General features: G+C 44.7%; 1 protein-coding gene across 2 annotated transcripts; it reads left to right on the plus strand.

The window, feature by feature from the left end:
- The first annotated feature begins 19,487 nt into the window (after positions 1-19,487).
- Positions 19,488-28,065, plus strand: LOC118792731 (bcl-2-modifying factor-like). 2 transcript variants are annotated; one of them, XM_036550639.1, is made up of 4 exons: positions 19,488-19,582; positions 22,523-22,717; positions 23,751-23,932; positions 27,911-28,065. In XM_036550639.1, the coding sequence occupies exons 2-4, from the start codon at positions 22,546-22,548 to the stop codon at positions 28,025-28,027; spliced, it is 471 nt and encodes a 156-aa protein (XP_036406532.1). In that variant the 5' UTR covers positions 19,488-19,582; positions 22,523-22,545; the 3' UTR covers positions 28,028-28,065. The 2 variants fall into 2 exon arrangements, with proteins under 2 accessions (XP_036406532.1, XP_036406533.1); XM_036550640.1 differs by having other exon boundaries at positions 19,569-19,582; positions 22,527-22,717.
- The last annotated feature ends 44,024 nt before the right edge of the window (positions 28,066-72,089 follow it).

Consider the following 72,089-nt stretch of genomic DNA (forward strand, 5'->3'; position numbering starts at 1 on the left):
ACCATGGGAAGTATAATGGATTCAAGTGCTTTTAAATTTTTTCTAAAACACAGTCTGCTTTTTAAGTGCTCTTTACTGAAAACAATATTTGCAATATTCTGCCTCAAGAGTTAGACTAGCTGTCGGCAGCACTTGAGCAAGATATGCTTTTCTTCCACCGAACAATACAGTCTACCAGTTCATCGTTCTTAACTAAAATCCCTTTTTGCTGGATTTCAGTCGCAATCCCACCATCTGGTCTCTGTGTTCTGCGACTAAAGAGACCACTCAAACTCAAACAGAACTGCATTAGTGAAGACACTCTTGAAATTATAATAAAAAATTGCAATTTCTGCTTGTGCACGTTCAAACATTGTGGTTAGTCACTTTAAGTTTTCAATTTAGGTTTTGGACTGAATTTAAAGGCCCCAGACAGGACTGAGAGGAAAAGAGGAAAGGGAACATATCTGGGTTAATTGAGTATGCACTGGATACGAATCCCAGCTACAGCTGCATCCTCTTTGCACGCCGTTGCTTGCTGCTTCTATTCTCTCTCACTGCTTAGCGCTCAGTGTTCAGAGATGGATTATGGGTAATGACCTCCACAGACTGTAGCCCTGGGCGTATGCTTGTACATCAACTGTTTCAGAGAGCAGAGATTATCAGATATTAGAAATAATTAATAGAGCCTATAAGTCTTCTGCTCCTAACAGACCTACACTACTAAAAGAAAATGCCTTCAAAACCTCAAACCAGTGGCAACTGAACTGCTTCTCTGATTGGAACTCAGCATGAAGAGATGGATTATGGGTAATGGCCCTGTCTGAATGTCTTAAGCAAATTAATGACTGTAACTGTGGTTTTCACCACAGTTGACACTGTGATTTACACTGTGAGTCATCGGGATCAATTGAGAAATTGAGTTCTGTCAGATCAACTGAAGGGTGACATCATTGAACCGGCGCCCTCTACTGGATATGAGAAATACTTTTCCCACAGGCTGGATTCATTCTTTTAAACAAAACATCTTCATTCATCCAGAAAAGTCTGACTTAAAGGAAAAAAAAATTTAGATTGTTTGCCATTGTCATTGATTTGCTCAAAACTATTTGGATGTATCCTGGGGAAAAGGAGTTGTATCCTGGGGAAAAAGGAATTGTATCCTGGGAAAAAAAGGATGTACCCTGGGAAAATAAATACCGGGTAAAAAGTTTAGGTAAACATACTTATGGGCTTATCACCTCGGTGGCCCAAACAGACGGACTTCTGAATATTTAGCATGTCCAAACAAATGCTTCCCCTTCTTTTTCTTCTTTACAGACCCACTCTCTGTGTATTCCAGCAAGAGAGAGTAGGCTCCGTTAAATCCACTGCAAGCTGTCAGCACATATCACATGCCCTTCGCACCTTCACACATGTTGCTATCCTGTAGGTCAGAGCTACCAGACCCTCTATGATGACAGCCTGAGTGGATGTATCCTTCCCCTATTTGTCAGGCTGCTGCTTTAATGGAGGCTAACATGCCACCCACAACAGCTGCCACAGAGATTTACCCTGCCCTCGTGGCACCTGTGAATGTGAAGTTCTTGTTAGGAGGGGTTTGAGTGCACCTCAGGAGCAATGACAGAGGGGTAGCGTCAATATGTTACAAACTATATTCCATATACACCTGGCTTAGATGGTGAGGGATGGGGTTAGCTCTGAGGGCAGGGGGGGGAGTCAGCTGTGTGTTCATACTATATCGGGTTGACCTTGGATCCTTTGTGTATCATGCTATCAAACAAAAAGCACTATACATGGCTTAGTGCAGCCCAGTGTAGTCTAGCGCAGCTTGTGGGATCTCACTAGCATGCTTTTGCGGCATTTCAACAAGGTGGGCGGTGTGATGGAGGCCCTGATTCATTTGAAACCCACAAACCTTCAGGTCCCGTACCCTTTACCCTCACTGCCCTGCCACACTGCTGTGATTCTCCCACGACACAGAACAGCATCAGACTCAATGAAAAAAGCTCTTCAATCCTTTATGAAAACACGTTTAATATCTCTAAATATTTTCTACATTTTCTACATATTATAATATTATAATAACATTTATTAGGCGGGATGCATATGTTATTAGCCAGGTAAAACCAGGGTTTACAGTATATTTCATTTAGCAGTGTGGGCTTGTGATGTTGGGGTGAGCTCTTGCCAAGCGGAAGTGACTGAGTACATGAACAGCAACATGCTGTACCTTTGGAGACCGCAGCCCGGGTGACTTAGCTTCTGCGACTGCTGGAGCAGAGTGCCTTCGGTGATGTCACTCGACCGCCCACAACAGCAACAGAGCAGACAATATGACTCGCTGCGACGATGGGGACTTTTCGGAGAAAGTTATGTCAGCCCAAGCCCCCCCCAAGTTAATCTCAGTGCAGCTGCAGGTGGTTTTGGCTCCACGAATCAGAAAGCGACGCGTTGCTCTCTGTGAATGGGCTGGAGGTTTGGGGGGGGGGTGTTGTTGGAGGAGGTGTGAATGTCTGCACAACCCAGCCACCCCCGCAGGCACTAGCGGAATGACTCAGAGACGGGCCCTCGGCCCCGGGCCCTGCGTACTGTGGCCCTTACGACAGAAAAGACTTCGGGCATCTGTGGTTACCTTCTCAGCTCTAAACAGCTGCCAAACTGAAATGTCGCAGTTCCCAGTAAGTCTGGCGGCAGGCGATGCAGAGAATAAAGAACTGGGTTTGCCACCTGATGGATCCAAAGTCCCAAGTGGGCCTGTTGCATTTTAGAGCAAGGCACTTTGAACAGACTTGCTTTGAAGACTAGCCAGGTGCAGATGGATGCCATGTTAAGAGTGGATGATGAGGGTAGATGAGGGCACCTGCCAACCTAATGAACACTGATGAAGAATGTGTTTCCATTCTGGGGTTTGCTGTAAGCATTTGTTTTTTTTTTAAACGCCTTACTTTCCATTTGAACTGTGGTCAGTGGTTCCACTCAACTACTCCCCAATATCCCTTGAGGCAGCGGTCAGTGGAGACTATTTGCTTAAGGTGTAAACGCACTGAGATGCAACTTGGCCTAAAAAGGCCTGTGACGGTCGAACGCTTATTAGCAGGCGCGGTACGTCCCTGCTCTCTTGAATGTGAGACGTGACAGAGGCAGCTTTGTCTGCCCCGAGCTCGCGCCGCTGTGTCTAGGCTTCCTTTTTCGCAGTTGAGAAGCTGTGGTGATAAGCGTGGTGCAGTAATATGCCTCCTGCACGGCTGCAGGCCGAGGGTATTTTTAGATGTCGCTCGTACTTTCACTCTCCTCTTCTCTCTTGTTCTCTCTTTCCTTCCTGTTGAGCAGGGCCCTCTGTATAGTGGGTGAGTGGCCAGCCCCCCCCCCCCCCCCCCCCTTATCTTCCTCCCCCTCCTCTCTCTTTGCCACTGTTCTCTTTTTCTCTGCTCTCAAACCAAAGTTTGCTCTAGACAGTGCATGTGTGATAGCTGTTCATGTGTTTGTGTCAGTAGCAGAAGGGGCGTGCCCCAGATAACTGTGGAAACTGGCACACCAAGGCAAATCAGACTCGGGGTTTGTGATCGCGTCCTGGGGAAAACGTTGCTTGGAAAGAGTGGGGGCGTTGGGGAAGATGCACGCACACACACACACACACACACACACACATACACGCACGCACGCACACACACACATGCACACACGCACACACAGAGACACAGATAAACTGACATTCAAAGAAACACTGACGTTCATGTTCACTGACATTCAAACTGACATCTGAAAAAAAGCTATGAAGACGCCCCCCAGATCCCACACACACTCCTTCCGCTGTCTGTGCGCTCTCCAGTGCTAACTAAACCATATTTTGGCCATCTGAAAAGAGCCATCTGGATAACCCTGATGCTTATGCTTATGTATGGCATGTATAGAAAGACAGGAAGATTGCTGGTTCAAGTACCATTTGGGACACGGCCATTGAACCATTGAGCATGGCTTGTCATTGAACCTGCCTCTGTAAATTCCCCACTGTGTGAGTGGACACTGTGAAAAATGCCAGTGTGCTGTGCGAGGATTGTCTGGTGGCCTTGAGTCACAACCCCGCTCACTCTACTGACACTAACTGTCTTCGCAGTACCTTTGTGTGTCATCACCAGACGTGCGGAGGCTTCACTAAATCGTCGGCCTGCTGCTGAGGCACATAGCCTTGTCCAAGTGTCTGAGCGAACCTGGGGAAAGGACTTCTATTGCGAAGGGCATTCACCTTAAAAAACCCCTTGGGCTGCTGTCTGGCAGCTCATATCATTAAACATTTATCATGGCCTGGGCGACCCAGAGGTTTGGGCATGAATGTTTAACACAGCAAGAGCTGATGGTGCACGCAGAGCTGCAAGCCCTCTGAGAACAAACGCTCAGATGAAGGTTTGAAAGCTGCCGGCAGTGACGGCTTTGCTCTTAACAACCATGTCAAAGAGGCGAGCTTCCCCTCTGGGAATTACAGCCTGACAGGCCATGGTTTTTGAATTGTGTAAATGCAGGTGTTTGTACTTTGTTCATGCGGTATGTGGTATTACGTGTACACACACACACACACACAAATTCACTGCTAATATATATAGTCAATATAAAAAGCAACACAAAAAAACTACAAGTAACCCCAGATCTGAAAGTCAGCAAGAACACAATCAAACAAAAGAGAAACCAGAGGCTTTCGCTCTTGAATTCGGGTGGGGGGTCTTTGGTCTTTGGACTGTCATGACTGATAACTACAGATCATTTAAATTAGGGTCACCGATCTGAAGTGGATTCCACTGTGTCCACTTCTACAACCTTGCATTTCAGGCAAAGTTTTGGAACTAAAAGGTTTAAAGCTGCATTAACTTATTGAAAGTCTATGAGCCTAATAAAAATATAACTCGAATATAACCCGATCTCTTTATTGTAATTAAAATGACTGATTGTGAAGCATACAAAAGTAAGGCCATTATATGTGATCCGTTCAGAAAAGGGAATTAGCTGCAGATGGGCGATCCTTATTTAACATGACACGCTTGTTAATCACACAAAAACAAACAAAAACAGGCTCTGGACAGTTGACAGTTAAACGGTACAGCCCTGGCCCCCTCTACTTCAAGCTCATATGCCTCAAACTCGCCGAAGAGCCCCAGGGGGCTCTTTTACCATGCTAAAGTCACATGACTCATTCTGTAAGCACCCTCATCTACAATGAACGAAACTGATCATATAGATCATGCATTGGTGTGGCTGGAAATTTAGCATAGAGGTTCAGGTTACAAACCTTGCCGAAGTACAGGACCAGAATGTTGACCTGGGCTTTAACCCCATGACCCTCTGGTTACAAATCCCACTTCTAGCCACCACTCAATACTGTCACCAGCACATGTAGTGGAACCCAGCAAGGGTGAGGCTCGACTCTGAACAGTGGTGGACCTGGTTCTACCACAGTCAAGGGCCTGTAAGACAAGGCCTTGGTCAAAAGCGACACTTTGAGTCCAGAGGGAATGCCAGGGTAAGGTCTGTAGCTGGCTGCGGGTTCGAACCTCTTGCTGCCAGGTGCGCCCATGGTGGTGGCGGTGGCGGCTAATAAAAACCTCACCGCTGTTTACACTGTCGCGTAATCGTGCTTTGCTGAGCATGTCCCTTACACTTCCTGCTGTTTACATAAAACTGTCTGCGACCTGGAGAACAAGAGCCCTGACTCCTCACGTGCCTCTAGATGAGGGCCAGAGAAAAAAAACTACATGCGGGATGGTGACATCACCCCGCCAAAATAAGAGGCCCCTGCATGAGGGACACAGGACTGTTGTGTAATTACCTAATACTCTCTGGTGAAAAAATTTACATACCTTGTGGTTGCTTGCTCTGTCTCTGCTAGGGGCAATCAGCTTATTTCCATAACATTACACCTCTTGCTGAATGCATGACAGCAAGATAATTCGATGAAGGTCTGAGAAGGCAAGATTAGTTTCAAACTGTTTTAGGGTCATGACAGTATCCTTCGCTTGTTATGTCAGTAATTATCTTGTGGAGAGGAAGTACAGAGGTGGGCCTTGATCTGAAAGAAAGTGCAGTTTTGGAGTTAGAGATTTTGTTGGTCGCACTGTGTCCAGCACAACCTCAAAAGCCAATGCAGTCAGGGCCTGACCCCTTCATTCTCTGTGGAGCTCTTATTCTGGGTGCTGCTGTGTCTGGTGCTTTCTGCATTGTCTGCTGTGTTTTTACTTGCTGCTGTTAGCTCCTTGGGGGGGGGTCAAAGGTCACTATGGACCACTGGGGTGCATCAGTGATGACATCATCCACACAGATGTGTAGGGGGCAGGGGCCATGAGTGGTGATTTCTTTCTATTTTTGGCCGATGCTCTTTTCTGTAAAGATGGAATAATATACATGGCACTTGTACATGGATAGCAGCAACACTGAACAAGCTGAAAAAGCTAAGATTTAAGCATGAAACAGCAACTGCTTTTAGTTTAAACACATATCCGTAATTCATCCACAAAAAATCATTACCCTAAATCAAGTCAGGCTGAAGTACACTCAGTGTCTAACAATGATTTATGAGGTTAACATTACTTGAAGTCATACCTAATACACATTAAAACTAACAATGATCAGTGAGACAAATATTTGCATATGTCATGCAACATGACACCTAAAATGATCAGCAAGAAGCAAATATTGCCTTACCTCACTCTAATGTACACAGAGAAACCAACGTTGGTTTATAAGACCAACATTAACTTACAAATCTGTAATGTGCACATAGCATCTAACAACGATCTATAGGAGCAACAGAAACTTAAATCTTACTAACATACACATGCTGCCTCATCATGATCATTAAAAGCAGCATTATCCTAAAAGACCCCAGCGCAGACATAGTGCCCAGTGATGATCCATAAAAACAACATTGATGCAAATGTTAAATGATGCAAACGTATACTAAGTGCCTAACAGTGATCTACAGGGGCATTATCATGCATTGGGCTTCTCTGAGGGTTTGAGGTAAGGGTGCTAAATGTGGAACACCTTTGGGTTTATAGGTGTTCATTGACATAGCAACATTCCAGAAATACCTGCCGGGTGACCTCAAGCCGCTGGAAAGGTGTGAAGGCCCTGACCCCACTCATGTGGTTAGAGGTCCTCTCCCTGTCACAAATTCTGGGCCTGCCTCCCAAAAAAACCTGCTTCTGCTGGTGACTTTTTTCAGAAAAGGTCTCGAGGAAACACTGGCCACCACTGTTGTGGACTTCTGGTGGGATGGGGCTGCCGAGGTAACTGGAATCTCCGTATTCTGCAGTAAGGAGCTCTAGGTGCTCTGCCTGGGGAATGGCTACGCCTGCCGCCCCCAACCCTCTGTGTGCTGCGCTTCATTCACCTGTGCCACTTTTCTGTGCTGGAGTGGCACAGCTCGGGTGAATTCCATGGTGGGGGGGTCCTATAAGGCTGTTCTTGGGTTTCTGGGTACAAATGGCAGTGGGCCATGGTCAGGGAATCAAACTCTGCTGGACAGGGAGAAAAGTACTGTGGGGATAGTGTAGGGCCCTGTGGAAAAACACCATAGACTTTCAGAGTTTTTTTTAAATCCAGTGATATGTACACATTCCCACCCTGAGGCAACCAGCGCTATAGGAATGAAATGTGGAGGTGCAATATGGAAATCACAGCCACTGTGAACAAATTGCTACGCTAAGCTAAAGTTTGGTTTGGCAGCTGTGTGAGTGGCAGTGAGGTGTGACCACGGTGGCTCTTAAATGCCTCCGGTGACTCATATAGCGCCTTGCCATCGGCTGACGTCAGTGTGGTGTGTAATCACAGTGATATTGTGTGCACTTGTGGCTGCACAGTTGCATTTCTCAGAATACTTTCATGCTGTCCTCAGAGCAGTGCTGTCTGAGGCAGCAGTGTAAATAGCCTGGGGGAAAGTGAGATTTTACTGATCCAGGCTCATTGCTCACCACCTCATAATGTCCTTTTATAATGAGTAATAACCCCTTTCCTCAAAATGTAAGAACACCATACTTCCAATTTACAGGCAGGGATTTAAAAAATAGTAATAGCTTCCTGTCTCAAAGTACCGCAAAGTAGCTGTGATAAGAGCTGATGACGTGATAACTTGCAATTCTGTTACTTTCCAATGTTCCAGGTTAGACACGGATGAGACAAAACGGAAGAAAAACTCTGAGATGAGAGCATTCTTACAAAGAAATCCTAGAGAGTGATGAAATGCTGACCAAGCCAGCCACATGTAAGGAGGCCCCATTTAAACATGTCCTCATCTTCATCATGACATCATCAACTGGAGATGTTGGGAGGCCATTGAAGACACATGTGCTGGAATTCCCTGGATTTTTTTTCCAGCCTGATAATTGATGGGAGCCTTTTTGTCTTCTGTGTATTAGCGAATCTGACCTCACCCTATTCCCAGAGGGGAGAGGTCACATGACCCAGGGCATTCTTCAGCATATGTGGCCCCTCCTTCTGCACGCCACTAAGGCTCCAATCCTCTGTGTCCGGATTGGCCAGCTGGCTCCAAGACATGAGATCAGCTTAATAACCCAGCTGTTAACCTGCAGTAAGGGGATATAGGCTGACATCTGGACTGAATATTTAATATTTAATGGGATATGCATTACAAAGCCGCATTGCACTGCAGTGCAGTTCCAGAATGTATTGCACTATGCTTTCTTACAGCAGTGTTAAATGGCGCTGGATCAAATAAGTATTGGTCAATTGATTTTCTAATAGTGTCCTCTACCTTGAAGTAATGTGCATCTTATGGCAGTGTGGACATTCCGCTTTTGTTGTGAAGTGGGAGGGCATGCTTTATTTAAGTAAAATACACCTGAATTTCTGACGAGTGTGACATTTGTAATGACACAGGACAAACTTTAGAGGTGGTTGAAGTCATGGCTGTCCTTTCGTGACAACAGCATGATGGCTCGGACTCGGATGATCCTCTCTGTCACAACGATGCTTCTGTGACTGTGAGGCACTGTGAAACGGGAGACAAGCCTGTCTGGAGTTAATGCCTGAGGCCACGTCCCTGTGTCGGGTCAGGTGACCTCGAAACAGCTTGCGTTTACCTGCGACTTTTATCTAACGCCAGTATCCGTAAGGCAGCGTTCAGGGCATGACAGTCCAGTCATAGTCACTAATGACCTGCGTGATACCTACAGCCTTGATTCATTTAATGACTGCCCTTAACTTTGCTTTGTAAACATGCAAGCTTTTCTGTTATTTAGATTTTAAATTATTATTCATACTGGTAGGCACTAAACTTGTCAAACTCTGTTTATGAACCCAAAAAAGTGACTCTTGCATTTAATTGTGATTAAAAGTTAAACACATATTGATTGATTAAATGATTGATTACCATGTGTGCACAGGGGATGATGAATTAATGAGTTATGATTAAGATTTTTTTATGTATGAAGCATACCATACAAACATGAAAACATTGAAAATCACAATTAACAAAATGACACATACAAAGGACCAAGCTAAACACATTCAAACAAAACCATGGCACTTAAATTAAACTTACTTGAAAAGTTTCAAACTTTTGGGCAATGTTTTAGGAAAAAATTAAGTATTTCTCACTCTTAAAAATAAAAGTCCCCTAATTCTTTTCGTCGCCACACAGGAAATGTGCTCATTGTTTTAGCTGACTCAATCTGAGACTGTTAAAAGGATGACATCATCTTTGCCATGTGACATAACCTGTGGGTTCTGAAACATGTTTTGCTTTGGTCTGGTAACTTGATCCCATTGAAGTGAGTGTATTGAATGATAATACAATATCAATATGACTGTGATCTTTAAACAAGGACACAGCTCTTTGCGGACTTGAAATTTGATAGAAACCGTATCCATGTTTTAAGCAGACATGGCAGAATAATTTCTGATACTGTTTTTGATGTTTCAACCTTGGCAGTGATACACACTTTTGTAAGCCAGTGTTGAAATATGTAGGCTGGTTGTCTCTCTCTCGCCCCCCCCCCCTCCCCAACCCCCCACCCCACAAAATGCTTTTGACATCAGAGCAAGGTTTCACCATGATAATTTGGCCCTCATAGATAAAGAAGCAGTGGCCTCATTTGCATGGTTGTCTTAGATTGCTCTGCGAACTCCATTTTCCCCTCATATTAACTGTTTGAGTCTAATATGAAACATGACTCAGTTTCATTTTGAGTTGGAACACAGTCAACAAAAGGAAGCTCTCCAGCATTAGCTACACTGAACATGAAAAATGCATTATAGATGTGGTTTGAAGATACATATCAAAAATAAGCACCCTGTCAGTAAAGCAGAGCTCACATTTGTCAGCTGATAGATGTATAAAGAACAAATCTGTCTGCCTCATTCTGACTCATATTGTTACCAGGATTGTCACTATTTTTAGTAACAGATTGAACACTTTTGTTATCATATAGTCACACAAAAAATAAAATGTCCAACACAGATTGTGTAAAAATATTAAATATGTGATTTAGCTCCTTCTCACTTGTGATCTGAAGCCCTCTTCTGTTTTTATAGTTTAGGTGTAGCAGCTCTGTTTCTTTCAGGCAGGGGTTAAGTGGATTGCTACTGGCCACTGTCACAGAAGGATGAGTCTGGAAGGGGTATGGTCCATAGCATGGAAGGGGCAAGGTCAATACTGTGGAAGGAGCATGGTCATTAGTTCAGACGAAGTGTAGCCAATGGTTTGGAATGTGTGGGGTCAACAGTGTGGATAGGTCACAGTAAATAGGGTGGAAGAGGTGTGGTCCTCAATGTGGATGTGTCTAAGTAAATAGGTTAGAAGAGGTGTGGTCAAAAGAGTGAATGGGCCATGGTAAATAGTGTGGAAGAGGTGTGGTCAATAATGTGGAAGGAGGGTGGTCAACAGTCTGGAAGTGGTGTGGTCAACAGTGTAGATGGGACATTGTAAATAATGTTGAGGGAGTGTGGTCAACAGTGCAGAATGGAATGTGTGGAATTAGTACGGTCAGTAATTTGTAGCTACGCAGAGACACTGTGTGAACATTCCCATTCAAGACATCCCACCCCATCCCAACACAAATTAGTCTGCTGTGGCCCTGAAGCTGGACAAACTTGAGAATATGGGCAGGAGCTGCAGACAGTCCTTACCTGACACTTCCCCCCAAGGAAGCACCTGCGAGCTGCGCGGATACATCCTCCAGGTCTATAGATGCTGCGCTTTCATTCACTCCTCTGAAGCAGTCCAGGTACTTGTGCCACACAAGCCCAGATCCTTACAGAGGATGGCTTAAATTACAGGTCTTTTATTTCAAAATGTGTGGACAGCTTATTAATGCCTGCAGCTTTTAATGGGCAGCTCTTTTAGTGTCTGGTGTGATGTCTGAAACCATGCTCTTCTTTCAGGCCCTCCAATTCATTTCTTTTTTTGCTCAAGGCTGTTTGCATCCACTCTATGTCCAACAAGCATCACAGACAATGGTGAAAATCCTCTATGGTGTTGTACGGGTAAAAGGGATGAATCTAAACGAAATAAAAAAGTAACCCCCCAACATCTCACTCGCTGCTGAGCCGCCTGATTGTATGACAATACCTCTTTCTGGGTATGATGTAGTGCGACTTCACCACAGCGAGACACACGGCCTCGGACAGAATAGATGGAAGGCCTAAACTGAATGCGGCTCTCTCATTCACTGCACTTACACGGTGAATAACATCAGAGGAATGCACTTGAATTCAAGCCATTTTCTGTGCCATAAACAAATACAAGGGAGGGGGGAATGGAATACTAACATAGGGTAACATTTTACCACTAGCGGAAGTCACACCAGCAACTTATCAAGACTTGTTGACCTAAAACCTCCTGGATGATGCATTGAGGGGTAAACACTGGTGGCACCGGGCTGTCTTGGGATCAGCTCCCAGGTGGGATGTTGCTATGGTACCCATTATAAAAAAAAAAAAAGATTTTACCTGGATAGATTAGTTGGATCCCAGCACACACACAATATTTTCACAGTGCCTCTATAATGGTACACTAATATCATTAAGGCAAATGCTACTCAAAAAAATCCCCAGTTAGCTAGAACAGTTTTTCTAAGCTATCATTTGTATCACTAAGCAAAGAGCAAAAAAAACACACAATGTGCCAATTTTACCCCAAAATATACAGTAAATGTGTGATGTCTTGGAAAGAGCCCCTGTCACTTTCAGCATGAAAGACCTTGTCATTATGTAGCATACTTCTGTCCATGAATACAAGCCTGCACACTTTCAAATTGCACAGGAAAGGTGACACACAAAGAGCGCGCTCAGGACCACATGTGAAAATCTCACAGCGTTTTACCTCACTGCGTTCCATTCCAGACTGTGCCGCCACAACCGATGTAACAGCGAGTGCCCGGCAGCATCCCGCCTCTCGCTGCCGGAGCCAATCCCCTCACTGCCTGGCGGACAGCAGGGGGGAGGGGTGGCGCGGGGCGCTGTGCTGACAGCTCTTTCCTCGCGTGTCGTTCGCGCCCACTCTTCACCTGAGACGACCCGCGAGGGACGGACGACGGCCCTTCGCTCCGTCATTGTTCTCGTAACGCCGGTCTTCCTGTTCTGTGTTTTCTTCTTTCCTCATGAGAACGAGAACGCTGCACCCCCCCCTTTCCCCGCCCCCCCACACACGCTCACCTTATTTGCCCTTGTTTTTCTAATGCTCCATTTTTTTTTTTTTTTTTTTTTACATTGAATCCTTTTGCAGTTGAATGCCATCTCCCTCTCGGGAACCAGTCTACCAGTGTTCTCTGCATCAAACACTATTCCCTCTCTCCAATATGCCTTTTCATATTATTCAGGACCTATTGCATGCTTGTATGTTTTATAAGAAATTGAAGAAGTAAATACTGATGTGTCACAATGGTCTTCAACTTGAGGCACATGATTGTTTTTTTTCTTGGAAACCAGCCAATCAAGGTTACCTAAGCTGCCCGACTAGAGTAAACACTGACTGTAAATCAGTTCAAAAGGTTCGGCTGAACAAACCTGTAAGTTGACAACTGTGAGGTTTTTTCTGTTGTCATTACATTCCCGTAATCATTAGTGATGCATTCTTTTCATGAGGAACCGACCATTGAAAATATGCACTCTATGTCCATTTAGAAAGGGTAGAAAGCATGCATAAAAGTAATAAGCATTCAGATATTCAGAACTGAAGGAATACATTTCTGACACAACAGAAAATACTTTTTTAACAAATGATATACACATATACACACACAAACACATATTGCAAACCATAACTTACAGAGAATGCATGTAATTGAATGAATGATCAATATATTCTGCAATTTATATTACATATATTACAAATATATTCCCAAATATTTTGGGAGATTTTGACTACTCAGCTGAGCCAGGGAGATGATCAGAGCATTAAGCTGGAGCAGTCTGTGATGACAACTGTAATTATGGGATGTCAGAAGAGGGACCAGACCACTAGTGCCTAAGAGGATTAGTGACTGAGGTTTAGGTGAATTTGAAGGCATGTGTGTCTCAGGCAGTCAGATCTCTTTCCTCTTTAGTGAGCACTTTGTTAACGGCTTTATCCTGGAGTCTGCTGGGACTAACTGAGCCGATACGAGCAGCTTTTTTTCTGATTCACAGGCACGCCTCTACACTTTGCAATCCCAAACGCTTTGCCTGCACCCACAGATGCCGGGGTGCCCAGGATGCCCTTGCGTGAGATTGCAGTCTTTTAACTCTCCTCCCCTAAGGCCACGTCCACAGAAACACAGGCAACGTGTCCCTTTAAGTCCCATCTGCTAATACTGTGGGGAGCGTCTTGTTTCTAGGCTACGACTGGCACGCCCTGTGGACTAGTCTAGATTTGTTGACATCTTCTTTCTTTGACCTGAAGTGACTGTGTTCTGTTTTGGAGAGAGAACTGGGCGGGGGGGGGGGGGGGGGGGGGGAGCGCAAGTACAATGAATGAAGTGATAGGCACTGAACCTTGACCTGGCCAACCAGCCTCTAGTGAACAGTGGGATGGCAAGACGAGTTGAGCCAATGGGAGGAGGGTGGGGCAGACCTGGGGCCGAGGCCCTGCCCTCTGGCTCCCTCGCCTGCCTGTTACCAGGCCGCTGCCTCTGCCGGAGCCTGGCTGCGATCCCTGCCGTTGGATTGGCGAGTCTCCGGTGCTGCGCCTGACTGGCTGGCTGCACACACGCGGTTGCTATGGACCTCGGCCAATCACAGTGGGAGGGATGCCCTCCCTCGGTTTCCAGGCAGGATACACGTGCTGAGGATATTTTGGCGGGAAAACAAGCGAAACCGAGAGAGAGAGAGAGAGAGAGAGAGAGAGAGAGAGAGAGAGAGAGAGAGAGACGCAGAAGAACAGCAACAGCAGAAGGGGGTTGGGAGGTCTTCTTGGGGTAAGTGGAGCATATGATTATGTGGCTGTGTGTGTATGCGTGTGTGCGTGTGCGCACAAGCGCCGCTCTCTGCTTCCTGGTGTCTCTTTCTGATGCAACAGCAAACAGTGGAGACAGCTCTCCGGCTCCCAGCAACCTTACAGCTCCTCTGTCTCCCCCTCTCGCAGCGTATGCCAGCCAATGGCGGCGCTGTTGCCATCCTGGCTGGGAGGACTCTTTTGTCTCCTCCGGCATCCCTGGTACCTCCCAGTCCAGAGTCACCATAGAAACAGGGCAACTCAGTTGCTGTTTCAAACTGATTCTGTCCATCAAACGTTACGCCACGTATATTGTGCAACCCGCACTCAATGTCTAAAATGTCAAATATACAGAATGCAGTTTATCGTCCCAGAAGCAGGCAAAAGAGGCCATACTGCAGCCACAAATTTCCCATAGATATGTATTCTCACCAATTAACTTCCTGCAGGCAAACTGAAATGATGTTCCCAATGTCTGTATGCAAATTGCACAGAGAAAGGGCATCCGCCCACGTGAAATACTGCTGATCCTGCTATGGCTACTAATGCTACCATTACCACTAATGATTGTTTGTCTGTACCAGCCTGTTGTCAAGGTGTTTGGATAGACTCCAGTAAACCAGGTAATGGCACCTGTGAGTTATCTAATGAAAACATTCTTCCATGCCAGCCTCTGCAAGAAACAACCGTATAAGATAATCCTGCGAGTGGATGTGCTCATTGCGCTCCCACAACGCGGTGGCATTCATTTGTTAATGCGCTCTGCATGTCCGGATGAGCTCTCCGCAGGAGCTGGCTGCAGGACTGGATTAAGATAAGAGAGGCTTTTCACCAGTTTCTCACAAACCATTAAATCTGCCGGTCTTCTCCCCTCCTCCTCCCACCCCCACCCCCCCAGCTCAGCTCCCATTTACCAGTTTGGCAAAGGAGGGGTTTTAATACGTGTGAAAAAAATCAAGGCTTTTGACACAGTCCTGTCTGCGCCACTGCTGTTTTTTGTGCGTCTCCTACGACTTCAGCGGGAGGTGTTACCTTTGGGTGAACTTGTTGGGAAACGATCTGATTGGCTGGGCTCTGGCCCACCTGTGGTGAACAGTGGATTCGTCTCCGTCTTTAAGGATCAGTAGATGAGACAGAAGAGAAGTGATGTCATTCACAGACAGGCTTTTTTTTCCACCAGGAATATACTGGTTTATTTGCATCTTGGTAACAATGAAAAGTCTCTCACTGTCTGTGCCTGTGAGTTGAACTTCTATAAGCCTGGATGTACAACCTACTATTAACCTACATTTCATAAGCTTGTTGATAATACTTCAATGAATAAAGTATGATTTCCTTTTTTTTTTTTAATGTCCCTACAAAGAAAAATGCAGTTCAATAATACATTTGTTTCATAGTCAAGATGGTCAATGTATAGCACTTTCAGCTAATGCAGAGATGCTTGGAAAGAAACCAGTATAACAGTACATGAGAGTAATCATAAAAAAACATGTTCTGTAATAATCATTATGAGCTGAGAAGCCAATGAGTACAGCATTATTTTAGTTATAATTAACCCATAGAAATGCAAAAGGAAAGTAACCTTGTGTGACCTATGATGTCATAGTGATATCATAATGGCAACTGGGGTTCTTGGAAAAGACAAGACCATTGACAGCTGGAACAACTTGGTGAGATGGCCTCATTATTTCAAAGGAAATTAGCGTTTGGTTTTAATGCAAAATAAAATAGGAAAACAAAAAGACTGAAGGCTCTATTCAGTTTTACTATAACACCCTGTGGCCCTAAACTCAAATACCAAAATCATGCAATATTAACAAATTTCTCACAGTTGTTTTTCTTTAAATATCAACAACCACTGCTGTACTGCGTATGGTTAAGAACAAAGGACATTGTGGTTGTAGTGAAAATCTCTCCCTAAGTGTGGAATTGGACTGCTCACTCTTCTCATGTTATTAAGTGGTTTTTAAGTGGTTTTTAAGCGGTTTTAGCGGTTTTTAAGTAATCAGGTATTCCCCTGGTCGCCTCTGTCCAAAACATCTTTGAATTTTTACAGACTGTAATTACATCATTCCCTTCCTTTTGGCTTTTTCTTTCTGTATGTAAGTTACTTTCTGTATGAGTTACACTAATTACACTAAGTTGTAGCTTTGGGTGGGGGGGGGGGGTGTATAAATAAGCATCTAACTTTTCATGGGAATTCTAATTAGGGGTATTGATGGAATACTAGAAGCAGGAGAGATGGCTAAATTCTAAAGAGATTCTCGCCTGTTATAGAATTTGTTGCTGTGTTTGTTTTTCAAAATGGCACTCGGACTTATTACTGTTGCTAAGCTGTCACTGCCCCCCACACGACTTATAACGATTTTACATTCAGTTTCTCAAGAGATTATTTCCTCCTCTTTGACACCAGTATGGAATTTCAAAAGGATACTGCATGTGAAAATGCTGTTTCATAGTATAAATAAAGTACAGTGTGTACTTCTGTTGACAACAATGCGTCGTACCAAAAAATCTGATTAGTTTATGTCAATTATGGCCAAAATAACAAATGGTTTCAACATGCGTGGGTGAATTGGTTTTCCTGCAGCCAGACCCGGCCCCTGGCATAGGTGGTATAGGCGAATGCTAGGGCCGCCATCCATCCATAGGGGCGGCCCAAATGAAGAAGAAAAAAAAAATCAAAAATTTTAACTTTTACTGTTTTTTATTAATACTATTTTAATATTATTGTTTCGAAATATTACAAAAGAGCCCACAACATAACTACATAGCCTATTAAATAGGCCCTATTTTCTGGGTTGCCCACAACATCATCATCACCCCCCCCCCCCCAGGTGTTTAGGGAATAACCTACAACATAATTTTGAAAAATACTTTTTTGCTGCACGAACCATCCACTGTCTGCCTCAAGAATCCAGACATACATTTTTATTGACATCTTAGTCTAGTTAGCCAACATTAGCCCTCCTTAAAATATTTTTCCTTTTCTATCCCTTTTTGTAATTATTAGTTGTAAGCCTTTGCATTTTCATTATTGATTAGTCTTACAGCAAACAACATGCATCATGTGAGAGAAGTGCTCATTGAATACATGTTTTGTGCATGAATGTTAGGTGTAATTACTCTTGCTGTTTGTGTTTATAGAATGTTATAGGCTATAATGTGGCCTGAGGTGCTATTATTGGCTGGGTTTCACCATCGGCAGCTTTTTTTTAATTAATATAATGTAACAGCCAATGGTCACATATACTCCTCTTCTCTCTTCAGATGCACTTTTGAAATATTTTAATCCCACTCCTGCAAATTCTGGGCCACCTGCAGACACCTTCTCCACCTTAATAGCACCTTCCAGTGATGCAGCGTAAAGTTTTCCTGTCCCCTCCACCTCAGCACCTTGCAAATATTGCACTGAAGTTTCTGTAATATAGCTTTTGTGCAGTACTACAGAAAATCTCAAAGACATAAAGCTATGCAGTTTTTGTGTGAGTATATGAACACAATGATTGGTGGTGGAATTGGCTGCGATGCAAAGGGCACAAGCTAAAATCTTGCCTAGGGTACCAGATTGGTCAGGGCCGGCTCTGCCTGTAGCTAAAATTTTTCACCTGTTCCCTCTCCGAATGGATGGGAATCTCCTTCAGGGCATGACTCGTATTCTTCTCGGCGGTTCTCTCAATGACTCAAGGGTGCTCACACCTATAATCATCCGGTCAATCAAAAGAGCCATTCATCACACATGGAGTAAAAACACCCATTTAGCTAAAAACCACAGGACCGTTTTCTCTTTCTCCATCAAAGAAAACTTCCCCCAACGCTAGCAGTGCGGCCGAAGCTAATTAACGTATTTTCATCATGTGAGCTGCGGTAATGTCTATATTTGCACAGCTTTGTAAGCTTTAAAACCCGAGCTGAAAGATTTTGTGTTTTTGCATGGAGGGGGGAGGAAGCTGCTGTCAAGGTCTCTGCCCCTCCTGGGTGCTTCTTAGCTTTGCTGATGTGGATGCAGAATTACTAAGATTGGACATAACGTTCTGTCTGTGCACCTCACACAGCGGCATTGCCGTTAGCCTTGGGAAAGAATGCAGCAAGCAAGAAAACTTACCCTCTGGTAATTACTCCAAACAACTAACAAAATAACTAGCGATATATGGGGAAACGTCAACAAAGTTTAAGCTACAGAAAAGCAGATAAGTAATACCGCGCTATCTGAAAGGAGGGTGCCTGGGGATCAAGAATGCCTTATTCACTTAAATCGTACATTTAAACTGTAGATTCGTTGAGCGCAATGGCCAGCTCGCACACATAGTGCGGGTGTTGCCAGAAAGGTTACTCATTGCTCTGTGCTCGCACTGACATCGGCAGCTCTGCTTGCTGTAAAGTCGACAACGCGCCGCGGCTGGTGGTTTTTCAGACTGGTCTAAATCAAAGATTGGAAGGGTGGGGGAAGGGAAGAGGAGGAGGAGGAGGAGGAGGAGGAGGAGGAGGAGGAGGAGGAGGAGGAGGAGGAGGAGAGGGGGGGGGGGGGGGGGGGGGGGAGGGGGGTCGCTTCTTGTAAGGTAGCACTTGTGTCCCGATGTTTACTGAATGCCCTCTTGGACCAGCTGCTCTTTCCTCTAGTCTAAAGTGGTTGAGAGTGATTACGGGGGACCCACATTTCAGTTCTAATACGTGAAACTGGACATATAAAAAATCTGAAGGTATACTGTAATTTAAACTGAATTTACAAGTGGGAACGCGGACTCAGGAAAATGAACTGGCAATAAGGACAGGAACGGCTGGCGACCCATGGTCATTAACTACACAAAACGCAGCTGTGGAATCTTGCCCATCAGTACCCATTCCTATATTGGGTTGGTATTATCTGTGACATCTAAAGTGGCTTTTTGTCAGTACAGTGGATAACAAACTCAATTTATGACTGACGAGCCGACGTTTGTTTGGGATTGTTTAAGGCAGATAGAATGATTGCGTTGCGCCTTTAAGAGGTATCGTATTTATGTCCACGGCGTGACGTTCTCTTTCTGGGCGGAACGAGAGAATGAAATCAGCTTGTTTCAAACTGGCACTCAGTGTGAAAGTTGTTTTGGGAAGATAAGACATACTTCCATCTAAGCAGAAAGCTGGCGGAGAACCTCGAGGCAAGAAACCACCAGTTAGCAACAACGGAGATCTTAGCTGGCGGTAGGTAGATCATCAATCTAGTTTGCTTGCTAGCCAACTAGTTACCAACTGTACTGATTAGTGTCAGTTAAATACAAGACAACAACTTACTTGCTAGTTTAAGAGCCTAGTTAACTTGCCAGTGAACTCGAAGCATATTTCTTGAAACAATCTTTGTGTGTGCCGGTATGACGCTAATAGGATAATAACAGTTTTCTTACAGTCTGGCTGGCTTTAGCGATCGGACTTTAGCTGGTCAGCTATTTAAATTCATGCTTAACATGCAAGTTAACTAGACTACGTTAATGATCGCTGGAAAGTACAGCAAGTTAGCTCTTGCTGAACATCGTGGTTAGCCATGCACCAGCAAACGTGAGTATATGCAGCACTAAACGGCGACACAACTGTGTTAGCATTCCGCACATTTAGTTTGCATTTTATCGTATTTAGCGAGTTAGCGGTTGTCCTGTCTTGTGGGCACGACTCATTGCCTTTAATTTGGCCAGAAGTGGGTGTTTATTGTGCGCTTTACTGACTAACACTTCAACCAAACATCACGCTGTTCATAGCCGTGGGCTGTATTTCTAATGCATTGGAAGGAAGCTGCAGGGTAATAACTTTCCTAGATACAACATGTAGTGTCATAGAATCGCTTTTCTGGATGAGTTAACGTTAGCTGTTTGTAAGTTTTCTCTTTATCGTTGAATCGGCGCAAACATCAGTGAAACCTGGCCACAAATGTCTCATTCCAACACGTTTCTGACAACCATCAACTAGCTTTGTACTTTCCGAAAGAAACCCTGTACTGCATTTTGTGCAGTTAATTTAGTTGCCGTTCATTTTTAGAATATGTTCTGTGGCAAAGCTGTACTTTGTAAGTAATATAGTAACGGGGATAACGCCAAACTCACATCGATTTGCTCTAGCGGTCTATCGCCTAGTTGAACACAACGCGAGCCATTCATAAAACGAGCCTTCTGCGTGGGAGAGCAAAAATGTTTTTCAGACCGTGTCAAGAACTGATTCATACCGTGAAATATGGATAGGTTGGAACTCATGCATTTTACGAATGTTATATAGTGATTGAAAAAGTACGTTGAAGGTTTAAATGTGGAAAATTTTCTGTGGGTATCTCTGAAATTTGCAGGGTTTTGATCGTGGATTTACAACAATATTTCTGTGGGCAAGCAACAAAGAGAAGCGTCAAAGATGCAGTTAACGGCGCGTTCATCAAACAAGTCGTAAAATCTTGCTGCCGGCAATGTGGCGTAGAGATAAGGGAATTTGGCTTGTAACCAGAGGGATGCAGGTTTGATTCCCCTCAGCAATGTAGCTGAATTGCTTCAATAAGTAAGTAAGTAAATAAATAAATATGCAGATGTAGCCTTTAAATGGACAGTGTGCAAATGAAAACTAAAGAAGTCGCCCAGGACCAAGCAAACCATCTTGAGTGTAACACTTGTATATTCAATGTTGCCAGCATTTGTAGAGCTTGGCACTGATGATTATTGAGATAAATGGTTTATGTATTGAGGGAGTGAGGGAGCTGATCCATAGCATTCTTCACAGCGCTGTCTTGAGAGGACGTCGAGTTGTCATGCATTTACCCATGCACACACGTGCACACGCACACATACGCAGCCTGCAGCCTTGAGATGACTGGGAGCTTGGACACAGCCCTGTGCTGAATGGGAGACGAGGCACCTAGATGTGCATCTGCTTGGCCATGAATGAGTCAGAGAGGCACGGCTTGCGTGCTGAGGGTGGAGAAATGCGTTCGCTGAGATTGGAGGCACGAGCCAGCCTGCCGAGTCACCACTGGAAACCCCCTGCTGCTTCGTTTCTGTGAGAAAGAACAACACAGGGAAAGTGTTTTGTTAGACACTCCAGGCATGTGTGCTTGGTGCACCCAACGTTTCCTTGTGTTAAACACTTAAATACCTACCAACTTTTACAAGACATATAATGGAATTACCATGACCCTGAAGCAAATAAAAATTGTAAAGGTAAACTACTTGCCATTTTGAAGTGCAGAAGTACGTAATGACTTCTGTTGTGTTTTGGCACAGTAAAGTTCTGTTTTTTTTTTTTTGCACCAGACAGTGGTTCTGTTGATTGCTACTGCATCAGCCTCTGTAGACAGGGGCGTGTGTAAAGGCGCGTCTGATGCCTCTCAGTTTCCGCTCATCTGACCAGGCGGGTGTATCGAAGGGCGCCAGAGCGAGACGTCCTGCGTGACGGCTTTCGGAGGAAAGAGCTTCGCGCGCGGCGGTGGTGGAAGCGCCCGTGGGCAGAGCAGGAAGCGCCTGATGCCCTCCTGTCAGCAGCATGACCTCATCTTTTTTTTTCCGTTGGCAGCTGCGTGGGTGGGTTTGCCACCAGGGGGCAGCACTGCTGACGTGGCCGTGGCGTTTGTCTTTGCAGGTTGTGGTGCTGCTTATCCGCTAGCATCATGCAAATGTTTTGATACGGTGCGCCGGGAAGAGGAGAGTTTTCCAAGAGGCTGATACTACAATACTGAGGACGACAACAGCATGACGTTGACTCCCCCCGTGCGCTCTCTGCTCTTGCGATTTGCATGCCAAACTGCGTACTCTTGGTGGCCTGACCTTTTGAAGCTTCTTGTTTGTGTTTCGTCTGTCTGTGGCTGTTAGCCAGGTGGGACACGATGGCACCTGGTTCTCCCTCCGGGCCTTGTGAGCCCAGACAGACAGCGGTCCGTTTAGAGACTGTTTTCACATAGGGGTCTCTGCACGGTTGAAGGAAAAGCCTTTTGAGGCCGATGCTCTGAGATGTCCTAATGATAATTACAATAGCTCACACACCTAAGATGGAGTGGTTTCTAGACATGCAAATTCCTGGATGGCCAGTGTTAGAATGTACATGTACACTTCCATTTACAGGACAGACATACAGACACACACTCAGATTCACGTTGACTCCTCCCGTCTCTTGCTCCAGGCAGACTATCGCTGAGGCCTTCGATGGATGATGAGGAGGACGAGGTGTTCCGGCCAATCTCACGTTGTTGGGGGGCCCCCTTCGGTGAGATCAAGTACGAGGACAGGGGCACGCAGACTCCGAGTCCTGCCCTGAGAGCCGGGGGAGGCATGCTGCCCTACGGCGTGGCCAGGGAGCCGCGGAGACTGTTCTATGGTAAGGAGTGAGGAGCTGTCGACACTGGGACTGTCCGCAGTGAGAGGCCATCTCCTGCTGGTTGCTTCTGACTCGCTTTAGTACTGCTCATAATCCCTCACTGTGTGGTCGGAACACCCTTGTTTGAAGAGAGTCAGCCTGCGGGTGGGTCAGGACAGGACAGGCACACAGTAAGCAGTCTGCAGATAGCATTAGCGCTGTCACTGCATCGTGCTGCAGGCTGAGGTCGCACACACACACGCACACACAGCCTCACGCTCACTATACGTGCACGAACACACACAAAACCTCACTCTCACTGCACTCCCTCTTTCAGGCACACAGCCTCACTCTCACTGCACTCTCTCAAACACATGCACACACATAGCCTCACTTTTACTGCACTCTCAACCACACACACACGGCTGCACTCACTATACACTCTCTCTCTCATACACACATGCACACGCACACAAAATCTCACTCTCGCTGTACTCACGCACACACACAGTCTCCTGTTCTTGGTTTCCTGAATGGGCTTGCTGAATATTGCATTAAGACTGATGGAGTGGCTGCAGCACAGAAGTGGCCAAAGGTTGCATGTCCGTTCAGGCTGTCTTCTCTTTGGTCACTTTGCTTAGGAAAATCAAGTCAGGCAGAACTGCTTGCGAGAGCGGACAGAGCCCCTTGTCTTGTGTCAAAAACACAACCCTTGCAGTAAACATGTTGTGTGCCTGTCTCATCCAGAGACGGAGACCTCTACATCTACATTGAGCGCATAGCAAGAGACCGAAGAAAATTTGCACCTCAGTTCAGTTATCAGAAGGGAGGGCATAGCTACCAAAGTTACTAGTGACAGTAAAAATTATGCAGTGCTGGGTTTATTATTACAGATTTTCCGTCTGAGGTTAATGGTGTTTCCAGTCTGATTTCTGCCATGACTCTGATGCCATAGGCAGATACCACTATGATCCCCAAGGCAGGAGGGCAGGAGAGTTAATTTTACAGGGGTCAGAGATCGGATTTTACTGAGTGAATGTAATCCCTGGTGCAGGTAACGCGGGATTCAGACTCCATTTCCCGGCACTGTTTGAGGCCCGGGCTTGGAACCGGGAACACGACCGGGGCGTGGAGGAGGAGCAGCAGGAGGGGCAGCCGGAACAGAGCTCCGAGGTTCGGATCGGCCGGAATCTCCAGCTGATCGGAGACCAGTTCCATCAGGAGCGCGTCCAGCTGGTAAGGGCCGCCAAACGGAGAAACGCGGTCAGACTGAGTCCAGAGCATCTATGGGCTGGCTGTGGGCAGGGCCTATGTGCATGATGTCTTAAAATGGGCAGGGTGTAGGAGGCAAAGAAAGGGGCACCTGCAAGAGCTGTCTGTGTGAGTGTATGTGCGGCTTATGTCCAGAGATTAACCATGTTTGATGCTGTATGTATGGGTATTATGGATCTGCCTGAGAGGGGCGGGGCTACATGGCCAAGCAGGCTGAAAAGGGTGGGATTATGTGAGTATGCAAATGAGGGGTGCTCTGGGGGAATAATTATCATAGGTGCCACATTCCATGTTCTGCTGCTGGATGTGGATGTGTATGTGTGTGTGTGTGTAGGGTGGGGTGACAGCTGGGTGGTGCAGGAAAGCCAATGTTCAGGTCAGTAGAGGGCCCCCCACTGCCAACCTGTACATCCCACCCATCTGTGGTTCCCTGTGAAAACAAACCAAGAGTACTGCCCTACCAGACAGCCAGAAATAGCCTTCCTGAAATACCCCTGTGAATCATTAAGCCAAATACCTGGCATTTTTTTTTATTTTTTGGAACCTTTGACAACACAGATGGCTGATAGGTTTTGCTGAGAGGACGTAGTTTTCTCCCAGAGTTCTTTCATTTACAGACAGGGTGGAATAAGGTTGGTATAGAGCACGGGCCATAGGGTGGAGTCACAGGACCTCACATTCCTGGACATGGAGGTGGAGGGATGGGATTCTGGAATGTATGTGTTGGACAGGTGACATCACAGAGCCTCCACACTAATGGGTGATTTTCATGTTTTTTAAACGGAAAAAAAACTTGTGAGCATAATCGGTAATGCTCTCCAAATCGTCTCCTGCTGGTTTCCACACGACTTTCTCCGTGTGACGCGTTCTCTCAGCTGGGACTTTTCTGTCACGTCGCTGCTCTCTGCCCGGATTTACCAGTGTGTCACCTTTTTTATGCGCTTAGTTCCTGGAAGATAAGCTAATCGGCCCTCTGAGGACAAGCGGCCTGCCTGGAAGGCTGAAGGGCTGTTGGCCGAGTGCCATGGCCAGGTCCCGTACCCTCCAGAGGAGAGGGGGTTGGAAGGGGGGGCGGAGCGGGGCTTCCAGCCCTCGCAGCTGATAAGACAGTGTCCACACTGGGAAAGCGGGAGGTTGACTGTTTTCTCCTGGCTGATCATCCCTAGTGCAGCTGCAGGGCTGTATCCACAGCAAGGGAAGAAGGAGTGCAGAAACGTGCTGGCTTTCTAAGAACGCTTTCACACTGAGCGTAAAAAGTGGTCTCAACCAGCCCGGTAACAAACCGGATCTGGACTCACCTGGACCTGGTTTTCTGGATTGCTCTCTCAGGATTCTGATTTGTTGAAGTCGATTAGGTAATGATCGCAAGCTGATTGCCACATCGGTCCATCCATTCAACCCAAGCCTGGGATTGATCGTCCAAGCTCACTTATCAATATCTTACACAGTTTGAGTGGTCTTGTCCTACTAAACTGATGACAGCCCTTTCATCCAACATGTCGGTCAACATGCGCAGTCAAGAGAGGAAAAAGAACATTTCCGTCCTCATGCTCTGCTGTGATATAGGCTGCCACTGATGCCACCGCACCATTCGTACTGTTTGTCAGCTGTTTCTACCGTTGTGAGGGAGATTTTACTGCCTTTTTATGAGTTGTGTTGTGATTGTCCTCATGACTGCAAAAATCTCCAGCTGAGTGTGCCAGATGAATGCACACAGCTTTTTTTTTTTTTTTTTTTTTTTTAAGAGGACTTAAACAAATCTGAAAGCTTGGCAACTCGGCCCCAACCCCACAAAAAGGCGGCTGTTGCAGGCGAATTTTGGTCCACTAGCCCTTTAGCTGGCTGTGAGCCTGCTCCCCGCACCAGCCAATCACGCGGCTCTGTCCGTCTCTTGCCATCCCGCTGGAAGGATGATGGCGATATTAACAGCACGGGCTCCTCTGTGGAGCAGGTGTCGCACCAGGCGTGGTCCCGAGAAAGCGCCGTTGGCGCACGTGACCATGGAGAGGAACAGAACAGGCACCCTGTGAAACCATCGCAGTTTGCCTGTCAGACAGCCTGATCTTCCTTCTATTAAAACACTTTCTCGCTTTTTTTTTTTTTACCCCTCCATCTCGTCTGCTCTCAGAGCTGTGAGTGTGATCTGTCTATTCAAATGCGGGGGCCTTGGGGGATGTTGGTTGAACGAGGTGCGATTAGCCAGTAAGCATGGGTTTTCTGTTGTGGAAGTCTGCACAGAGCTGTCGCGTGACACAGATAAGAGGCAGGCGAGAGTGACCACTCGCTGTGTCTGGGTAAACTCCACTCTGGGTGTAGAGCTGCAGCTAATTTTAACCCAGTGACTCGCTTTTGGCAGCCAGTAATGTGACTGCTACCCACGATGCCCTGCTGACCTGCCTGTCACTCAGCTCGGAGGCTCCCGTTCAAGACGTTCTTCCTCTTTTTCTCATGGTCACGAGAGGCGTCTTTGGCAGAGGCATGTGCTTGCTTTGGTTGAAGTGCGCAGGTGCAAAGGTCCCATCCCTGGCCACAGTAACGCCAATGCATGTTTGTCTAGTTGTGGAGGACACTGAAATTCAGTTTTAAGCCTGGATGGGAATGTTATTTCAGTCTAACTGTCATTTTAGTAGTACATTATCTTAAATGTAATGCATCACCATGAATTAAGCAGTCTTTTTCCTTAACAAAAAAATTGTTTGCTGCATACATGCCCTTACCCACAGCATTATGCATAGCTTTCATTGTACATGTTACACAACTGGATACTTACCAGAGCAATTTGGGGCAAATAGCTTGCTAAGGGTTACAAGAGCAGTGCCTCACCTGGGATTCAGACCTCTCCAACCTCCAGGTCATAAAATCTGTTCCTTGACTGCCAGGTCTTGCTCTTACTGGGAGTGTGCTATAGCCAAACGCCCCCCCCACCCCCAAATCATTTCCTCGACAGACACCATCATATCCACTCCATCTTTGTTTGAGGTCGTCTTGAGGGAAAAGAGGAGAGTAACACGTAATGGGGAGCTTACGTAAATAGCCAAGGGTGCGGATTAAAAAAATAAATGCCTTTAATAATAATAATAAACTGCATTACGGGCTATTACAGGAGGACTGTGTGCTGCATTGAACAGCTAGTGTCTGAGATAACAAAGGAAGCGGAGGAGAGGTGATGTGGCGCAGCTATTGGGGAATTAGGCTTAACCTGGAGGTTGCGAGTTCAATACCTAGCAGGGCTGCCTGTACCCTGGAGCTCTGTACTTTTACCTGTGCTTTCAAAGTAAGGCATTCAGCTGTGTACTTAGAAGCCGTGTAAAGGTATCATTCAAGGACATCTCATAAGCAAATAAACGATAATAACAAGAGACTCGTCTGCGGAGTGTGTGTCTGCGGCTCGAAGCCGGTAGGGTCTTACGCAATCCAGTGCAATTCCCGTCCCGCTCAGATGAAAGCCAGCAGGAATGAGGGGCTTAATAGAAATGAATTTAATGATGCAAACCGCTCGACGTCTGGGGTCTACGAGTGGGGAAAGAGCTCTGAAACCTCTTGAGGTCCTCTAATGACGAGCTGACCCACCCGCTGCTGTGCTCCGTCGCCATGGCGATCACACTGAGAACCTGTCCTCCGAAGGACGTCTTTTTTTCTTTGGTTTCCGACGAGCCAGAAGGGTTTACCGTTCCTCATATGGCAACGGATTCACGATCGGAAAAGCAACGGCACTTGCATCACGTTTAGTATTAAGGTACTTGGGAAATGTCCTCATGCACGACAACCTGCAAAAAGCAAATAGTAATTACAAGTAAAACTATATATAGCAATTCAAAGCACAAGACAAATGAGCAGAATGACGAGGTTTTGTGTTAAAGGTCCTTAATATTGTAAAGTGAGGCAGATAAAAAGTGGATGAAATTATGACTCCTCTTCCTCTGTCTGTTTTGTCTGTTTCAGTACCACAGAACCTACAGGAACCAGCACCCTGTGTGGTGGCGCATGGCAATGGCTTTTTACTCCTTCCTGTTTGAAAGACACGGAGTCCGTCACCAATGGGGAGGGGAGCTGAGGTGAAAGGACACGCCTCCTCAGCACAGGCCCCTCCCCCAGCCCCTCCCCCCACGAGGGACCGGTTAGGGGTTGGCACTGTGAGATTGCACACGGGTTTCAGATAAAAACAGAAGAGGCGGTCGCCGCGGGACGGAGACCAGATTTTATGTTTGTGATTTGTTTTTTTTTTCTCCTACAAAGAAGCCATGTTGAGATACTTTTTAAAAATATGTAAAAGTAATATTTTGTACAGTTGGCTATTTGTTTTTTTGTTACTGTTTTTTTTTGCATCTCGAATCGTGAACAACCTCCATTCTATGCTCAGATTGCCTTATTGCTGGAGTCACGGCAGAAAGACTTGAGGGAACGCAGAAGGTGGGGGAAAGCAAGGAGTGAGGGACGGAGTTCGGATGTGACGTCATAGAGAAGGGTCCCAGGAGTCCTTTAATAACAAATGCATTTCCAAAGAGGCAGTTGAACAAATGTGTTGTATCTTTCTAGATGCACCATACCCTTCAGGTATTTTTAAAAACCGTTCTTACTCATTTATAACATTCTGTGATCTGTACTGAGACACATACAGGTCAATTCTGTTTAAAAAAAGAAAAAAAAAAGAAACTAAAAATGCTTTTGGCTGTTGATGGAGAAGCTCTTTTTGCTTTACATATCTAGTTTGTAATCAGGCCTTGTGGAGATGGCCAATCAAAAGGGGGATGCTAGAGTTATAATACAGTCAGTCCATAGCTGTCTCAGTTACACACACGGTTGTCACCATGTCTATGTGAGGCTGATTTAACAAGGTTGGCCTTTCAGATGGCTGGTAAGTTTTGTCAATGAGCACTTGGCTACCATAATTGCACTAATTCTCACTGGCTGTGGACTGACTGTGTACTGTTTAAGCACAGGGCAACTCCACATTCATTTTACCTGCAGGATGCAGGGGAAAAAGCCCAGAACCTTAGTGATAAGTTGTCGTCACAATCACATTGCAGACGGGGTGCTCGGCTTGGCGATGGTGATGACAGTTTTTGAATGTGGCCAGCTGTTTCATCGTTCAGTGAAGGTTATTTATCTTTTGGGCGGACCAATTCGTTAGCTCACCAACGAGGAACCCTGCCTTCATTAATGGTTTTCCATTGCAACGTATCACCTTAGGCACTGACTGAAGGAGAATATTTCTTAATTATATAAGAAAATGCATGTTTTTGTGGATATCAATTGTGAAGTACGCCTGCCTTGTTTCTCCTTGGTTGTCCGCTGGGCTTTGACTGTTTTTCACCTCTTCGATAAACACCTGCACATTTCGAGCGTGTTTGCTGCCCCCGTTTCTGTGGGCCGCAGGTTTTTGCAAATGCAAAGCGGTGTGAAAGAATTTGTGTGAAAAATACTTCATCACCCACTCAGGACAACAGTGTGACATTTTCAGGGGACCTGAAAGGAGGATAGACCTCGCAAAGGAGCACTTAAGACACTGCTTTTTGACTTAAGGTTTTGTTTTTGCCAAGAGGTGAAGGTTCCCAAATGAAGAGAACACTTTAGGTTATGTTACAGAAACAATTAGGAAAGTGTAATCATTGGTGGGATTTGACGATGCGAGTATGTTTGAAGACACTGATGGTTGTTAATTTTTTTTTTTTTTTTTTTTGCACAGTGCACATACCTGGCCTGCCTCAGGTGTATGCAATACTGTTACTACCCTTAGTTTCGATTCAGTGGTGTATATTTATATAGAAAGCCAATGTATGGTAAACTTAAAATGCCAGATATCTTTGAATGTCTGATTGATTTTTTCCTGTGGCTGGATGGACACAGAGCTAGACTTTCAACCAGTTTATGAACACAGACACTAACCTGCAACTTTGGCAGAGGGATGACCTAAAAATTCATTTACGTTTGTCCCTCTCCTCTAAGGGACTTGGAGGGAAGTGAATCGACCCATCCAGACACGTACTGTGAAATCTTTTGGCCAGTTTTTCTGCCGCACTGACCTGTGAACACACCACACCACCTCAGGAAGCTTATCTTACAATATCATCTGTGAAATCGTAACTGGCTAGCTGTGTCTAGCAACATTATGCTGTTAGCAACACAACAAAGTGTAACTCGCAGTGTACATCTTTGATAACCGCTAGCTAGCCGGCCAACTACAATGTAATTTTTAGGTGACTAACTGAATTTTGATGATGACGGATATCTTAACATATTAAAGGAAATACAGCTGGATTTAACTTGGTAACAACAAATTATCAAAAAAAAATCTAACTGGTATTTCAACACTATTGTGTGTTCTAACGTATCTTCCAATTTTACATTTCACTCACATTTCACACTATGCCATACAAGACTAAGGCAGACAAAATACCAGACAGTAATAGTCCGGTCACTAACCAGATAATTTTCAAGGGGATGTTGTTGAGAATCTTTGTCCCAGTGAGAAAGCATGCAGTGCTGGGCTATTTTTATTGGCAACATGTACAACTGGCATGCTGCACCAATACAATAAAATCAGGCCATTGACCTTAAATTTGTTAAACTACCAATCTACAATGAGTCCGATGAGGCATAGGCTACTGCTAAAGTATACCATAGATTGTGCCAAAACTTTCCTGCAAATTCTGAATTCTGAGCCGGTCCAGGTAGCCAGCTGACTCTTGGGACTGAAACACTGTCTCCCTCTGTGTTCATCCAGTGTCAAGTGATAAGAACATACTAATTTTCCACCCAAACATTGTTTTTTATTTGTTTGTTTTTTTTATTCTAATTTATTCTAATTTATGGTGGGTGCATTTACTCAGTACTACCGTACACGTGCAATTTCCTAAACTTTGTAAACATTTTTTTTTTTTTTGTGTGATGTGATGTGGAGCTGGAGTCAACATTGTAGACTATGCTGGTTCAGCAAACCGAAGAACATCGGATGTATTCAGCTTTGTAATTTCCCATTTCATTTCTGTTTCGCGCACAGTTATGAGTTGAATCTGAATATGGGAGATGCTTTCGTAGAATTGTGGTGAAGGATTTTATCGAGAACTGGAACCTGGAATGAATGTAGCTGAAACCGCTGCCATTGTTGGGACAATCTTGACCCCTTACGCTCTCAGAACACAGTTTGTATTAGACTCCAAACATATCCCCCCCCCCCCCCCCCCCCCCCCAAAAAAAAAAATACTGTCAAAAATTCAGATTTAACAAGCACTGGAAAAGAAGTATATGTATGTGGTGTGCGTGCTCTACGTCTGGAGTTATTGTATATTCTTGGTTCTTAACTGCTGGATTGGAAAAACCTGCCAAGGTGTGCAGTATTATCAGAGGGTTTTGAAAGTCGCATGGGTGCTGATGAGGTAGTTCCATGTCAGAACTCTGTGAACTGCCGAGATCTCCATGGAGACAAACTTTTGCAATTCGCAAGCCATCAGTGTCTTGACTTAGAATCCAGTTTCTTTTATTCGGTTTCAGTTTCCGAAGTGGGGTTTTCTGTCATAGCTGTGTAGTGATGAAATGAAGAACGTATCAAGTTTTACAATGAAAAACAAAACAAAAACAATCAAAAAAAATCTTGCGGCCATCTTTCTTAAAATTTATTACATTTTTAAAATTTGTACAAAATCTGAACACTTTTGTAACGATGTCGTTTTTGGCCTTTAAATCATTTCTTATTGTGGCAGGTTTTTGTTGTTTTTGGGGCATTTTTATATGTAATGAAAGTTGAAGTGCAACTACCTGAGAAACCATACTTTTAAAGTTTAACTGTAAGTGCGACAAAGCTATGAAACCAGCTCATGTTTTTAAAACTTCAAAGCAAAAACCCCCTGTATGCTGTCTTTTATCTCATGCGCTGTGCATGGACTTGAGAGACCTATGAAAATGCCTTTATATCACTGTGTGGTGTCAGAGATATTGTAAGGATTACACACGCTCTGTATCCTTGGAAGTGAGACTGAGTGAAAGTGTGTGTGTTCTGTGAAACGCTGGCTGCGTTGTCTTTGGGATTGTCTGCATTTACCCTCTGTTCCTCTACCTGAAGTAGGGGATGGGTTGTTTTATAGTGCAATATGCTGTACATAAGAGCTTAACTCTATGGTTCTTTTCTTTTCTAAATTTTCATTGTTAAATTGGTACTTTTTTTTCATTAAACATTGAAATTATAGAAGAGGTCTGCGTTTCTGTTCATTTCTGTCCATGTTTGCAGTAAATACCTGTCCTCCAGCCACAAGGAAGGAACAGCTTCTGTGAGTTAAGACAAAGAGGTTTGTTAATGGTGTTGCAAATTTTGTCAGCGCTTGTGGATGGAGCAGCATTTGACAACAAAAGCTAATAATCAGGCGATTATGTGGGTATTTGCATTTTTATTTAACCTTCAATAAACCAGAATGGTCAGCGGAGAACTAATTTCTCTTACAGTGATGACCTGGGGAACCAAGGAGGGCGGGGCGACCAATCAGCTGTAGGGAGAGGGAGGGTGATTAGGAGGCCAGATATAGAGATTCATTTAGGAAATTTGCCTGGGACACTGGGGTTAACATCCTCACTCTTTTGATAAGATCTTTGATGACCACAGTAAATCAGGACCTTGGTTTAACATGTCAACAAAACTACATATGATGAGAAAGCCTGAATAGCAAGAAGTAATTATTACATTATTTTCAATAAGTAGATGCTGTTATCCAGAGGGACTTTCATAGGTTATAATTTTACATGCTGGATATTTACTGAGGCAAGTCTGGTTTAAGCAACTTGCCCAAGGGTACAGCAGCAGTACCCTAGCAGGGAATCAAACCAACAACTATTTGGTTAAGAGTCCTGCACCTTACCACTGTGCCACACTGCTACCCCTCCATAATGAACCTTCAAGACCATTGCACATTGAGTTAAGTGCTTGTTGAGTGTTCACTTGTACTCTTCTGGAGGTTGGTGGGGGAAACGCAGTAAACTATATAATATGCTTTCCTAAATTTCCCCCAGCAGAGTGAAAATCTGAGAAAATCATTGCATTGATTCTCAGAGGATAAACGCAACTAAACCCTCCTCATTTGCTTTTGATGAAGCCGTCTGGGAGTGAGAACTAGAAAAAACCCGCACGATCCTGACAACAGACCTCGTCCTCTGGCACGTGCGTTTCGTGTGGCACAGAGAAGGTGATTTTTCTTGTTTTCGCATACGCTTGAAGTCTGGTTTCCTTCTCCGCCTGTAATGAAACCAATGCTTAAAGAATGGAGGCCAAAGCCGGAGAGCTGGAAAATCCAGTCCATTTACTGCAGAAAGGATCCTTTATATAACAGTGTGTTTTTTTGTTTATTGCCTGAGGCAGTATCATATTACACAATGACATAATCTAAATGAGGGTTACACAAATATGCCACTGTTACAGACTCACTATTTGTTGAACAGCCAAGTCCGGAAAACGACATTAGTCTGTTGTGCTTCCCACCCTGCATAAATTCGATCAGATACGTTTATGTTCCACAAGTCATACAGGCAGTGAGAAAAATCACAATTGAAAAGATGACACGCACATGCAGTGAGCAGCTATCATAACAGAGAGCTTGCTGTTGATAGAAGATTACATGGAAAATGCCTATTCATGGTGATTGTCTGATGGCATGTTTTTTTTTTCATTTTGGGGGCGGGGTATTGTGATGAGACTAAACTTCTTGCTGCAGTTCACTTTTCCGCTGCACAAACGACACCTATATCTCAAAGGGCGGTGAGTTCAAAACAGGGTGATGTATATCTCCCGCTGTTAGACATCTTTATGCTGATTATCTTAGCTGTTAAACTCAGAGGTGTTTGGCATGTGGAGGTTGGTGATTTCTGATACCTGCTGGGAGAATTTTTAGACACTTGTTGTAAACCAAGAGTGTCAAATGTAGCAGTGTATGTCTGTGGGGGAAAATAAGCCCAACACATAGATCACAAATGGTCTAATCACAGTCTGAAGATTCTTCTGCTGTTGTGTCATTCAGAGTGAAAATATAGGATATAGAAATGGCCAAACAGGTGGGGGGGGGGGGGGGGGGGGGCAGAGGGCAATGAGGTGTGACACTTCTCCACTCCATTTGGTAGACCACGGAAAGGTGGCGAAAGTGACCCCGCTGTTGCACGCTCTTCGTGGCGTGTTTATTCTCTTCGAACGGAAAAAGCGATCCCCACGGTAACGTCACTGCTTGGCACGGGCATACAAAATGGTGACTGATTGAGTTATGCGAGTTATGATAGTGTAAACAGTCTCCTTGTTTTTGTTTTTTATGGTTCTCTTGTACTAGTCTGTAGACATTATGTTTGGGTTCAGTTCTGAATTGGAGCCAGACTGAACTGGATGATGTTCTGACCTTTAGCTGCAGGGGAGTGGGGGGTGGGTGGAGCCAGGTCCTGCTAATGTTTGGTAGCTTGTAGGATGTTTTTGACCGCTGTAACCTTTACTCAAAACAAAGTTGAGGAAACATAAGGCTTAAAGAGTAACCTGAGGTTTACAGCCTCGTCTACAAGCCTTATAGTAAATATTGGCACCGCAGGAGCTTCCACTGTTGGCATGGAAACAGCAGTGACGCAAACGTAGCCGAGCGGCTGCTGCATGGATGGGAGGGGCTGAGCAGAGGCATGACACAGCTGACATCACCAATCAAAGAAGAGCACTGGCTGAGCTGGCCACGCTTCAGAATGCCTCCCTGACATCATCCGAAACCATTCATTCTGACCCTGTGTGGAGCTGTTTCTCCCCAGGGAGGGGACTGGGTGTGACTGGGTGTGGCAGGACAGGGCAAAGCAGGCAATGCGTTTGGGGGTACTGTTAACTCTGTAGTCTGTAAGTTTATTTCAACTGAGTCTGTAAATTGAAATAAACTTCATACAGTATAATGCACTTAGCATTTGCTGCACAATTTGAAGCAGCTGCACTTTCACTACACATGTACACATGGTGAGAGAGAGTGGAAGAGAGAGTTATTATTCTAAAAAAGATAAGAAAGATATTATTCTAAATAACTGTACCCCCTTCTAACAACACTATCTTACATATCATAACAGCAACCACACTTCCACATCTGCCTTATTTAAGGGGAATCTCTCTATCCTGGCTTTTGTCCCAACCTATATCATGTGACACTTCAGCTTGTTATGTGAAACAAGAAGCTATCATCAGCCAGACTAAAAGGAACCTACTGAAGACACATAGGCCTGGGTTCGAGAATGGGCCTGTGTCAGCCATGTCACACTTCCACCCCTGACAGGTTGGGAAATGGGACAGAGGGCAAAATAAGGGAGCCGTTAAGGCCAAATGAAATTGGTTGAATTCTTTTTCCATACTGTTGGCTTCTTGGTGATGTGGTGTGGCTTTTGTAAAGTGAAGAGCAAAACAGATCTTCAAGCATTAACAGCACTAAAGCTCCCCTAGTGGACACCACGGTAATTGCAGTAACTTCATCATTTCATGTAGATCATCCATGAAAACCATCAGTAGGAACTGTACCGCAGAAATGAGTTTGCATAAACAATACAATTATATATCTACAGCTATGTCTACATATATATGTATATATACATACACACACGCACACATGCACACACACATATGTATGTGTGCGTGTGCATGTATGCATAAGTTTATGTTTAATATGTTTAATATGACATATAGTAATTCACTGTATGATTTCAAAGTGCTTAAAAATGAGATAAACAGGTAGCCATAATACTATCAATGGATTTCTAGCAGCATAAACAGGAATGTAAAAATAGGTTGTGACCAGAAAAAAAAGCTTTTCTGACACCCATCTCTGTGCAGACACAGATGTCGAGTGATTTGAGAGACAGCCAGTTAAAGAGGGGGGTGAGGCCTAGGAGAAACAAAGCACAGGCCAGTTCAGCGGGTGCACTTTACTGCAACAGCCGGCATGCTGCCAGAGAAGGGAGGCAGAGTCTCTTGCCGCAACAACAAAAGCTCTGGGATGGGCGTGTATGCGTGTGCGTGCGCATGTGTGCGTGTGTGTGTATGAGTGTGAGATGTATTTACAATGAAAGACTCCTCGAGGGATATTTGTAGAGGTTTGGCAGAAAACCAAAGTTCTTCCATATCACCCCTGCTTGAGTCAGAGTTTCTCGCCACAACAACAAAAGCTCTGAGATGGGTGTGTGTGTGCGTGTGTGAGATGTATTTACAGTTAAAGACTGTTCCTGGGATATTTGTTGAGGTTTGGTTTCATGGCAGAAAGCAAAGTTCTTTCTGATCTCCACTGCCTGCCCACCCTGACCCTCCCACTCCAAACCCCAGTGATTTAGCATGCGGCCAGAGCTCATCTGAAATTTCCAAAGCTGAGCAGCTGGAAGAAAACTTTGATGGTAGTAAACACAACAGCTGAACCTCTGCACAGACAAACATTTACTGTAATGGGGGCCTCCGCCCCCCTCCCACACCCACACCACTCACCTACCACTCCAGCCTGCCTCGCTACTGCCCCACCACTCTCAACCACCCCCACTACTCAGCTACTTCTCCTAAACCTCTCTGCCCCCCACCGCTCCGAACCACCCCCCCAACCTTACAAACAGCCCCCTCCCACCACCCATCTCCAACTCACCAACGACTCCCACCCCACTAGACCCACCGATCACCAACCCCTGCCACTGGACTGAATAGGCTGTGTGAGCCCTGTGTAAAGCCCTGTGGGGTAGCGGGTAGCAGGTAGCTGAGCAGTTACAGCGGTAACGTCACTCCCTGAGACTGGATTAGCTAGTGCTGTTCCCAATAGGCTAGGGGCAAATTGCCTTTAGCTCAACTGGTTACAACGCTGGCTGTAAGGGTTTGGCAGTGAGCAGTGAGGACCCTGGTTCGAAACCCACTTGCTCGCTGACACACATAACATCTAGTAAAAAAGACACAAAGCAGTATACACCTGTTACATTAGTGCTGTCACCTGGATCACTGGCTAAAGCTCAGCTTGGCCACCAGAGATTGCTGCTGTGAGGAAAAGTAGGGTGGTGTGTGTAGCAGAGCTGAAGTGAGTAGCTCATGTGAGCTCTGTGTAAAGCCAGCAGGGTAGTGGGTAGCAGGTAGCACAGCAGCTTCAGCGATTATGTCACTTCCAGAGACTTGGTTAGCTAGCGTTGTTGCCGATACACTAGGGGAAAATTGCCTTTAGCTCAAATGGTAACGATGGTGGCCGTAAGAGCTGGGAGTGAGAAGTCAAGTTTGAAACTCGCTCGCTCGCTGACCCATGTCACATCTAGTAAAAAGACACAATGCAGACTACACCTGTTTCAGTCACTCAAGGCTGGAAATTCTCAGAAGTGAGTTTTCACTCACTTTGATTCATTTTACATTTACATTTATTCATTTAGCAGACACTTTTATCCAAAGCAACTTACATAGGTTACAGTTCTTTACAATGTTATCCATTTATACAGCTGGATATTTACTGAGGCAATTGTGGGTTAAGTACCTTGCCCAAAGGTACAACAGCAGTGTCCCAGCAGGGATTGAACCGACAACCTTTCAGTTACAAGTCCTGCTCCTTAACCACTATGCTACACTGCCGCCATTTTTATCCATGCTTGAGGGCTCTTATACATGTGACAGCATGCGCAAACACCAATGCTCCAGCTTGCTGTCACAGAGGTGACCCCATTGGGTGGCATGACAGATTTCTTGGAGCAGCCAGCTTTAAACTCAAATATGTCATTTTAGCCTATGGACTAAAGTTGCCACACATGAACAGTGTTTTTATGTCTATTATGGGAACGGCTGCGACACGGAGGTACATGAAGTTCACCTTTCCAAAAATGAGGCCACTGAGGAGAGCTCTGAGCAGCAGTTTAAAGTAGGGTAGAGACTTTTGCCGTGTAATAACAAACTAGCATAATGGATATTCATTAAATGGAACCTCACGGCTCCCTCTTCACATAATTTATGTGAGCCTGCCATGTTCTGTGGTGATTGTATCTTGTGCATTTATCTGTTGTATTCCTCGCTAAGCGTGCTCAGAGATCTCTGCTCAGGTCTGCACGACTACAGATTAGCCTTGGAGGACCTCTTGGAAAAGGAAAAAAATAAGGCTAAAAGCTTATATGACTTAATGCCTCATTTTCTGTCTAAGTTTGGATTTTGGTTTCACTTTTGAGTGCTTGGATGCATAGTGCATTCCTCCAGTTTAAAACATCCAGTCACAGCCCGTACTGATATCAATCACCATGTTTGTACAGGGAAACTACAGCTAGTGCAAATCTGCCTGATTGATAGAGCAACTTAATATTCTGGCTTTGGCTACCGTTCAACACTCTTCGGATTCCAATCCCCTGGGAAAGGTATGCAGTGAATGTTAGCAATTAAGAGAAGTGTCCTCATTCCAAAGTACAACGAGAGGCAAACAAGGGGGCAGAGGGAATGAACAGGCCAAGGAATCACTTTCATCTGGAAAAGGTTTGTGAGGTGTTCACACACAGTCACAGGACATAGTTAATGTACAGGATATTATGTACTATAGCACATAATGAATCATTTTATGCTTGTGGTTTGTGGCTTTTGGTTGAATGAGATATACTTAATTAGGCAGTCTCCCAGACAAAAGCCAGGTCAGATGGTGATCTCTGTTCAAGTACATTACATTATTGTCATTTAGCAGACAACCTTACCCAGATTGACTTACACAGGTTACAGTTTTATCCATTTATACATCTGAATAATTACTGAGCTAATTCTGGGTTAAGTACCTTACCCAAGGGTACAGCGGCAGTAGTCCAGCAGGGATTCAAACTGGCAACTTTTTGGTTACGAGCCCTGCTTGTAACCTTTGTTATGCCGCCACCTCACAATGTCATTTCACAATGTATTACTGCACACAGTGCTTTATGTGAGACTTTAAGAAAAAAAATTGTATACATCTTAGACACCACTCCCTCAGTTCTAACTCCTTTGTCCGTATTTCATGAAGTGGACTAATTCACAGATCTGTTCCTCATGGTATCTCACAGGCACACAATACACACATTATTTATATGTACTTATAAATATAAACTATATAAACTAGATGTAAAGATAAGAGAATGGCCCAGTCAAACTGTAAGGCAATTGTAGATCCTGGAATATATGGGACCAGAAGTCAAAAATGCCAGCTAATGTAGGCATCCACCTTTTACACAGAAATGTGTGCCTGAAAGGAATTGGGCAGCCAGGTCCATCTCTATCAGTACAAACTACCAAGTATCTGCTTTTAATGGGGCACATACTGTTGCTACCCTTGACCTAACGGGGCAGTATTTGGATGAATGTACCTGAATGAAGAAGCACGGTTGCTCCGTCTCAGTAATGGCTGGCAGTATAAATGCTGACGTGCGGCGGCTCCTGGCCCGGTCCCAATTCCATGCCTTTTATTGCTGCAGATACTCTGATTAACAGGGTGTGACTGGCGCTGGAGGGGCGCCGCGAGAGCTGTCTCAGATTAAAGATTAACAGGCCAGCGCTGCCTGTTCCCACTGTTCCCACTGCAGCGCTGTCCTAATCAACTCCTAACGTCTTTATCCCCGAGCTTCCCTGTGAGCAAGCCCGCGGAGGCCTTGCATTTCCAGGCTACCCTTTCACACCTCTCGCTGCTTGGCCCACCCGTGGCCCCGCCCCCCAGTGCTTCGGTGGATACATCTCTGACGACTTTCGCCTCCCACAAAGGGAACAGCAGATAGCTGTCATGCGGTCTCAAATGCGTATGAAACGTTCAGTCAAAAGGCCTGGTTTAATCTAATTAACTGAGCCAAGCTGGGCCGAAAATCAGCGCAGAGGGAGTCCCCTGGCTCCGGGGTGAGGGTAATTATACACAAGGCCAGCCATTATAGCGGGGGCCCCTATGAGAAAGGCCAGCCACAGCCCTAATCGCATAAGAGCTTGAAATACTAAATTCTGAAGTGGCGTGGAAGACGCATTTGTTGTAATTGATTTCAAATCCTTTGAAAAAAGCGTTCCTTCACTGCTAGGATTCACAATGCTCCTTCTGTTGAATCGACCCACTTGCAGCAACACAATTATGAATAAGTGTTCCCAATTAATAAGCAGTCTGTACATGACACCTCATTATGTGTGCCCGCAGAAATGAGTTAGTTTAGAAACTGACATTGCACTCATATTAAAGCAGTATGTGACCACAAGAGTCCTGCGATGCTGATGTAGAACCTTCCAAAACAAGGCACAAATACACTGAAACACTACTACAAACAAACAATTTATAGCAACACCCAGCCACTCCATCACCCTACCTCATGCACTTTCATTTGATAGGGTGAAATAGATTTAAATGACTTGCTATAAGCAAGCATAAGCTTAATGTTTAATATTAAAATCTGCTTGAGGCAGTAGTATCCTTGACAGTGCGAGTTTTATTTGGGTCATAAAGGAGTTGTAGCAGTTTGCCTTCTAGGGAGCCAGGTACAAGCCAGACATAAGCTGTAAACTTAGTATGTACAGGGTGATGTGTATTTAAGCTATGACTCTATATTAGCCTTGCAGTTGTCTCCAGATGCAATCATCTGCCAAATGAAAGACAATAATAAATGGCAAAATGGGAGACCTTGCTAAAGTTCACATCAGAAAATGTTCTGTTTTCACACTGAGATGTAGCCATTGAGCAGATGCTCTTATGCTGCATTCAATAAGGTAGTTGAACAGTAGAACTGTAGATACAAAAAAAATAAAAGCAGAAATTGAAATTGAAACAGCGTCCTTGTGTAACAATCAATATTCAGCTGAGGTCAAGTGCCACAGTAAAGGGGATGACATAAAATGAGCCAAGCTTGTGCAAAAGAGCACCAGCGATGAATAACCTCTGCTGTTTATATATATATATCATTATATTACAGTTGCTTAGCAGACACTCTTAGCCAGAGAAAAATACAGCTACAATCACTACAAAATGTAATTACAACTACAACTAATACAATTTTTGCATGTTATCCATTTGCAAAGCTGGATATTTACGGTGACTTTTGAGGTTAAGTGCCCAAGGGTACAACAGCACTGCCTCACCAGGGAACCAAACTGGCAACCTCTGGGTTACAAGCCCTGTTCCATGCTGCTGTGACAGACTGCTGTCATAATGGTACAATAGCTTAAGGATTAGTGAAAGACACGGGTTAAGGATAGTAGTGTTAGAGGAGAGTCTGTGTACAGGAAGGTGGGATTTCAGTTTGTTCAAGAAAGCTAGATGACCTTGTTCTTCCTTGACATATTTAAACAGTTTGCAACTGAAGTGAAATGAACATAACTGAACACAGATATAATAACACACTTGCTGTTGCGGTTCAATCGTTCCGTAATGACTGCATTCTAAAGGCGGCTAAAATAAAGATAAATGTTCTTCATTGACTGACTGAATTGACTAAGTGATTGACGAAATGATTGACCTCTTAATTAAAGGACTTGCTGATTGAGTAAATTATTGACATGTCATTAGAGGACATCATTAGGGCACTTCAAAAGAGAAGGGGTATTAACTGCGGTGTCCTGGTCAAATTCCTCTCCATCTAAATCTGATCACCTGATCATCCCCCTTACAGTTGATTGGCTGCAAACACTAACACTCCCAGGGTTGCCATTGTAAAAGAGAAAGGAGCTCTTGGTTGGCGCTACTGGATAAATCAATTTTAAAACCCTGTTCCCCGCCCCATGTTGTGGGCCCCCTTTGGGGGCGCTTTCACCCAGGCTGCTGATCCTCTGTGTTCAGGGGGGAACACGCTTCACGCTTTCCTCTGCTCAGAGTGGCAGACACCTCTCCCGCTCCTATGAATCAGCGCATTCACGCCAGAGAGAGACCCCATGGACTCAGCTGTCAACCTGAGGGATGTGCGTGTCTCTCTGCAAAAAAATGCCAGGAGGGCAGAAAAAAAAAAGTCCGCTGTAATTAGGAAAGCAGATGTGCTGTAGATTAATGGGTGGATCTGAGGAGGAGGGGAGACCATTTGTCTCGGATTGTGGGCACCCTTAAACATGGTCATTCTGCATGATATTTAATGGGAGTCAACACAAAACCTCAAGCCCTCTGGCTGAAAGAGGTACATAACTTATAGCATGCTTTTAATGTTGTTGTGTTTAGAAGCTCTCTTATCTCCAAAAAGATAACATCAAAAGGGCTCCGCCAGGTAACAGCACAGCCTTGGTGGAATAGTGCAGTGTTTGGGACATAAAGTTCACAGGAACCTTGAGACTGGTATTGTATCATTTCTTGCTGCAGGTCAATATGTGCCTCCAGACAACCTGTGCATTTTCACATTGAACAATGCACCCTCAGTCTTGGGTGGACTCAGTTTCCACGACTACAGCCTGTCGATGTCTCAGAGCATCAGTCTGTAGGATTCAGCATTGAATGGTCATTTCAGTATGAACATTTTATGTAATCATTCTGAGGTATTTTTGTCATGTAGTAAAGGGTAGCTAAAACAATCCCATGCCAGTCTATTTCCTCTATACCCTGGGTCAGTATAAGTTGATGGCTGACCCTGGTTAGGCTGCAAGCTGGTGCCGTTTTTTATGTCTCCATAACAGTGTGGCCAGTGTTGTGTTGTATAATTTCTTGCAACCAATCAATGCCAGACAACCTGTGCATTTCAGACTTGTTTGTACCGCTGCTGAAATGAGCTTGCGGTATGACTGACAAGTTGACACAGCAGGTGCTGCTGTCTTGAAAACACCTGTGATACATGCTGAATGGCACATTGGATGTTCCAATGTTCCAAATGTTCCAAACCTCTGCTTACACTGCAGTGTTCAGCCTTGCTCTGCTGTTTGCTCCACAGCGTTTACATTGCGGTTACTGCAGGGGTGCACCTCTTGTTGTGAATGTCATATTGATATATCTCAAAGATTAGCTCATCTTAATGGCTGCTATCTCAGAATGTACAAATATATATCTGAAGGTACAGATAGGAACATACATAAATATATATCTGAGGAGACAGAGGTGGTTTGGCTTTCCCTGTGAGTTATGTTCCTCAGCTGCAGGTGCATCAGTCATGATCCTCCCCCATTATAAGCCGTCCAATGAAATCCTTGCATGTTAAGATCAAAAGCTTATACTCTGCTCCTTAGAGACCAATGTGGATGACCACACTTTTGTCAAGTGGTGAATGACACAGCTTAACCCAGGCATGTAGGTTAACCTGTTTGAACTCTTCTCCCAACTCAAGTAGAAGCGGTCAACAGCAGAAGCTAACAACAATGTGCTAGCCTCATTTTTCTGCAATTGCTTTCTCGGCAGCGACAGAGAAAGAGGGTGTTGGCCTGCCTCCAAGGACCAGAGCATCTGGAGTTTGTCAAACGGAGCTCACTTCCAAGACTAACATGCATTAAGGCCCAAGTTTTGAAGTGCATTCAAATCTTAATGAGCTGGTATTAAAATGACAGCTGCTTTTAATCTAATCAGATTGAAATTTGTGACATGCAAATTCTCTAAAACTCTAGGTATAGAATCAGATGGACCTGACATTCTGTTTTTCTTCCACTGCGTTCAGTAGTAGAATGAACGGATGTCTCCACTCCCCAGCAGACAGTAATAGATTGACCACGCAGACAATAAACCCGCCAGAAACACAACAGACCGAAACGGTATCATGCAGCGCATTGTCTCATATTCACTTGGGGTCTGACACGCACATGGGAGTGAGCTGATGGCCCGAAATGGTATGAATCCAAGCAAACAGATAAGCATAGAATAGCGAATGTGTTTCCAGTAGCACTATCACCATGGAACACACATATACAGTGGCATACACACACACACACTCACCCGCTCTCACCCACGCACACAAACAACAGAGGAGAGGATGTGCTGTTCCCCTAGCACTAAAAATAGTGTCAAAGGGCTGTTATCATGGCTGTGTTGAATGACATATGATCGGAAAAGGGAACGTATCGTCCCCCCAATGGCGGACGGAGGCGCTGATAGTTCTCGCACAAGGCGCAAAATGCTGGAAAGTCCCAAATGTTCGACCTGTTTGACCAGGCCTCTGGTCCTCAGGTGCATGCGCCCACTACGAGAGCCTTACACAGTTTCCATGTCACTGCAGTGTGCTAACTGGACAGGTTTATATTCACACAGCATACGCATCTATGGACACTCATTGCAGTGTCCAATATGCAACACTAACCTGTTAGGTATAAGGTATAAGGTATAAGGTATAAGGGACATATACAAGAGATGGCTGAGCATACTACACGTATAACACTAACAATGTATTAATTGTCATTTTCACATTGATACTTTTCACATTGATACTTTTTAGAATATACATTGTAATATTACATCATTATACATACATACATTATAAAGTGTAATATGAGCAACATATGTCTACAATTGCATGTGTGAACATAAAAAAAGGAAAGACTGAGTGAAATGGCCTCTGTATTTGTGCCCATATACTATGACGCCTCTCACACATGCACAGAGAAAAAATAAATTGTAAAAAATCATTATTATTCACAGGCATCATTGAACCCACAACCGCAGTAGGTTGTGGGTTCAATTCTTCGATTTTAAAAACAGCACCCACTGCCTCTCTGTTGGGCGCTTGGCACAGAAAGAGATGCGTTTTGGGTAATGACCCTGTGATGGACTGTAGTCATGTCTAGTGGATATATATAGTTCAAACCCTTTCAGCTTGCTTACATCTTTAAACAGTAGCTCTCCATCTTGGCTTTCTCATTTATTTTCATCTATTTTCAGAGTACAGTACAGAGCTGACTCTGAGACAACACAGCTGTCAGTGCCCATAAGGGGAACTTGTTCTGTGTGTGCAGACCCTGACTAATCTCTTTACATAGGAACATAATCAGGTGATTATGAGGTCATAAACCTTGTCTCAGAAAAGTACACAAAACAGAGGGAATGCTTTTGGCATTAAGATGTATTCAGACAGAGGAAAATAAATCAGAGGGTAATGTTTGTGATAAAACCTGACACAAGCACAAATCGATATAATTACTGCTGTTGAGAGACAGGCCAGCAACATGCTCCGGATTATAAATCCACAGGAGCATAAAACAGACGACAAACAGATGACCAGGGGAAGGTGCCAGAGGCAAGATTCAGAGCAACACATACACACACGCACGCATGCACGCACACACACACACACACACACACACACACACACACACACACACACACACACACACACACACACACACACACACACACACACACACACACGCATACACACACGCACACACACACACACACACACACACACACACACACACAAACACACACACACACACATACACACACACACACACAAACACACACACAGACCATGACCTCTCAATGTTGTTGCTGCTCTTTCTCTTTCCAAGCTCAAAGGGCATCTCTTAAAAGACCCATTGGAGCAAAAAAAAACAAGCAATGAGAAACACAGACACTCCCAGGATTTACTCAGATGTCCACACAAACTTAAAACAGAGCCATTTCTAGACTTCTGAATGGATGTCCCTGGGGTGATAACAAACCAGCTCTCACCTGATTCTCATTGATCTCAGTGACATTTCTCATGCAGTTAGACAGATCTCACAACACTTCAGTCTTTGTGTAGTCAAACTCCCCAAATCTCTAACCAGAGTGAAAGCACCACTGCTTAAAATGTCTGACTTAAAACTGTCAGAATGTCAGAACAGAAACACTGATTTAATTAATATGCAAAGATAAGCATTTTGATTTGATGAGGGGTAAATAAACCACAGAAGGTTGATTATGCATCTGGACTTGGTGGTGACCTTATCCAGCGCAAGGTTGCAGTGTGCCAGAGCCAACCCTGCTTGGGCCGGAGCAGGGTGTGGTGCCAGCCTGTTACAGGCTGCAGACAGACTGACTCATGAGTGGAAAATTTACAGCTGCCAATAAACCCAAGAGGGGAAGCTGCAGAGATACAGGTGAGCACAGTCACCCCAACCAGCTCTGCTGAGCAATAAAGAAGGGCCTAAGTGGGCTGAGGGGACTGGCTGAGGGCTGAACAGACGCGTTAATGTGTTACTAAGTGCTATCAATGTGTTAATAAGTGTATCAGACCTACTTCAGCCTGTCCCTCTGACATCATTATACAGTGCCTGATAGGTTACTGTCCTGTCTGTCACTCATGTCCCTGAGAAAGGGTTGGAAAATAACATTTTGTGTTTAGACTGCAGCTCATAAACCTACGTGCCTGCAGCTCACTATCATGGCTAAGCAAGTATCTTAAGTATGTAGCTGATAGACATACTGTCTACACTGTCTATGCTAGACCTGCTGTCAAACACAAACTGATCCCAGTTTTTTCCTATTTACCCCCAGGCTGTTCCTGTCAGTTCAGAGCAGATTAGCCACCATGGGTACCTTTGACTCTTCATGGAAGCTGCATGCACTGTCTGCAGTACATAATTGGACATGTCCAATAACATAGAAACCTGAGACAAAGCTTATATTCATTAATAATTAAACAAATGCATAAATGTATAGTCATACATAAACACTCCATTGCTTTTGTGTTGTCAAATGTTAATTTGACATGGATGCAGTTACGATTCAGAGCCAAGGCCACGCTTTGCAAACGGGGGTGTGTTTGTGTGTGTGTGTGTGTGTGTGTGGGGGGGGGGGGGTAGTTATTACTGTTGGCTCTGAATGGCTGGGGACGGGGGGGTGTCTCAGGATACCTGCCCAATGTGCCCATTGTAGCGAGCCTGTCTCTTTTCGGCTGTTCAGCCATTTGGAGCCTTTACCTACGCTCAATTCTCTGAGAAATCGACAGCAGGAACAATAATGAAAAAACACAGACAGACGCACAATACCTTTCGAGTAAACAGGAGCGCTGCTTGACCTTGCGGGCTGTCTACATGTACGAAATTCACCGTGTTCATGTTCTTTTCATGAGGGAAGCAAGCCAACTCGCTCTCTTTCTCTCTCTCTCTCTCTCTTTCTTTCTCTCTGTCTCAGTCCCTCCCTCTTTCTCCCTCAGCCTCCTCTCCTCTTTTTCTGAGCCTCCATTGTGTCCTGGCATGGCTTCCTTCTTCTGTGAAGCACGGGTTCTGAGAAAGCCTAGGAACAAAGCACGGAGCTGTTTTCTGAGGAGAGCAACTTTTCCACTTCACAACTACAAAAATGACTTTTGGGCCTATTTATACCACAGACATCTTTGTTATTTTGAGTTAAGCAGACGAAGCATACTGCGAGCAGCTGTGTTGCATTGAATGATGAATGAAGTCAAGATGATTTCAGTATTGCTAGTGGTGATTACATTATCAATGACAATAATGATTGTCAGTAATGAGTATGATGATGATGGTGCTGATGATGAAGCTGAAGCACACAGAGGAGATGGAGAAACCACTCAGACCAGAGTGGCACAAATTTACATTGCCCCTGAGAATGGAATGATGATCAATCAGAAGGAAAAGAAGAAAAGATCTGTAAAAAGAGAAAGGTAGAGCCTGAGACCACCCCAGTGGTGCTCGGGAAAACGAGCCGCTTCTACAGCGTGTGTGGTTCCGATCAGCTGTGCGGGAACTCCCATGCGGCTGGGCTTGTGTTGGCCCGGTTGGTACGGAGAGCACTCCCCCAGGGGCCCTGCTTAGAAGCAAGGCACTACCCCTGCCCCTTCTCTCCGTGCAGTAACCACCAGTGCCTTCTTATCCATGAGCGCGGGGATCGCTCTGTTTCCCCTGGGCTTCCTGGTGGCTGCTCCGCTCGTCTGAATGCCGAAGGGCAGCGTCTCCCAGCCCTGGCCCTCAGTGCACGCCGTGTAAGAGGGCATCAATCCAGTTGAGCTCTTCATTAATTAGGCCTGACTGAGCTGTTAGATGAATACTGATCTGGGCTTGACGTTGCTCAGAATGCATCAGACATCCCCTTTCTGTAACCGATACAGATCACTGGAAGTGTTTTGTTTTTCCCAACAGTAGTAAACATGCTTCTGTAAATTGTTCCTGAGCGGCTGAGTGGGGCTGTGCTTGCTTAGTAGTTGCCGCCTACAACCACGCTGAAAAACACTGCTATAGGTCATATGGGCATGCACTCACACTGATCTCCATGTTCAAGATGAGGGAATTTATTTCTGAAGTGCCCTCTCACTGTGTCTCTTTCCTGTACATGCACTCATGCACTCACATATACACAAAAAAATGTATCCATTCAAGTCTTATGAGCAACAGTGACACAACAGGTGAGTAAGTGTAGGCCAGTAAGTGTATGTACAACACTATTCAAGCATCACTGCAAGTAAACAAGATATACACATACCCCCCCCCCCCCCCCCCCCCCCCCCCTTATACACACACACACACACACACACACACACACAGCCTTATGTCTTTCCACAGTCCTGATTGAAATTAACAGTCAGTCATTAAGGGTTGATAGTGAGGAACCCCGAAGCGGGCAGAGCTTCTATGTGCCTGGCCTGCCATGACCTCTCACATGTGGCGCTGGAGTAGAGGTTACGTGGTCACTAAAATCTTTCTTTGTGAAAATGAATTACTTCAGAAATGAATGGCATGTCCTGGAGAGGGTTAATGTCATGATGTGTGATCACAGCTCTTTGCACCATAAAGAGCTCTGTAGTCAGGGTTCTTTTCCTTAACCACAAAATCACTTTAATCATCTTTGCAAATGTAACTTAAAAAACAACTTGTGCAACTTTGTGTGTGTGTGTGTTTGTGTGTGTGTGTATTTATATATATGTGATACAGAGTGAGTGGGGAGGGGTGTGTGTGTGTGCATAAGTATGTAAGTGAGCCAGTGTATGTGTTACAGAGTGTGTACGTGTTTGTGTTTGTGTGCGTGCACGTGTGTGAGTGGGAGGTCGAGGGAGGTAGCCACAATCATAGCTCCAGTGTAGGACAGGGATGGTTAACATCTGCTGTCCCACAGTTTGGAAAATCCCTGGAGATAAACATTCTTAGCCAACAGCTTGCTAACCTGACAGAGCCCATTAGCCATGCTGTGTGCTGGAGGCTACACAGGTATTGCATCACCGCCTTCTAATCTAAAACTGCTGATATTTCCATGAATCCTGTGAAAGGCCTGTTCACATGACACCTTGTCTCTGTGCAACTTGTGGCTCTTTAAGAGTTTATCTGTAAATAAACTCTTCAATTTTCCTCATGGCTGCAGACACTGATCTCAGTGTGACATAATTCCTGAAGTCTGGTACTTATTCAAATGAATGCAAAAAGAGCAACCCCGGTGACCTTTATGTGGATATTTTTAATCAGATGCAGTTCTGTTCAGCCTGTAAACTGGCACACTATTTTGCTGTTTAACTATCCCTCTGTCTTCCAGTGGTTTAACCTGGTTGACTAGAAGTGGATCAGAGAATTATTTCCCTTTCTTTCCCCATATTGGCGTTTTCTGATTTGCTCTGAAGCAATATGGAAGTACATGTCTCTTTTATGTACACATTTTATATACAAATAAGTTTTGCTCATAAGACTGGCTCTCATATGCTGCATCAAGCTGAGACAGGCTACATTTCTACAGATTCTTTTCACCCACAGGTGCACCATGTGTCACGGCGGAGGCTGGGACACAAACACTGACCACAGGGGTTTCAGGTTCCAAGAAGTTTATTTGAAAATGTCAGGCAACTCGTAAACCAGAAGCAGGCAGGGTCCAAAAAACAGAAAGGTAGTCCGGGGACGAAACCAAGGTCGGGAACTGGAGCAGGCAGGGTCAGGAACCTGGCAGGCAATCAGGCAATCGAGTTCAGGCAGCAGGCAGGAACGAGGAGCGCAGGCAAGATTGGAGAACGGGCAAGGCAACAAGCAGAAAACAACAGCGGGGACGAAACAGGTATGAAAACGCTGCAACGAACTAGCAAACAAGACAGACAAGCAGGTCAGACATAGGGCTGGGCTGAAGAGGGGATGGGAAACAGGTGTGCGGGTGGGCAGGAGAAGGCAATAGGCGGGTGGAGACAGGGCGGGGAGCGGGGCAGGGCTAAAACACAAGGAAAAACAAAAGCACATGGACCCGAGAAAACGAAAATACAACAGCTAGGGGGCGGGAGTACTGAGACCATGGGATGGGTACAGGGGGGTGGAGCACATTAGATGGGAAATGGGAGAAAGAAGCCTGGGGGACAGAAGGAAAGGAGGGATATAAAGGACAGGGCAGAACAGGGGAGTACAGAGAGAACGGTGTCAACAGGGCACATGGGGATGGAGTAGAGGGGACAAGGGGTGGTGCAGAAATACAAGGCAAAGAGTAATACATAAGCATTATTATCATAGTATCAACTGCATATCTGTATATAATAATACAATGAAAATAATAACACTAATACAGCCATACATATTAGTAATGCAATAACAATGCATGCATAAACTAGGAACCCTGTGACAAAACAGTCACGTGATACACATGCTCAGCACAGACTTCATAATGCTAATATTATTATTATTATTATTATTATTAATAATCATAATTATTGAGGATGATCAGTAGTGCTTCTTCTGATATTAATAGTACTAGTGATACTATTACTGCTAATTTGCTGACTAAGTATTAGGGTATTTAGTGTTCATTCCTACAGATAGATATTTACTAAAGTAGGACAGGAGAAGGGAGTAGGTGAGGGGGGGTGGCGGATCTGTGGGCTGGGGGGGGCACAACCAGGGGCGGGGCTGTTGATGGGGTGAGGAGGGCGAAGTGGAGGGTGTAAGCGACAGGCCCGGGCTGAACAGCTCACCGCAAAACATCTGCTGTCAGAGGAAAAAAAAAAAAACACAGACGAGCAACACAAAGCCGCTGCAGCAGCTGGAGGAAACGTCACAGCTAGACTTCCAGAAAAGATCTCTCTGTCTCTCTAAATGACTCACCAATGCACAGCGGATTTAAGGGAAGACAGAGTCAGTAAATAGATACAATCTCAGCACAAGGGCACACAGCTCCTGCCAAAGCACAGTTCAAATCCCACCCTGTAATGCCATGTTCATAGTTGTGCAATAGCTGCAAACTCAGGCATATAAAAGCAAAGCCCACTCCAGCACCTAGTGCTGGTGTCACAGGAAGCTGTTACTGTTAAATGAACTGTCAGGAAATCTGCATGTTTTTTGGCTCACACAAACACTGTTGTGTTCAATTATCATGTGTTACTGAGTACAGCTGCCTCAGATCAAAGAGAGATCGCCTGCAGATAAAAGGGTAGACCACATTGCTCTGCACCGCTCTCTTGCTTTCTGTATGTAAACCTACAGCAGCACTCTGGACCTCCTGACCTTTGACCCCTGGGTCAGGTCAGGCTTTGAGGACAGGAGGAGAGCCCTTGGGTGAAACGCATGAGGCGCAGACCACAGGGTGGAGGGCGGGATATGTGGGATCGGGGGAATCTTGCTGGAAGGGATTGGGCTGAAGGATCAGCTGGTGGTGCTGTAAATGGGCAATTTCTCTCCACATTTAGGAAGAGCAGTCACTGCCTCCACTGTCACCAAGTGACACTCTCCCTTCCATTTTGGTTCACATCACCCCGCAAAAACCCTCCCTTTGTGGGAATCTGGCACTGGCTTGCCACAAAATCACAATGCAACCACAGTCACATGCAGAATGCAATTCAGGGAGATACAAGGCGACAAAGGATACTGCTTGCACTGTGTGACATAATAATGCAATAACAATGATAAGTCTTATACTACATGACATAATAATGCAATAACAAAGCATACAGGACCTGCCAAAGGCAAACTTAAACATGGGAGCCCTATGACACAACAGTCAAATGTGACATATACTCAGCACAGATATCATATTATTAATATTATTACTCTTATTATTAATAATATCAATAGTACTACTAATTCTAATAACACTACTGCTGCTATTAACTTGGTTAGCAAGTTGTACTGTAGGTAATATTGATCCATACAGCCAGATATTTATTGAAGCAAGCATGACACTCAAGGATTCCTTCAATGGATTGGAACTTGAAACCTCTGGGGTTCACACCCAGACACACCACTGGGCCACTGGGGCTGACGCCATACTGCCGCTTCCTGCTTAGCCTGTCCCTAAACCACATACATTAACCAAGGTGGTTTAGGGACACACTCTGTGACCAACGTCATGACCAGATTCTCAGAATCACATGCCAACATCTTAAGCCGCCGGTAAGGTACAAGCCAATTAAAGCGTGTCCTGAGAAATCCTGCTTTCATGACATGGGGTGGCCAGTCAGCGTTCACCCACTGCGACAAACAGGCACATGCTATTGCAGCCAATGAGCACCGCAGGTCAACGCAGGCAGGCCAAGCCGACACTGGTAGTGACAACAAATCTCTCTCATACAGTTTCCTTCCCAGACGTAGCTGTTTAGCTGCAGAATGCCCTGAAACTGTCAAAAAGTAAGGCTAATAAGATGGGGACTGTAATAAACTAAATTCATGAAGCCTTGTCAACACCCAGGATGTTGCTTTCTTGTAGCATCTTTCTCCTGTAAGAATTCTGAGAACTCTGAAATTCTGACTAACTTCTGAGACACCTGTGCAGTTAATGTTCCCTTATATGAAACAAGGACAAGTGTTGTCTGAGCGCTTATTGGAAGAGGTTAAGATTGTCACAGTGGTTTTTATGAATGTCAATTATGGAACACACTTCCAGGTCCCGACAGAGACCCATTGACCCTGGACATATTTAAAATGCAATCAAAAATTTTTCTTTCAGAAGCAGCTCTAAAACAGTATTACTGATGCTGTATGCTGATGAATACAACTACTTTATTCCTTATTACAATGCAGGTATTGTAAAATGTATTCTTTCTTTGTTTTGAGTTTTTAAATTACTTCTGATACCTTGAGAAATGTGTGTGAATAAATGCTTTATTAAAATTCATTAAGCATGTAGCTGCTCTACAATAGGGGCTGAATGAATGTACTGTCTGAGTCTCTATCTGGGGTTTAAGCTTGCAGCAGAGATTGTCCTTTTTCAGAGAGCAGCTCTACACATAGATACACTGCTCTTGTGTGTGCTCCCATTAGTCTACCTGATATTACAACGAGTGCTAAGTTAGATGGAGGCCTGATATCACCCCACAGGGGAAACTGTGTTAATCTTACAAATTGCAAAGTTCATTCTTACTGAAGAGGGAAAAAAATCCCAGGAGGAAGAGAACTGACCATGACTGTAAGGAGTTACCATAATCAGATAGAAGTTAAAAAAGAGAATGTGCCTCTCATTGATAACATACTTATAAGAGATAGCATGCTTATCAGAAGCAAAGCTCTCTGAGGATGACCATATGTCTAGACTAGGTCCCATAACGACCCAGTAAAGCCCTGTCCACTTGCGTGAGGGCAGCCGACAACCACGAACACACAACATTCTGTACACTAAGTTTTAGAGATGAAGCATGCAATTCTCCCCCATGGAGCACATGTCATACATAAACTGCTCCCGCAGGGTAACAAGGCCACCAATGACCCTGATGTTGGCAGCGAGTGACAATGCACTCACTGTATGTTACACATACAGTAAATGCATTTTCACATGGGTGACTAATTTCCCAAGATGCATTTCAGTTTTTTGACACACACTGGCATTTAATTAGCTATACCATCATGTGTGAACAAATTACACATCATGATGAGTCTTGAGGATGATTTATCGCACACAGTGATAGTTCAACACTTTCAAAACACTGCTGGCATGTACAAAAACGTCAGCTCAGAGTTCACAACATCGCATTCTTTGTACTCTTTTTTTTCCTTTTTGTAGGCCAATCTCTGAATCCAACCACTGCTCTACAGAGCAAAATAGTAATAAGCCTAAAGAGATATAAAAATACTGTACATTCTCTAAAACATACAGTCCTCTCCACTGTCTCTTTTTCCTTCCCAATCTTCCAGACTAGGTCTGGGGGGGTCAGCCTCTCACCATATTAAAGATGTGACTCTATGATCTGTTTCACCTACTCACAGGGGCTCACACTTCAGCGTGACCCAGATACTGTGCACTTTGACCCAGATTAGCAGTGACTTCTGCAGGGACAGGAAACAACAGGAACAAGAAGTTCAGTCAGGGATTGAATACTGTATGATCACCGCAACCAACCTCACCAACCTTCTCTGGAGGAGAGGGGGCTGCAGCTCAGTGAGCATTTAGCAGACATGGGACAGAGCAGAGTTCCAGCACAAGAGAACAGCAGTGTCTCCATCCGAGTTACATGAGCAACAGTGACAGACCAGGTTAACAACACTCCCAGACCAGCGAGTGCATGCACAGCATCATTCATGCATCACCACAAATTAACTTGTGCAAATGTGAAACAGTAGACATCCTAGAAAACTATGGGAAGTCATTAAGTGCATTGACGTATGACTTATCTTATACATACATCTTATCATATATATATACTGTGTGTATATATATATATATATATATATATATATATATATATGATATACACACATCACACGCACACACACACACAAACTGTTTCCAAGGACAAAGGTATTTGCAGAACAATCAAACAGTGGGATTCTTTAAGGTAAACAAGTGTGGCATTGGTTGCTGTTGCTTGCTACCTTGGTGACGTCATCCCCTGGGGACTTTCCGTCGCGGCCTGGCAGCAAGCGAGACTTACGGTAACGAGCGGCGCTCCCTGTGGCCCCGCAGAGATGCCGGCGGCTGATAAAGAGTGGGGGGGGATGGGACCTCACGCGCCCGCCAATGACAGAGCAGGAGAGCAGGAAGCAGAGCCCGCTGGCCGCATGCTTGCCCCGCCGCGGCTCGCCCCTCTGCCTCCGGCGCAGGTGCGCCGAGCGCTGCAGCCGCAAAGACAGAAAAAAAAACACACACACACACAACAACACGGCGTGCGAAAACCCGTCGACAGGGTCGCACTCTGCAGGGGTGTTGCGCACTTCTTGGAAAAGGAGTGTGGTGCCAGACTACCTGGTATTCAGCGATGGGCTTTTCTTGGTAGTTGCTGGGGAGGAGGGGGTGGGGCTTGCTGTGGTGGTCTAGCGCCTGGACACACAACCCAGGGAGGGTGTAGGTGTGGATCCTGTGGCAGGATTGGGTGTGGGGTGAGGGGAGGGTGGGGCTGGAAGAAGTGTGGGGTGGGGCATGGCTTACATTCTGACTTCTTTTGCATGACACTCTGCCTGAACAGCATAAGGTAATTAAGTTGGAGGATGGACAGCTTCAGGATAAAATGTTGCATATCAACTGCACTGAAAGATAAGGGCACCTGCTGAACCTATAAATAATGTCATAATGATGTTGTTTCCTTGTTTCCCCACGTCTCTGGTAATTTGGGTGCACTAAACCAACAGCACCAACACTGACTCCTACACTGACCCCCCCCCACCCCCCCCCCCCCACCCGCGATTACTGTAAAGCATGATGTCAACTGTTGGAGACATCAGCCATGAGACTATGATTACAATGGAACTATGAATGTTTACTTAAAATGAGGAACCAGGATATCTTCCTCTATGATGCGGTTCATTGAGAGCAATTCTCATTGGCTTTAATCAGAAGATGAAACTGTGAAATGCTAAAACAACAAGGTATTACAGGACTTATATCATCCTTCCATTAAAAGACAGTTCCTGTATGGTACAAGATTTACAGACAGAAAAATAAAAATAAATTTGTTTGTTTGTACACATATATGTAGCAAACTACACAATTGAACAGTCTGATAAAGTAAACAGATTTAGCTCTGCTGTTTTTTATGGCTGTAGCTTTCTAACATGATCTACAATGCAGTTTGCTAAAATGCAAGCTGGGTAGATGTTGCTTTTTTCACACATTGATATTGGTCACTGTTTCCAAGGTAGATTTTGGACACTGCAGTGCAAGAACCATTATATTTCCTCAGCAGTCTCTGCTTTATAAGTTTAGCCAAATGAATTTATCTTTAAGTCTGACAAGACAAAGAGTCACTGCCTGCATTCTCAGTTAGGGCTCTCCTTAATCTCTGACTGGGATGGCCAGGAGATGGTGGCATCCGTAACTTGGGATGGCAGTAGTTATGAGACCTCTGGGTGGCATCTGCAGACTGCGACCGTGCCATACCCAGGGGGGTTGGGGGTCACAATGGATGTCTGACTGCTCTTCAGACAAACAGATAAACACGAAACCCTGTGGCCATAAAGCAGAATGGAGAAGCTGCACAGGAGACTGAAACCCAATCTGAGGTGTGAGTCACATTCAAAACAGAGATACAGGAAAGAGTGTGCCTCTCTGGAGTTGGGGGGGTGGTTCCTGAATGAGGCGCGAGGATTTTGGGAAGAGCCATGACTGACTGTTCGACACGAAGAAGCTGTTGGCCTAAGAATAGCACCACTGATCACCAGTGACAGATTACCTAAAATATTAGCACTGGGTTCAGAAATACTGTGTTTGTTCCACTTTGGAACGAAAAGGGAAGTACTAGACCTGCACCCTCATTCTCCTCCGGGCTGACAGAAACCAAGGAGGCTTATGCCACTGGACTGGTGGTAGAGAGACTTCCTGTCAGAGCGTGTCACCTGTCCTAAATCTCTGACAGCCGCAGAGAGAGTGCAGAGCCCAACCCTCTCTTGGTAGTGGTGGCAGTAGTGCATTCAGAAGCTAAAATCGGATGCCACAGCGGTCAGAAACAAAGCAATCAAAACTGCTGTGCAGAAAATATGATCAATGTAAAAACTTAACCAAAGTCTGCTCTTGAAATTAAGTTCATCTTTTTAAATAGTTTTTTTTAAATTTTATTTTAATTGCATTATTTGTTGAATAGTGAGTGACTTAAATATTTATTTACACGGCATCTATCTAAACAGCTGGATGTTTTTACTGAAGAAATTCAGGGTCCAAAGACTGCCTATATGGGGTACATGCACTTCTCCTCAGCACTACATCACACTGCTGCCTCCATCTTTAGCTTCCTTCTGTTGCTGCATTAAACCACCACCAGCATGTCTGGAATCCGTTAAGATGAAAAAAAATAGATAATAAAAATCCACCAGGCGTAACCAACTTTGAATAGCTAATGGATAGCAATCAAGTGCTAAGCAAGTAATCACGTAATTCTAACTACTGATAGCACTGACATCTTATTGACACCATTAACAAATTGATAAGGTTAAACATGCTTCCATTTGTAGAGGGCTGGGAAGCTGGCCTAATTGCAGAATAAAAGGCGTCATTAGACACAGTCATGGAGATCAATAGGGATTATGCTTAAGGACGTGTGCTCTCTGAACTGTGATTTCTGCAGTGTGCATGTGGAGAGTAAGAACAGGGGCAATGCATAGATTTTCTAGGGCTCAAAGAAGGGTATGGCTTAGCAATGGTTGATCTAGCTGGAAAGGGCAATTTTGACTTTAGGATGAAAAGGAGAGCTGAAGCCCCCCCGCCTGCCTCCCCTCCCCTACACATGCCTGAGGGTCAATACAGGGACACTGCATTGCCCAGCCTGAGTCACAGTCCTTTCTGTATTTCTCAAAACCCCCTGGGAAAGAAGCATCATGGGAAGCCAGCGGAAACCCTACAACAGCCCATTCTTGGGGGAGGCGAAAGCATGATTTGGTCAACTGTTGATGCTTCTTAAATGCAGATCAGATGAAACACACATAAAGCAACTAAAATTTAAGCATATTTTTTTTTTTACAACAAACCAAAAATCCTACAACTACTTCTAATAAAATTATAACAAGAGCAAAAAGCAAGAAAACAATAAAAAAATGAACAAAGGGAGAAAAACAGAAAGAAAGCACTGTAAAGGTATTAGCCCCCGTACGTAGCCCAGCTCAGTACATTAAGACAAAGTAAACAATTACTGTTTGACGAAATGCTGCAGATAAGTGAAATTGTCTTCGTGCGCACTCTGCTGGCAATGGCGCCGAACTGCATGCTGAATTGCAGCCTGCAAATTTTTACCATAAAACCGTTCAACCGCCTTCACAGCTTGCAGCCTTGAGCTGATTCTTTTTTTTTTTTTTTTTTTTAGCAGCATCTGCAATGCTGGCTATGCAGGTGGGAGTGGAAAGCATACCCAAACCCCTTGTCCTATACAGCTGAAAACAAGACACAGCCAGTTAGTAATTAGTAGAGTTAGAGTACAGGGAAAGAGAAGCAAGACTTCACCGAAACTATAACTAGTCTTGGGGACGAGACGTATACGAGAGTGTCTGCAAATTTGATTGTAAAATGATTATGCTTTTAAGCCTCACGTACTGATAATCTTAACTCAGCAGCAGCCTAGTGCTGTGAATTAACTGGTTGGATGAAGAGCGCCATGCACCCGAGTTTTAAATCCAGGCTGTACAACAGTCCTAAAACAACTTCCATTCACCTTCTCATTTCCATTATGAATTATAAACATACTGAGCGCTTTTTCTGAATAGAATTCAATGAGGCATTTATTCAGACTATACTTATCACACCTGATGTAGTTATCGTTGTCTTTAAACATGACTAAGGTTACTGTCAAAACAGTTTGTTAACTATCTTTTCATACTCCATATACTCCATAAGTGGGGCAATGCAGCGTCCAGATACAGAATAATGTCTCTTTTCATCAGTATCTAAGGATATCAAACTAAGGTAAATACACATAAAATTGTCAGAAATAAACAGGGGAAGACCTCAAATAAGCAGCCATTCAAAATTGACAAAAGTAGAACAGAAATTCCCGAGAGCGTTTACTGAGGGACGTGGATGTGTGCGAGCACAAAGCTGAAGCGATACGCAGTGCGGATCTACGGGTTTTCATTTCACAAACAGTACCAGTGCTGTCTGACATAACTCTTCTGGTGTGTGGGTTTTCAATGTGCGGAAGTTTTATCTTGGGGAATACAGATGCGACGCGCCAGCGCGTTTTTAACAAGGTCAACAAACTTCCAACAAACTTCGGCGCGGTGCGACGACTCGTTTCTGGTGCCGAATGTTTCTGAAACAAAAGACGGCGATCGTGGATTCCACAAGGCAGCATTCAGAACGAGAGCAGGCGCGTACACAAGGGGAAACCGCAGACACAGTTCAAAAGTACAAATACTTGGGCGCTATCTTGACGTCAACTTAAAATTTGCCGAGAACGCTGTGGCGAAGGTTGAGAGCAGCCGGCAACAAGATTCCTTTTAAAGGAACTCTATTCATTTGGAGAAAATGCTACCATCGCGACAACCCTCTGCGACAGAGAGAATCCTGTTCTTTTCAATCTTCTGCTTCTGTTTCAGTTCCTGAGTTTCAAGAACAAAGGGCATCTCCAGTGTACAATGAACACCTGTAAAGGCAGTGAGGCGAGCCCCAAAGAAGCCTGACAACATTGTTCAGACAGCAAACCTTGAAAAAATCATCACGCTTACATCCTCCTCTTGTCATCCTAAGTGCCACCTCTGTGACGGTGATTCTGCTGCCCAAGAGTCAGAAGCAACAGGGGGAGGGACACATCTGCACCTAATGCAGGGCTAGCTTGCTCACCTCCAGCCTTACCCCAATTGCCCCCTGGTTCTGATGAGTCATATGCACACACACATATCCCAGACCGGCCTTGCTAGGCTCTCTAGCCTGACGTACTCTTGCACCAAACCCCCATTCTTGCTTCTTTGCATGTGCATTTGCCAGACATTGCTAATGTGTATATGTTGTATATGTTGTGCTCTGTGTATGTATTGAATTGATAAGTGTGTTGTTGTCCGCTGTGCTTCAGCCCAGCTGCCCTATTGGTTCAGACTTAGTTGGACTGTCTTGTTTTGCAGTGTAGCCGCCCATCTTTCTGTCTCTCTTGGCCATTGCTCCATCCCAGCTTTACTTTACCACATCTTTTCGTAGTCTCACCGCAGGTTGTGACCTGTGCTTAAAGACGCTTGGTTTCATCTGTAATTCCCTGAGCTGTTTTCCCATGGGCTGCAGACGTGCTAAAAGCAGGTAGTCCCCCCCAGTGAGGCTTAAGTGGGTACTTCTCTAGCATATTATCAAGCGCACCTTACATATTTTACAGTGCACCGTCTGCATAATTCAGAACTCGTCTGCTAAACACAGCAGTGCTTGAGACAGAGACAGAGACTTTTGAGGTGAATGGGAATTAAACTGTGACCGCCCTCTTTCACCTACTTGGCTATAACGGACATTTTACTTGTTGAGAAGACACCGGGGGAATGGCCATAGATAACACTTTACACTCTGTCTCTATATACAGTGGGATTTCTTACAGAGGCAGCTTAGATTAACTCTATTACTCAACAGCACAACAGCTGGGCTCCCGCTGGAACCCTCTGGTTGCCAGTCAAGTTCCATAACCACCTTCTCCACACTGCTGCCCTTAGAAAATATGAAATATTAAACCATCTCCTCTAATTTGTCTGGGAAAACATGGGGGAGTTATGCACCACATTCCCTGGATTATGAATTACTTAAGCACCATCGACCCAGACATACATATATAAATAATAATAAAATGCTCCAGCAAAGTATAATGGGAACTGGAGATGCTGCAGCATGTTTGCTTTGCTGACCTGAGGTCAGCGGGCTGTACCCACACTTTGGCCTGTGCTTTGTTGCGTAGAGAGAGAGAGAGAGATGTCATCTCCACAGATCTGAGGTCAGTGGTCAGTGGTCAGGCTGTGGGCAGTGTTTTGTGCTGTAAGTAAGGGAGGTATACAATATACGTACAGTGTAGGGGTGGCAGTGAGAGACCTTATCCACCCAAACACTCAGTACTGCAATTCTGTGTGGATGAGAAGCTCTTCTTGATGTGGGAAATATGTTTGAACCCTAACATTTAAACATAAACACTTTGCTTGGCTTCTTCGTTTCATGTGGTCCGCAAGGTTTTCCCCACCGTTTTCAAGCGCTCCGTCAAAAATAGGTTGAGAAGGCGTTGCTTTTGAGTGCAGCTCCAATGTCGTACGCACGAGGGCACTGTCGCGCCACGTATAAAATATGCCCTCAGGAGCCAGAACACAGAAGATGTGTAGAGAGGATCAGAAGCCAGCTGTAAGCGGTGTTAACAATGCCTCTGTGATCCGGATTTCATCTGTTTACAGCCGAGCTACACTGCAACTCAATGCAGCCTGCAACAACTTCGATTACTTTGAAAAACTGAGAGACGAGCGTGCGGCACGACTCACCGTAATTCCATTGTGTGGCTGGCTACTAATGACCGGCCGGCATTAGAGGCATCACTTGCTTGTTGTTTCGCCGATGGCATGAATTGAGCCAACGCTGGCCCGGTGCCCACGCTCCATTTCTGCCCATGCACAGTCGCTCCGAAGGGAGCGCCCAGTTACATGCTCTGTCGAGGGTTTGGCTCTTTAACTATGTGCTAAGATTCTCTCTGTGGGATTGTAGCGGGACTTAATGAGTTTACTTCACAAACACTGCGGTGCACCGGATTAGAAACGGCACATTTTTAAGGGCGCGAGTTCCCATTCCAGCGCGGTATTCACGGCTGGTCCTGGGAAGTCTGTCACACGTTCACATCAACCTGACAAGGGGAAAGAAGGTGGAAGAATAATGGGACTTGTTTTATCTAAACTGTAATTATTAACGTACTGGGAAAAAAAACCTGAACATCCAAATGAAAAGCAAGGGTATTGAGATTATGGTAATTACACATACTAAAGTCTTAATTAAACTGCCTAAATGTGAAACTTTGGCCCACTGTACCAGTGGCTACCCACATTTAGAGGTTGTGGCTGAGTTGACCCGGAAACCTGTTTCAGGACTCCCTCTACTGCTGAAAGGTAGAAGTATGTTAATTTCCTTGATTTTGTTCGGTGATGTTTCTGGAAGTGTTTCATCTCAGAACACTTACACGGTTGTAATTATTGAAGTAACTCATATTGGGGTCAGACAGGAAGTCTAGTCCTCCAATAAAAATTGAAATTTTGCAGATTTATTCTACTGTTGGCAAAAAATTTTAATTAGAGATCGAAACTGAATATTGTTTCTCAAACAATATACCTTAAAAAATGCCACTCTGCCAGACAGTTTATCTGACCTTACAATTCTGGTAGTGGGTAAAGATGGATGGACAGTCAAACAAAAAGCAGACTTTTGTTAAAAAAAAAATCACAACCCCAAGCCATTCTGCTACAGGTCCCAAAAGCAGATGCGAGGCATTCAGCACAAGCCCATCGTTTAAACTGCTTTGTGTTAAGAGCTGAAATCTTGCTCAAACAGTCTGTGTGATAAATGCTGACACCTCTGTGCCGGTTGGTGTCTTCTGGTGCATCGCAGGCGCCTCACTTCACCTGCTTTGGCAGTTTTTTTTAAACTTGGCCAGGCAGAAGGAGAGGATGGGAGGATTCTCTTGACAAAAACCATATTTTTGGCATTTTAAGGTTCAGATTTTTCAGATCACATAACAGAGTGTTGTTTTCCACTGACCTTTGTAAGTTTTAATGCGCTCTGAAAGTGGAGGCGTTTAACCTACGGCCCAGCAAACATTGAAAAGAGAATTATAGTAGTAACTAAATTTTTACAGAAAAAGGTGGAGCAGAGTCAAGTAATTCTAAACTCTTGTGGTGGATTCACTGACTCTCGGGTAGGCCTGTCTGAGGATATCGGCATCAGCACTGGGATCCTCCCCAAGTCAGAACAATTCACAAAGTCTAGCTGATTCCCAAACTTTGAGATATGGATGCTTGAGTGATATCTATCAACCAAGGGATTCACTAAGTCTAACTGAATCCCTAACTCTGAGATATGCATGCTTGAGAGATATCTTTCAGCCTGGGATTCACTAAGGCTGACTGAATTCTTAACTCTGAGTTACAGATTCCTGAGAGGTTTCAATCAAGGCCAGGGTCCAAGCCAGCACCTCCTATCTTCTGTCGCATCCATTTTACTGGCCCCTCCCTGTTGAAGCTCCGCCTTTCCAAAAGAACTCTGGTTTTTGAAGCCATGCCCCATCGCTGGGTAGTTGTGCTGTGGTTAGAAGAGGTGCATCATGGTCCTGATGACACCTCACCTGGGGACTACAACACCAGGAAGAGTGTGACGGCACATGGAGGTTTAGGCAGACAGGGGGTTGCTCTTTTGGCACAGGAGGACCGTGCATTATGGGATGGGGTGTGTACGACGTCCCTGGGCTGTCTGAGCACTGTCTCAAGAACCCAAGGTGACACCCTTTCCCTGCAGCCTTAGCCCTCACGGCCCCTTAAAGCATGTCGCCACGGTGCCCGAGGATGCGGGTGCCCGCCTCTGCCAGGGCAAGGCGGCGGAGATCAGAGAGAGCAGTCAGGGAATATTATCTCAGAGAGAGAAAGAGGCTCACTCCGTAGGCTGTTGAGACCGGCTCCCCACCAGGTTGCCGACGCTTCAAAGCTCGCGGACAAAGAAGCTCTATTACCCAAGAACAATGCGCCGGGAAAATGCAGCGGCGCGCGTGGAGTGCGAGCGCAATTTACGGCGGCGCACTTCAAAAGCCGCTTTCCCGCTCAGAGAGAGGTTAAACAGATGCATTTTCAATAGGCTTCTAACACAGCACATGCAGACACATGCACGCCTTAAGATTCGTGCACTCAGAATTCCGTGGTGACTAATGGAGTTGTGATTGCGCGCCGTGTCGTGTGAAAGCATTGCCTTTGATATGCAGAAGGAAGAGGATGAATCGCACGCGCTGACTGTCCCTTGGGCTGTCTCTCATTCATCTCGTGGTCCTGAGATGGCCGTGGTCCTGAAGTACGGGGAGGGACAGAGAGCAGGGGCACAAGCTAAGCCAGGCACGTACACCCAGGGTACCTTCAAGGCTCGTGTTCCAAAAGTTCCCCGTCGCGGAGCACGCTCTGATTAATTATTAACCCTGATTCTCATGAGGACGGGGCTGCCCATGTCACGGCGCGATGAGAGTGAAGCTTTGCCATTTGTTGCCCTGTGTTTCCTGTGAGGTGACAGCTTCTTGCAGGGATCCTCCCAATTCACAGCAGTGCTATAATGATACATGCATACATGCACATACACACACACACACGCACACACACACACACACACACACACACACTCCCATACAATGCCTGCATGCACACATACACCACACACACACACATGCATGGACGCACTCATACACACATACACACGTACACTTTCAGACAATGCCTGCATACACACACACATACACACACTCCCACACAATGCTCGCATGCACACATACACAAACATCATTTTTTCAAACAGTGCAGCTGTAACATCAGTCACCAGAGCAGAGTTTGAATATTTGAAAATGCTGCATTCTCTCCTGTAGTCTCTCTTCATGCCCTCTGTTGTGGAGCACAGAGAATTCAAATGAAAGGACTGAATCACTTAACAACACTGTCTCCCCAGACCAGGATAACACTGCTGCCTTCATGGAACAAAGAATCACCTCATGTGTCCCTCTTCTATGCCTGCCTTCAAAGCATCACACTTCTCTCCAGCCACAAAGTCTCATGCAAGCAGCTGGCTATTTTAGCCTTCGTCAGCACATCTTAAATCACACAAATCCAAAGCAAGTAACACTAGGGTATCTCACTAGCTGGCAAGGTAAATGGCCTGAATTTAAAATATAAAATATATTCTTCAATATAGTGCTCTGTAGTAGCTTCTCGTCCTGAACAAAATGTCCCAATCTGTGGCAGTGACATCTCATTTTCTTGCACTGGCTTTTCCATCTCCTTTTTAAAAAAAATTTCTTCAGGGTCGATGAGAAGTACATCACGCCAGCTTGTTTTGTAAGGATATGGATGGATAAATTCCCCTGCATTTTTCATATGTAACATGTATGCTTTTAAATTACTCAGTAGTTCTTTTATTTAGTGCAATTGTATTTGTTTAATTTTAATTAAATGATCTTATCTGCTGTGTAATATATGTGTGACCAATGTCCAGCAAAGGCACTACAATAGAAGCCAGGGAGGCAGCTATGTTCAATGCTGCAGTGAAGCTAGGAGCTGTTGTACAGATGTTCCTACATGAACAGCTTGAAATGCATTTCATGCCCCCCAGAAGCCTGTTGGTTTTGTGCAACAGACTCCTTTCACTGATCCAGTTTGTAGGTGGATGGCGTAGGGGCTGGGGATCAAGCTGCCACACATGGGTGCACGTGCCATTAGTCTGCTATGGTTGAAGCTGCCAGATCCATGTCCTCTTGTCGATCCCTAGAGTTCAGGGCTCTCACATAAAAAATCAGCCATCAGCCCCCCCTTGTACCCAAGAACAGGTAACCCCTTTTAGAAATGAACCCCCCAGCTCACTACCCCCAGGAGCCAGCAGACCGACATCCCTGTTGTCAGTCGGGATCAGCATCACTTGTGACCGGCGCACTGACACATGCGTGCATTGACATGCATAACCAAGCATATTTGATGTCAGACAGCATACAATGGATGGCGATGTGATTAGGTTACCTGTCATTCATGTGTTTGGCAGCATGTGTCTCATGTTTACAGTTGGGCCAGGTGTACAGTATGTGACATGGAGATAAAGTGAAAGTCCTTTCAGAATTTACTGCTCAATCCAAGCATACTGTTGAATTATATTAAAAATATCAAGAAAGTGTGACTGAACGTAACTGTTCCCAACACCGGTGTGGTGCCATAGTAACTAAAAGAGCTACAGGCTTGAACCCCCGGCTGAGCACTGCTATGAAAGCTGACCTGCCTCTGTGAAATATCCAGCTGTATATGTGATTACTGTGAAATTATGCATGTTACTAAGAAATAATACATTTAAATGAAATAATGCATCTAGATTGTATGCCTGTCCCCTACGGTATGAAAGACATCATTTCCAATGAAACAGCATCCAACATGCCAGCAATTTGCTGGTATTGAAAGGCTGGCTACACTCCTCTAGTCACCACCAGAGAAAACCAGTCCATCCAGCTGCATAACCCATAACTACCACTGAGACAACAGCTGTGATTGTAATTAAACAATGTGTGTGTGTGTGTGTGTGTACATATCTTGTGTGTGCATATGCGTGTGTATGAGAGCGACACACATTTATGAATCTTCTTTCATCTGTCCTGTGTGCTTTACAGGCATATGAATATTTTTTTTCTGTCTGTGAGTCTTAGTAGGCAACACGTCTCTCAAATTAATACTGAATAAAAGCTCAGTATTTGAATAGAAATGACCCCTACCAATGAACTTCAGGATTTGTTTACTTGCATTAACATGTTTAAAGCACACACACAAACACACAAAAGTATTACTAAAGGGAGAATAAAACAATACTTTCTGAAATGGTGGCATAACGGCCATTTCACCAGCAAAGTGTGTGTGTGTGTGTGTGTGTGTGTGTGTGTGTGTATGTATTAATGAGTACTGATTATGATAATCTGAATTGGATCTCAAAGCACTTTACCGTTCAGTGGGGATGACTCCCTGATGACCCCAAATGTGTAGCAGACACCTGGGTGATGAACGGCAGCCATTTTGTGCCAGAATGCTCACCACATATCATCTGAGGGTAAGAATATACAGTACAGTACGGTACAATACAGTATTAAACCAGTCCGGTATGCCTCAGGTGTGCTTGACTTGGCTCTCTCTGCCCCAGCACAGCTGTCTGGATGCAGAAAATCAGAAGTCTGCTGCCCCCTCATTTCTTTATTTCTGTCTGCAGTCCCAAGTATCTTCCCTTCCTCTCCTCCCTCGCCCTCCTGTTGAGACCATCCATCCGTAAAGATGCTAAACTTTTCTCCTCCGCTGTCATTAAATGCTGAAATTACTAGCTGTCATTTGAAAAGATCTGACTGCTTATCACTGCTTTGGCACCTGCTCAGCATATAGTGGGGCACACCTCCGACAGAGAGAAGGTACAGTGGCCCAGAAACTATTATTCGATAGCAGAGTAAACCCAAGCTCCTTCAAACATAGATCAGGAGACAACTGGAACTTCCAGTTCAACTGTTAGGGAAGCAGAACTGTAACTGCGATCAGGTAGCCATGCATGTAATCCTCTGCCCTGTCACACAGAGAATGCAAGCTAACTGCTGTGCATGTAACCACATCAACTCCCTCTGTCCCCAATGTGGAAATCTCTGACCAATCATTCCCTCTTATTCCTGTTGTGAGGCATGTATATCTATATATCTGACACTACAACATGAAACATCCAACACGCCTTTAGGACTAAACCTTAAGTAAAAAACACAGTTGCCTGATATATGCACAATAATGTTACATGGTGCAACTTGGCGTGGCTGTCACCTGTATGCACACGGCAATGTGCTTCCAGAGACTGGCCTTTGGCAGGCAGCAATGACCTGTATACACTCTGCCACACATTACTTACCAGGATTTGCATGCTTGAAAAGGTGCGATGATCCTGCAGCAGGTAAGGGCCAGGTTTTCTTGAATATATAAAAGTTGCTCTTCTTCATTGTGGCATATGGATGTTGGGTGTTGAACAAGGTGAACAAGGTCACAGCAAGCCCTTTCCCATTTCCGCTCTTGCACTGCTGTTGCTTCAATAAAATTAAGGTACTCCTGCCCTCGGCAGATGGCTTAAGAAGCTGGCCGATGTAGCTGGTAACATCACAGTTTAAAAAACGTCATTGGGTTGTATATGAGGCATGGAGAGAGCAATAACGTGGGGACCCACTCAGGCAATTTCACCTAAAAAGCTTATCAACGTGGCACAGAGGTAAAACACCAGATGCACTGCACCGTATCTGTCAGTTGCCTTTCACAATGAGCGAGCACAGCCATCTTGATTAACACTTTTGGTAAACATTTTACACAGCCCGGGACTGGGGCACAAACAACATGAAACAGCTGAGGAGAAATTTAACTGAATAAAAAAAATGAAAACCTTGAGAGGAGGATTTACCAGATGTAGACTCTTAAATGTCAGACCGTCTTACAGACGAACAAGAGGATGTTTGAGGACAGCTTGGGTAGCTTGAGGCCGTATCTAAAGATCAATGGTTTGAGTTAAAGTGTACTGTAATGAGTTTTGCAAAGGTTAAATCTATTCCAGATGGAATACACTTATTCAGGGCTAATGCTATGGATTTGAAATGAGGGGAAATGTTTAACAGATGGCGCTTCAGGTTGCTGATCATAATGAACTATCAATAAGCAGGTTGTTCTTGAAACCTGACCTGGTCTTAGGTGTCAAACTGTGCTGTTCTGACACAAAGAACAAAAAGCACCTGGTGCTAAGTGGCACCTAAGTGGTGCTAAGTAGGCATTTAGACAACAGGACGTGTTTGCCCTGAACTCATATCCATAGAAATGGATCCCCCAGCTGTTTGTCAGAGATCATTCAAACTCTTAGACTAAGAAGTTGAGTTTTCAACCTTTGTCTGGAGCCTTTCTTGATTGATGGATTTGTGCTGCTGGGTGAGGAGATGAATCCAGCATACAACTGCTCTGGAATGCTTCCAACACAGCTTTGCACTGGAGGTGGCCAACGGTGCTGAGTTTTGGAGCAGACACTCAATACCACCCGTCTCCTTAAACGTGATTAGAAGATTTTGAGGGCTGGGGCGAGGTTCTTCCACTGATAGCTGAAAGTGCTCTTTTGTTCTTTTGATCACAGCCTTGGAGCTCTGATCCTTTGGCCAGATGCCTGGACATGCAGCGGGGAAAGATCTAAGTGTGGTTTGCTGTGAGAGAAAACTAAGTGAAGGGAAGAAGAACCTGTATAACATAAGGGGAAACCCACTACTGACCAATTTTTTCTCATTTTGACCACATAGTCTTCCCTCAAAACAGAAAGACAGTGCAGAATCCATTGTTGGTCATGACAAAGGCTTCAGGCTGAACTTGGAATTTACGCATTTCACTGTCAAATGCATGCAGGCGCCCCATCCCAAAGGAGATTGTTAAAAATGCATGTTGCATGAGAGGCTGCATTCCTGAGTCGATCTCTTGTGAGGCCTGCTGGTCTTTGAAACCCTGCCAACGTGCTGATAAGCCACTTCTGGTGATGCAAAACACACCTCAGTGCCGGACGGGTGAATAATGTGGCAGTGGCACTGAGCAAGGTGAGAGGGAAGACCACACTTGCGCAGCATGTGCTAAGCTTTGCAATGTGGTGCCTCTTTGCCGAGAAATCCTGAGCGTCTCCCTGACAAAACCTGCCGGCTGTCCTCTTTCTCATTTTCGAAAAAGAAGATGGCCAACTGCTCAAGTGTGTGTTCGTGTTCGTCGAATGTGGTCGGAGCGATGCAGAACTAGTCTTTGTAAAACTCATAACAGCAACATCAATGAGACTGGAGATTATTACATCTGATACAGTCGCAACAAGCAAGCATCAGCCTGTAAAAAAGACGGAAAAACATCTCCTCAATATTGGAAAGGCTATGGAAATGCAGCACTGTGATACCTGATTATATCTGCTGTTAGATCGTAAGGCTCATCTCTGCAGGGAAGTTTACACGCTTTTACTGGATTTCCATACTGCTTTTATAAAAAGCTGCTATAAAATTGGTGAAAAAATTGCAGTGTTCCAGTTTTTTGTTTTTTATTCATGTTACACACTGAATGTATTACACTTATGATATTTTAGTTACTGAAATGATTATTTTGAAGGGTAACAGTAGATTGTATCATTATTACTTTAACATGCTTTTTAAAATGGCCTTTTCTTCTTTATGCATCCCTGTTTTGGAATTGCACATTAGGCTTGTCTCATGCAGATGTCGTTACAAAGCATTCAAAAAGAGAATAACTCAGCAGTGTTGCTTTCTCTGAAAATGCAGCCAATTGCATTGCTGTAGGGTGCACTGTATTGGCCGGCTGCAACAATCAGCAGACCTTAGAGACAGTAGGCTGGCACACCTCCCCACTCTTCACAAAACCTTACTTTGTAGAAGTATGTTGGCCTCAATTAAGGTCTCTGTCATCTAATGAGATGAGAAGTGTATTATATCATTAACCAGAATGTTTTAAACAACACCAGGTAGACAAAAAATATTGACATAATTGTATGATTAGAATTTTGTGACACAAACTCATATGAAAAGCAAAACTAGCAACTTTATTTTACAGTATCAAGTGATGTTTAATACATAGCCAGGAAATAATCTTCTTGTGATGATTTCAGCCTATCACCTGGGATTTAATGTTGGCATCACAACACTATCTCCAGCAGACAGCAGTACATACTCAGCTATTGCTTCAGCTTGGCTAGGCCTGAAAACATCTAACATTGTACAAAACACCCAGCTGTGGTACATTGTACGGGACCCCTACTGCTTTCAAAACTTTTATATCTATGATGCAATGGAACATTTGCTCCTCAGACTGTCAGGCATTCATTCTGTGTTTGCATCATAGGTTTCACAATCTGTAGCAGAACTGTGTTTTCAAAAGGCAATCCCTCTGTTCTACATAAAACACGTACATAGAACAGACACTTTTCTCTTATATGGGATGGTGTATTGTGCCAGAGAGAGCAGGGATGCAGAGAAGAGGGATCAGTAATGTTTAGCTCATGTGGGATTCAAAGCCATGACTCCCACCACAGGGGGAAAGTATAGATGACTGATCATGTGTGTTTTAACCGCTAGGCTAACAATCCACCCCTGATAGAATTTCTGAGCTAGCACACTGTTTCATCCACCCAGCAGGTGTGGAATATCAACAGTGATTACTGCTGTGTCACTGCATTCTATTTACTCTTGACTACAAACTTTTTTTCACCCCTCTTCACACATTTAGAAGCATTGGCTAGGTACATGCATGATGAGACAGTTTCCACCGTATTCCATGCACCATATGCCAATGCTGTTAAATCAAAGAGGATTGGAGAATGGCAGAGGGGAGGGGTCAGGTTGGAACACAGAGAACTGGAACACAGAGTATGATCACCTGTAAGGACTGGCACTAGAAGCTGGATAGAAAAACCAAAGAAGATAAGAAACATCAGAGAAACAAGGTAAGATCAAATCAAATCAAATATCAGCACATCATACTCCAGCAAGCTGACATTTGTTTTCAAATTCAAGAGAGGCTCAGAAGAGGCTCAATGAGGTGGGGGCGAATATGAAACTGTTGATGTTTCTAGGATATGTACTGATCTTATCTTGAGTCAAGCCAAGACATTCTGCGGTAGAAGGCAAACTACTTTTTTAATGTTACTATTTGTTTCTTGCTTCTTTTTTGTAGAAATGAGTTCTTTCACAGGTTGGACAAGTGAAGTGGTGTGCCAGTGGCTTGAAAGAGAGTTTAGGTGATCACACAGAGGCCTTTTCGAGTGAGAGGGCATAAGGCACTATCAATGCTCCTGCTATTCCGTTAAAAATACACAAGAAACACCATAAACATCTTCAGTTATAACACAAAAGTGAAGCGAATTTTGTCGTTAAATGTGACCATAAAGGATGACCCAGGCAATACTGCAAAATATCCTCTTTTTGAAAACGCCTGAGACGGAAGAGCGACACCACAGGGGAATGGTACAGTATCAAAAACATTAGCTACACGGTTTCTGTGTGTTTTGGTGCCATTTAGTCTGTTCCACTGTCACCTTTATAATGTGCCCACCCTCCAGCTGCACTGACAGGACCACAGCAATTGTGTTGTGCTGTTTACAGATAGTGTTGGGTCAGACTACTTCATCTGGTGTATTGAGTGGACTTTGGCATGCTGCCACTAACCATCTTTTTTCTCTCCCTCTCTGCTATGTCTCCATTGCTGAGGGTTACACATAGTCGCCTGCTGAGGACATGCCGGGATTATGGCCTCTCAGTCATGGTGCTGATTCATCTGCTCCTACACTCACTTATGACCCATTCACACTGTGGGGTGTTTCCGCTGGACCTACACAACCTCTCCTGTCCTGATTTTTTCTCTTCATAGAGTCTCCCCACTGTTGCTCCCAGGTTTCTAATTTTTTTTTTCAATAAAACCATGTCATTTCAAATATATTAATTGTACTTGTAAATAGATTCTGTTAAAATTATGATGAAAGACTAAAATCACTACCATACACAATATATGGGATTCAAAAACACCTAATTCTCAGAATATAAAATGGTTCTTAGTAGAACCCTTAGAAGATAAAGGGTTCTAGGTAGGATCATCAGGAAATAAAAGGGCTCAGGGCATAATGCTTACAAATATAAAAGGGTTCTAGGCAGAGCCCTAAAATAGCCCTAAAATCCGGAAGGGTTCTAGGAAGAACCTTTAGAATATAAAAGTGCTCTGGGGAGAGGCCGTAGAAAGAAAAGGATTATA

The sequence above is a fragment of the Megalops cyprinoides genome, chromosome 17 (assembly GCF_013368585.1).
Source record: "Megalops cyprinoides isolate fMegCyp1 chromosome 17, fMegCyp1.pri, whole genome shotgun sequence".
NCBI classification, from domain to species: Eukaryota; Metazoa; Chordata; class Actinopteri; order Elopiformes; family Megalopidae; genus Megalops; species Megalops cyprinoides.

Bases quoted from the DNA above. Each gene is read 5' to 3' on its own strand.
- LOC118792731 (XM_036550639.1), top strand. From the start codon at position 22,546: ATGGATGATGAGGAGGACGAGGTGTTCCGGCCAATCTCACGTTGTTGG. The intron at 22,718-23,750 runs GTAAGGAGTGAG...TCCCTGGTGCAG, and splicing joins GCCGCGGAGACTGTTCTATG to GTAACGCGGGATTCAGACTC. The intron at 23,933-27,910 runs GTAAGGGCCGCC...TGTCTGTTTCAG, and splicing joins ATCAGGAGCGCGTCCAGCTG to TACCACAGAACCTACAGGAA.